The following is a 72,089-nucleotide window of genomic DNA, read 5'->3' as shown; positions in this document are numbered from 1 at the left end:
TGTGGGTTGGTTTGTGTGTTTTTTCAAACAAACAATACAACAAACAATGAAACTTGATGAATGTGGTGTAACGACGGAATAAACGATTAAATGTGTGTGTCGATCTGGATCATAATGCAGATCCAGGATTTGTACAATTGCAAGATTTGTCATTTTACAAAGTTTTCACCTCGTTTCCCAGGAAAAAAATTGATGGATCTTTATCAAAAAAATGTGTCCAAGCGTCTCTGACAAAGGCTGAATTGTGAAGGTGAGACCGTTGGGTCGGATCATCACCATAACGGCAGGCCACTGCATCCTGAGGTCGTTCCAAGTGGCTTGGAAGATGTGTTTGATTTGTTTGACCAAAATGTCAGACCTGTCAGAAATTCATTTGATCGACATAAGCAGAAATTTGGTCCGATCCTCAAATGACAGAGTTGATCTGCTCGATGACTGAATGGTTGTTTGTCTATATATCAGCACCTGTCCAGGGCGTCTGGCCCAATGTCTACTGGGTTTGGTTCCAGTCCCTCCACTACCCTCAAGAGACAAGTGAGATAGTTAGAAGATGGATGTATCATGTGCATCCTTCACCTGGGGAGGGGGTGGCAGCAGGATGGAGGGAAGGGCAGGCTGGTAGCAGTGGTGTGTGATGTTCTGGGCGATCCAGAAACCTTGGGCGTCCATGTGGATGCTCCTTTGACACATACACCTCCAACCTAAACAGACCGAGTAAGGAATCAATATCCCCTCGTGGCAGAAGCCTCTCGGAGACGGATCAAAAGCTCTTGGCCACTTCTAAATTTATTCAGGAATGGTTTGAGCAACACGACCACGGGTTCAAGGAGCTGCCAGATTCCTCAGATCTCAATCGGATCGAGCGGTTGCCTTTTCTAAACTGTCCTGAAACCTGCAACTGCTTCCAGGTTTTAAATTGGGCACTGCTGTCTGGTCATGGTTTTTAGAGAAGAGGCAGAATCCTTTATTGTGGAAGTATGTTTACACGCTCAGGAAGTTTGACCTCTGCCTCTCGCCCATCTGTGAGCGAACCGGGTCGTGAGATGAGCAGCTCCTCTCGGACTCTCTCAGCTCGCACACATGGCTCCACTCACAGAGAGTTCTGATCTCTGCTGGGAGTGTTCCTCCTGTTTGTAGAAAAGATCGACTACACCCGAGCCGCCCGGGTTCATGGATGTTCAATTTTCCACAGTGTCTCATTTTCTATTCACACATTTGACCGATGGGTGAAACACCTGCGTCACTTTGGACACAGCTACAGCAAGCGGTGGCACCCCCTGCAGTATTGATCGTGTGGTGCCTCCATAGATTTCAGTTCTTTTATCCAAGAGTTTTTTTATTGTTTTGATTCATTTTATCTTTTTAACCCCAGTGCTTTACCCTTTTATGAATATTATAATCAGATCAAATGTTTCCTCCTGAATCCTGCAGCTCCGATGTTCCCTGAAACTTAACAAAGGGGTGAGACATTGAACTTGGGAACATTTTATTCTTTCGAGTATAATAACCTTGAACTTTCTGCCTTTTTTGGGTTGAGTTCCAACAACTTCTCACAGGGATTGATGTTAAATTTGCGGAATTTGTATAGAACAAGTGGAAAAAAGAAAACTCTACTACTCCTCAAGTTTCCCAGCACATATTTCCATAAACCAAATTACCCCTTGTTCTTCCAGTTTGATCATTTATAAACATATTATATATTGATGGATGTGTATTGAAGCGTGTGTATGATGTGTTTGGTTGAGTGGATATGAATGTGTTTTTTTTAACTTCCTTTCTTTCTCCTTTTTATCTTTGTAGTCATTTTTATAGATTTCATTCTATATATATATTTTATTTATTTATCTCCAAACGGACACATAAGGAAAAATAAGACTTTAATGAAATATATCACTTCTCATTTCTGCATATGACAGCAAAACTTTGAATTGTTGTAATAGTTAGTTGCAGGATTTGACGATTACTCTGCTGAAGTTTAAAAAGATAATAAACACAAAATTTTCGAATAAAAAAATGTTTAAACACAATATTTCAGATTTTTCTAACCACAAAACTCAAAAAAGAATTATTGACCTTTCACATTTATAGTGCATTTAAAAGTGGTGTCATAAGAGGGCCGGTGAACTTCTGAGCTCGACCGATGTTCTTTCACATTTAATAGAACAATAGTCATTGTTCTATTTTCTCTGCTCAGGATCCCTTGTTTCTTCCTTGTAAATAAAATTCATCATGAATTCTCACATAAAAACCCCAGGGGGCCTTTTACCACATCCATCCCCTCACTAACTCCAGAGCAGCCGTCTCATTTCTCCTGCTTGTCCAGTAATAAACTCCATTCTGCTGATAAAGAGTTGAATAAACACTGAGAAGCTCAGTCAGATATTCATCGCCTGGTTGACGCTGAAACGCTCAAGTAGCAAATACCCAAACCATCCACTTGCAGCTCTGACTACGTATTAGAAGTCCTTTTGAAAATAAGTAATCTGATGCCTTTATCCAATGGAGCTCGCTGAGGAAGACAGGAGACGTGGGGGGGGGGTTGGCGGTTGACATGCAGTAAATGACCCGGCCAGCCGGGAGTTGGGAGTTAATCATCGGATGCAGCGAGGCTTGTTCCCCACAAGGTTTAAGACTTCACTTGTGAAACCACAACTCAAGCAACAAGTTGGATACGTTTCAACTTGGTTCTCATGCTAATCTCAGCACCGAAGCAGACATTGTTAAAGTGCTCACTGACATAAGGATCCCTGTAGAGGCCAAAACAGCTTTTTAAACGTTTTTTAAACGGCATCAGAGGAATCGCATTGGGCTGTCGGGAATCTGGTTTGTCTTTCTTTCTGTCTGGCAGAGAGTTGAGTTCAAATCAGTGATAATGTCAAAATAACCTGTGGGTTTCCTCATCCTTCTGAACCCCTGTACACATCAAACCAAACGGACGTTATGCTGATGACACACAACTTTATGTGACAGTGTCTCGTGATGATGTCACATTTTGTGAGGTTTTCTGGATCCAAATGCAGACCTCGCAGTGCAAAACCAAACGTAGAGACACCGGTTTAAGGTCAAATATTTGTAGTTGTTTCTGGAGCATGAGGAAATTTGGAAGGCTTTTAAAAAGTCTCAGTTTTAGAGACTTTCAATCACGTTTGAGGCTCAAACACAGAGTGAAAAGTTTGATTAAGTGTAAGCGTTAGTGTCGACAGAGCAAGAAAACCCACGAGTGGCAGCGGTGGTCGGACGCAGGTGTGTGGACGTCTCAAAACTCAGATCTCAGATGTTTTAACATAGATTCTAAAGCTCAGAGAGAAAATTGGTCACACGGTTGTTTCCAGATCTGCTTTTTATCACTTCAAAAAACACACTGACATTTGAGTAAAGGAAAAAAGGATTCATGCTTTTACATTGAGCAGACTCTGCTAATGTAAAACTCTCCGTCGATCCAAAAGTTGACTGCAGACGATCCAGAGGTCTGTGGCGGCAGAAAGAGAGAAAACACACAGCACCGGGTTTAAAGCCTTCACCATCGGCCACCAGTTACTATAATGACTTGTACTTAAAGTCGACTTTCTCAGAGTTTGAACCAGGACGAGTTGCTTTATTGTGTTAGATTTTGGATGTGATGAGGCAGCTTTTATTGAAGAGTCTCCCTGAGGAGCTGAGAGCAGCTGGAGGTTTGTCAAACTTTATAAGTAAACCTCCTCAGGCTGGCTTTGGATTAAGTTTGGTTTACGAACATTAATCTGTTTTTTTGTTTTTCTGTTTGTGTTGTTGGATGTTTTTTTGGATTTAACACATGTTTTCCTAGTGTTTTATCTAATTGTGTAATTGTGCTTGTGTGCGATGGTCTAACTAAATTTGTAGATAACTTATCTATACAAGTAACAAAGTGCTTCACAATGAACAATATAAAAGTCACAAACAACAATAATAATACAGATAATAATAAAAATAAAGATAACAGCAATGGACATCACATAATAAAAGCTTTTTATAGAGGTGCTGAATATTAAACACATGGTTTAAAAATCTTTCTCTTGATCAGAAAAATAAATGTGAATACGTCAATAGTAATTTGGATTCTATATATATATATATACAGTATATAGGACAAAACTTAAAGAATCAACAGATACCTTGGAATCTTTTAGAGATCAGGACTTTACTGGACTGATTTCCAGTATTTCAGAAAGAAAGCTGGTTCGAGTATTTGATGTGAATCATGTTCTTTGCCCTTTGCAGTCACCACAACTCCACCCAACACCTGCAGGAGATTTTAGACAGCTCTCTCCATCAAAAGCATCAAAACACAATATGATGGATTATCTCTTGGAGGAATTGTGCTCATCCCTCCGGTAGAGTTCCACAGACGTGTAGGGTCAAGGCCAAAGTGCATTGAAGCAATTATGTTGGTATTTTATAGCATTTTTCTTATATTATCCTAAAAACTGCGTCACAAAAAGAAACACAACCCCAAATTCAAACAAGAGGATTAAAACAGGATATGTCAGATATTTCCACAGAACTTTTACGAAATTCCAAGGTTTAGTGTTTAGGGTTTAGTGGCATCTAGTGGTGATGGTGCAACTAACATGAATACCCCTCACCTGAACCTTCCCTTTTAAGGTATTTAGGAGAACCAGACTGTCTGTACAGATGGACGACACGTCTCCACTTCCTCCCACTATCCAGCAAAGAAGCCAAAATATAACGGATAGAACAACAGACGTCTTTCTCCACAGACGTCATTTGGAGACAATCTGCTCGTAGCAATCAGGGGAAGGAGTAAAGTATTTAGGCCTTAAATCTCTTCTTTAAGAGAATCCACTCTGGTGGATCAAAGGACCATTTGGGAGCAATTAAAAGTAATTTACTGAAGAACTTTTAAAGAGGTAGTTATCGTTACTTGTGCTCTTTTCTTATTAAACACATGATCATACCATCGATCTGTGAGCTAAATGTCTTCCAGCTTTGGTTTCTAAAAATACAACAAAGGCAACGAAAGGTTGCTGCTGCTGTGTGGCCCCGGGGAAGTGTGAAATCAGATTGGATGTTACAGATGTAATGGAATAAACCTGTGACATGATGAGTGGATTGAACGTCTCATTTATTGCCAGTAGGAGAAAGCCAAAGCAGAAAATATTTTGTTCTACCTTTTCGCTGCCAATTCTCAGCAGCTGCGTCCAACATCAGAGTGTATTTCAATTCTCGCTAAGACCGGTCGCCACCAGCCCGAGCTGAGAGGGGGGGGGGGGAGAACCTCTGTTGAAGCCGGAGGCAGCAGCATCGCACGGCCGTCGGGGAACTGGAGAACGTGGTTATTTGCAATGACAATCGAGAAGCGTTGTGTTACATTCGCAGAAAGAAACACCCCGAACCGGTTATTTCTCTTAACAAAGGACCACCTGGCATTTATTATATGGGATTTCGCGGATGGCAACACATATTGGAACAATTGAAAAAGCAACAGAAGTCTGTTACTGTAAGCCGGCTTCCAATAGTCAGAGCAAACAAGCAGTTGAGGCGATGCTGAGGGCGAGCGAGCAGAGATTCATCTCACACGTTCACAACACGTCTCTGTACCAGAATAAATTCAGCCTCTTATTTGCTCAAATGAAAGTCTGTTATTGTCCCTTCTTTCGTTCCAGGGAAAGATGCACTCCTTCCTGCTGCTCGGCTGTTTTCTCCTCGCCACCACAGAGTACTTCCTTGGCTCCGCCCACATGATCCCTGACGAGAGACTCCCCACCAATAAGGTCATGGTGTCGAACATCGTGTCTCAAAGCCTCGACGTCGCCTCACCCCCTGTCCTCATCATCGGTAAGTTTTATTTGATTTTCTGCAAAAAGTCTATTAGTTTAACTGTAAATAAAGATGGACGACATGAAGACAAATCCGCAAAAATGAAACCAAATCATTTTGAATTGCAGATCAAGTCAAAAGCCCTGCCTCCTCCATGTTAGCCAGTGGGACAAGGACACAACTCAAAGTCACTTTACACATCAGACAGATTTTTGTCAAGGATAGTTTCTGGGTCGTTCTTATCACACTGATGTTTGATCACTTTTCCAGTAAGATTAGTTTTAATTACTGACTTAAATTGACTGACTCACACTTGAATGATTGGTCACTTTGGCTTTATTTCTCTACAGTCGAAGGAGGAGGTGGAGAGGCGCTGTCCATCTTTATAACATCATATATATATATATATATATAGTGCTCAGTATTTACATTTTCTAATGTTCTCTTTCAGAGTTACCCAAATCAGTCAAGAGCAAGAGAGCAAAGAAACAGAAGCAAAAGAAGGTGAGCACACGATAAACCTTGACAGCATGTGATTGTGTTTGAAAAAATGTTGGAAGCAATATTTTATTATTTCTAAAGTAAATCAACATGTGTAACAAAATTACCACAATTCAAAAGGTCTGTGTAACAGAGATCCAAATGAAAGTCCACCTGTTGAGTTATTTTATTATTATAAAATAACTGTTTCCAAAGTCGAGTAAAAATTTATCTCATGTTCAAAACTTATTTCTTGTTCTTTCACAATCTTCTGTTTTCAATATTGTTGTGTGTGTAATGAAGACAGGGACACAGGGAAAAGGAGCAGAGAGAGAAAAGCAGATTGATGCAAAGAACAAAAACTGGCTTCCGTGCAGATGGATGTAGAAAAAAAAAAAGGAACTGAAATTCAAGCAGGAAATTAAGCATCAGGCAGCAAAACACATGGAAGAATTTAGGAATAAGTTCAGGAAAATTAAACACAAACTGAAGAGAAAGAGTAAAGTCCAAAGTTGATGATGGAACGATGTGCAGGCGTGGGGGGGGGGGGGGCTAATGAGACTGATGAAGTGGGAACGGGTGTAAAAAATCCAGCTGAGATTTGGGAGGAAGGTCTGGAGAGAAATGAGGAGAATAAAAAGTAAAAAAAACTGAAAAAACTTTTATCCTCTCCTGTGTGACCTTGATGGTTAAAAAACTATTTTTAATGTACAACACGTGGAGGATAAAGTACAAACTCAAAGGTGTGGACCTATATTTAATGTTAGGCTTCCTGGCCCGTCGTAAAAGAATCAAAGATCCTTCGAAAACAATGTTTTCAGTTACACACAGTTAACCATCAGCTACTCAGCCGAGGGAAAAGTAAAGTAGATCTTTTATAAAACAAATCAAAATGCAAATGGTGAACCTGGAGTTTCCTAGTTTGAGCAATTTCGGCTCTTTACCTTTTTTTTCTTGGTGCATCTTGATTGGATTTAAGGGGATTGTTGGGCCATTCTGGATTTAAATACATTTGTTAAGTAAAGTCAGTGTTTTTAATTTTGTGAAACCCGGGTGTAGACATATATTCAGGTGTAGAAAAGGTACAAGATACTTTCAGGTCATTTCACTTCCTAAGAAACTTTAATGAGGACCGAGGTGAACCGGGTAGATTCTGACAACATTGTACCTCATTTGAAATATCTTTATCTATAGTTTGATGATCTAGTACGAACAGCAACCGCTTCCAAAGTTTGACCACGTGTATTGTTTTCTCTTTCTTTCCGTCAGAAAAAACTGGCCAGGCGGCCGCGCCCCCCCGCCAACTGCGTTCCCTTGTGGGGAAGCTGCAAGTCCTCCGGCAATGTGTGCTGTGACTTCTGTGCCTTCTGCCAGTGTCGCCTCTTCAGAACTGTGTGTATCTGTCGAATGGGCAACCCCCGCTGCTGAGGGGCCGCGTGCAGCCCCCCCGGCTCCGGGCTCACAGAGCAGAACCTCATGCTGCAGCACGTGAAGTGAGGGGAGTCACTTCTGGGTTTGGTCCATGATGTGTCACTCTGCCTGAAGTCCACTGCATGAAAGCACTTTATCACAGAGGACTGCAGCACAGTGAACGTTCCGGAAACTCCGACAGGGTGAAACGCTTGTAGCACTGCAATGAAACTCCTCAATAAAATATTTTAAACAAGTCTTTATTTTACTTTGAGCTTTTAGCATGCATAGATAGAGTTCATGCTCAAACCATTTTGTATGTTGCTTTATTTTTTACACAGAAATACATGAACGTACAATAACTTTCTTTTGTGAGTATCTGGCATTTTATAAACCTTTGTAAGAATAAAGTCTTTTACTATGTTTTCATTGAGAGTGTTTTTTGTCTTTTTTAGCCCACGTGGCAAAAACAATAATGGATGTTTAATTCAACAAAGCTCGACTCAAGTGTCGGACTTCCCTCAGATCGGCTGTGAGTCGTTACTTCAGACAGAAATCTTTAAAAACAAATCGAACATATAAAGTTTCTCAAGATGGGGGGGGGGTGAATTCCCAAACTTGCCAGGCACTGTAATTATTTGCTTCTCAAGCAAGAGGAAAACTGTGTATTTGTTGGGGATTATTTTCAGAGGTGGATTAACACACAATTATTGCTTTAGTATTTCTAGTGGCTGCTCAGTGTACAGTATGTGGGAATCATTCAAAACTAGGGCTACGTTGTAGCACTTGCGGGCCCGAGCACCTGCACGTTGAAGCCTGTTGCAGTCGGGGGAGAGAGCGGTCGATGACCAAGCGCACGTCTCCGCGTTGGATGCGTTTTCCTCTCTGTGGCAACGATAAAAGCTTCACTTCCTGTAGCCACCAGGGGGCGCTGTGATTTAAAGTCATGATTTCTGTGTAGATGTCATCAGGCTGGGACTCTAGTCTTACATGTCTAGTTTGGACTCAATTGGACAATAAACGCTTCAGTTCCTGTAGCCACCAGGGGGCGCTGTGATTTAAAGTCATAATTTCTTCAGAAATACATCCAAGTGTAAGACATGCAAAAAACAAGACATTTCCTATTGCCACCAGGGGGCGCTGTAATTTTATGTCATGATTTCAGTGTAGATGTCTTCAGGCCGGGTCTCTTGTCTTATGTATCTAGTTTGGACTCGATTCGACCGTGTTTGTCCGAGATACAGAACCTCGTGTTTTGATGGCGTTTAATCAAACTTTGACGCCACGCCACGGTCACATGGTGTGACGAAAAGTTGATTTTTTAAGTCAGTTTTTTCTCCATCTTGTTGTGATGACACTCATCTGAATTTGTAGTTGATCTGATGAAAGCCCTGGGACAAGTACATTAAAGTAAAAATCGCCAAAATGGCCAAAATGGCCACTAAATCCAAAATGGCGGGCTTCCTGTTGCGTTTTTCATAATGCCCCTTGTGACTTTTTTTCATGATTAGTCACGATACACCTCTTGCCCGATTTTGGTGAAAAACGGTTATGTGGAAACCTAGGGGCTGGGTTCCAGGGGGCGCTGTTGAGCCATTTTGCCACGCCCATTTCCAAATACTCCAGAATACGTAAATTTTCACCACTCTCTAATTTTCTGCAAAGTTTGGTAAGAACAGCATGTTAAAGCCCTCAAAAAGCCAATTCATTGGGGTTAGAATAATAATAATAAGAATAATCCTTACAATTTCAATAGGGCCTCTCACCATTCGGTGCTCGGGCCCTAATAAACTGCACTGTGTAAATTCATGGTAATGATGGAACATTTATCCAATGGACTAAATGCTCCATTTAGGAGAAATAGTGGAGGAACAGTGTAAAGAACAGATCATGTCAACGATTGGAATCTGCCTCAGGGAAACTCTTACAACAGACCAAACTAATCACATAAATAGTTAAATATACCTAGAAAATAGAAAAACTGTTTTCATTATACTGATATACGTACTGTTATATGTCTAGAGAGCTTATACACTTGTTAGCGCTGATATTGTTCGATCCCCATCTGCAGCTTGTGTGTCTGAAGCACAGAGGGAAGATCACAGCCTTCAACTCTTTCACTAATGAAGATATCAAATATCTACAGAGGTTAAGTCCTTGGTTTATAGTGAACACTGCACAGCCCTGAGTATTAGGGTTAAGACTCCTCTCTTAATTGATTTCAGCGAGTGTTAAATCCTGGTGGGGGTTAGGGTAGAGACTGATTAAAGCTCTGAACCTGAAGTTTGGAGCTGATGAAGTCCTGTGGGTCTGTCGGTGCTGATGGAGAGTGTGCAGGCAAACTGAACATGTCCATCTCAACATTGGATTAACGATCACAGAGCAGTCGCTCAAATATCTTTCACAACAGAAGTCAGATCAACTCAGGAAAAAGAACAGCAGATTTAAAACATGCAGGACCCTCGCATCGCCTGAGAGACCAGATCTGAACACAGAGCGGAGCAGGTTGGCTCAGCACCTGGAAGAGAACCCAGACACATGGTCCCGCAGCCTTCCTGTTGATCTGTCTGCAGAGCTTGAGCCCGGAGGACAGAGAGCAGTCTGCTTCTCTCAGTGGATCATCTGAGCTCCAGTCTCATCTGGAACAGAATTTACTCAAATGATCTGGGAGAAGGGAATCGTCATCCTGTGCTGTCCTGTGCCCAGTGATGCTCTGTCGACCTTCATCACCAGATGCATCTCTGAAAACAGACAGTTCATATCAACAGTCTGGACGACCATGGACTAAGGTCTGGTTAAGGTTTTTAACTGATGCCCGTGATGAGGGATAAGACGAATTCTGCTGTGATCTGACAGACTGAGAATAATAAAGATATTGATATCGAATGAAAAACATTTTGTTCAACGTCTCCATCATTTATAACTTAAAGTCAAATGATTAAGTCTTTTTCTACTTGTAGAAGCCTGAACAACTTTGTGAAGTCTGTCAAAGTGCAAAAAGGTGATTTCAATAAGTCAAATGTTTTGTGGTGGAAATTGTTGCATCTGATTTTGATTAAACTTTTGATATTTATATATGTTTACGGTAAGATGCTGCTATTCAATATTTTTGGGTTAGAAATCATATTGTTTTTATCCATCAGGGAAAATGAATCTTTCATTGGTAAAATCTAGTTACATTATTGTGGATTAACGTTAAATGTCTTCTAGACCTTAATGAACTTTTCGTTGATGTAAATTGATCAACAATTAACACAACTTTAAAACAGTTAAGCTCATTATTGTGTTTTATATCTGTATCGATTGTGTAGGTGATTTTCATGGCAGATATTATGTTAACCACTTTCTCTGCACCGTCAGTGATGAGCTGGTTTAGAAAGAGGAACAAAGTACATAACAGTGTTTAGGTGGTGGTGGCCAAACCGGAGGGAAAAGTGAATATTAGTCCTTCGTCAATGAGGCAGAGAAATAACAGTAATTTTACTCCGGCAAATTTTGTGTCAACTTTATCTTGTTTTATTTACATTTTTTTAATTCCTGTTAATTCTAATGGGCACAAAATTATCCTATTGCAGCATGAAATAATTAGATTCTATTTTTAAAAGCTTAAAATGATGTTACAGCACATTAAATGCTCGTACAAGTGGAAACAGGGTGGGCCCGAACATATTTGTCCAACATCTGTCACATCAAATGAAAACAAGTTCTGTTTGCCATAAATAACGATGATAAAATCAAATTCCCATGAGCTGAGTTCCAAAGAACAACTACAGGGAGCCAGGTCATTATTTATGACGGCTCCTGCTCAGCATCATCTTGCTTGGTTCAGGTCTGTCCTGGAGGTTCTGCTCTTTGGTTCCGTTCACCCTTGGGCAGAGGTTTCACATTTGTACACATGTGATTATTATAAATTTGTCAGAGGAATTTTTCCGGTTCGTCTTTGATCGAAAGTCGAACCTTGTTGTCGGTAAATTTGACATTTTCAGCGTGCAGGAGCTTTTTCTAAAGAAAGAGAGCTGGAGACACGCACACACACACACACACACACACACACACACACACACACACACACACACACACACACACACACACACACACACACACACACACACACACACACACACACACACACACACATATATATGGATTGTTTAAATGAATAAATCAAGGTGATAAAGCCAACAACAACTCTCGCATAATCAGAAATCAAAACTTCCTTTTGTTGGTCTCCATTTCTTTATTGGTCACAATCGATCATAAACAGCACCTGTTGATCAACAGGCTCATTTCTGTGCATCGACATTAATAAACTTCTTTGCATTGACCTCTTGTGGTTTGAATGTGTGCACGTAGAGAGGCTGACCCACATGCACACATTCCCAGGTAGACTGATTTATAAGGAGAACATTGCCTGCAGGTGGCAACATGCACAGGTGGAAAAATCAGACTATTTCTTAGTGCATGGCATGTTTTGGCTTTTCGTGCACGCATACATTTGGGTATGGATGCACGTTGTTTTCTGAATGAGGCCCCTCGTATGGAAGGAGGTGGGACGGAGGAAGACGGATTACTGCCGACAGCTGGACGACAGACAGATGTGGGGATGAGATGCTGAAGCACTGACAGAACGCAGATCTCACCACATCACCTCTGGGTCTGCCATTTTGTAGATCTGTCACTCTGTTCACTAAAAATAAGATCGTGAACCCTCGGCAACTGTTTCCTTTTCAATTTGACACTCAGCAGAGACCTCCAGCCGATAAAACCTCTACTCAACCCACAATCATCACGTTAACAACAGGTTACAGAAAAGTCATCGATAAAAGAAACAGATGATGGTTTATAGATAGAAAACGAAACCATCTGAACGTCCATCCACTGCTACCTGCTTCCTCACGTAACTTCTTTATTTGCTCCCGTCAAACACAGCTCCAGCCACTAGAGGCCGCCTGATGAAATAACGTAACTGATAAGATGTAAAGCCCTGTTCATGCAAAAGGCAAATTAATTCTACACCATGATTAAGGAGAGAAACAGGAAGTCTGCCACTTCAATTGTACTTTTCCCAAAAACTTTTAATTTCACTGCAAAAAAGACGTCAAGGATGAAGAGTTTCTGTTTGTTTTTTTGCCGCATATTCAGTTAATTTATCCTCCTCTGAAAAAGAGCAGCTCTCCAGACTCAGCTTGGTTGTGGGAATCAAACCACATGGGTCATGATGAACCGTACGTGCCACTATCGTGCAGCGTTGTCAGAAAACACAGACCAAAGCAGTTGTTGCGTTTGACATGTGTCAACCCCCTGCTGCTATTGTTCTCTGCAAGCCTTCATAATAATGGGGGTGTCAAGACAAGTCCCAGTGGGTCGCCCTGATGCATCATCCACTCAGGCCTGGAGGCTGTTTGTTGAAGTTGGAGCAGAAAAGAATCTGAGAACATCAGAGCAAGTTGTTCCTGAAAAAACTGAATAACATGATCATCAGCTGAGAGTCTGAACAGGCTTCATGTGTTTGTTCCACTGTTTCCATTTGATCTGGTTTGTTCTGGTTCGACATACGTGGGCTGCATTCACCGATACTCGACACTGATTGGTTTGTAAAGTATTTATTTTATTAGCAATTTGTGCATATGGTGCATATGGAAAAAATAGTTGTGCTTCTGTGTGATTGGATAAAATGAACGAACCACTTCACTTCCTTTATTATTGTTTTACTACTACACAAGGAATCCTGCTTCCTCTTCTTCTGTTGTTTAATGCTGACTCAACCTCCTGTGATTGGCCTCGAGATGCAAACTATCTAATAAAGTGTTGTCACTCTGCAATGAGACCAAACCATGGCTCAGTTTGATCTGAGACATCCTGGGACTAAGTTCTGGTGCGTTGGTAATGATTAAACTGAAAAGACTGAAGGTCCACACCCAACAAGGTTTATGTTAGAGCACCATAAATGTTGTGAATGTATAATTTAACATCTTGAGAGACGATTTACCATAAAGACGTGATAATAAACAAGTCTTACTATTAATGTTTTAGAAATTCCTCTTGGTCAGTACCTGTCTGTGAGGAACAGCACCGTTATTAACTTTTTTGGGGGGTTAAAATACCTCTAACCTCCATTTTTCTCCCTATCACTGTTACAACACAATCGTAGTGGAACGTTGGCTGTGATGAATGAGGAGGATACTGAGCGTCCATCCTCTCAGGCCGGGTGGAGACAGAGTGTTGATGCTACTGGTGTTGGCTTGATGGAAGAAGTATGATTCAGGTGCAGCTGACGAAGGCTGAATATGATCGATTCAGTTTGAGGAAAGGTATCGCTGGTAAGTGGATTATTTTGAAAGAGCAGAACTTCCAGGTTCCATCCCCTTGACGTGTTCTTCGGTTCGGCTTCCAAACTTCTTACACGTTTAGGAGGCTGTTATGCACGTGCACGCCAGTAACCATGGCAACCGAAGAGGACAGGTATATAAAACAGCCAAACCTGTGGGAAAACACGTGGTGAAGCTTGTTTTTTCTGAACATACAGAACAACGAGTGTATATAAAAGGGGACTACAACAAAGCCCAAACATCCTGATTGCCCCCTGGTGGCTGGGTGAAGTATAGCTCATAATCCTCTGCCTCCTCCATGTTAGCAAATAAGACACAGACCAAATTAAAATAAAATCAAAGCACAAATCAAGCTATTATTCCCCCAAAGATTATTTCTAACATGTTAGGTTCAGATCTTATCACAATGATGTTTTGTTCAGGTTAGCTAGTTAGTGAGACGTCATGATTGACAGCTGAGACAGACTTTGGGATTGGTCAGATGGGTTTGTCCTCGATACAACAGCTCAACTCCATGATTAAGACTTAGCTTCTTTCATCATTGTTACAGTGACAAGTTAGCATCGTATTGACCTGTTTACTCTGGTATCTTTGTCCAGCATGTTAGCTGCTACAGTCAGATGGATGGTCAGCCCGGACAAGAGCTAATTCAGTCTGCTTTTGAGGTTTTGCTGTAGATGATTGACACCTTAATTTATACTTGTCATATGGTTAAAGATTCCAGGCAGACTAACTCGAGGAATTTAGCCCAACAGCTGCTTCTAGGAGCAGCCGGGGCCCCGTCAGACGGCCGGAGCCACAGAAGAGCTGCAACAGAACAAAGGACGTGTCAGCCCGACAACTGAGGACGACATCGTAAGGAGCCACAACTGCAACGACTTGTTTCGACAACAATCCGTCCCCCTTGTCATTAAAGTAGTTGCTGCCCGTTTATTTCTGACTGCTGGTGTTGTGACCCTCAGCATGAAAGAGGAAAAAAAAAAAATCACTTCATCAAGTGTGTCATGTTAGTACTCGGGGGGGAACATCCACTCAGCACGGAGCGGGAGTCGTGTGTCTGGCAAGAGGGATCTGCACTGACTTATGGGATGTTGAACTTCCAGATTCAGAGGAGAAGACAATGGACGGTCTCGTCATGTAGCACACGGACAGTTTGCTACAGGAGAACACGGGACCCTGGTCCACGTCTCCATGGAAACCACAGGGGTTTGATTTGGAGCGGTGTTATAACGGCTGTGACGCTTCTTACATGTAAATAGTACGATTTCTGCGCAATATACCATGAATACTGTTATTTCTCCTATTTAATGCAGCCTTTACAAATGTAAATGATACTGTTTTTATGCAATCATGAGATTTTCTGTCTCTTCTACTAGCAAATATGAAACAAATACATTTTTATGGAAGTTAAAAACTGAGCTTTTAAATTAGTAAATCTTAATTTTCACGTTGTTGCACCTGAAAATCTGAACAAAGCTTCCTGTCTTTGTTCCATAGTTTCCACTTTCAGAACATTTGTACGTTTTGTCGTCATCACCTGTGTCTGTACTTGATACTGATTGGTTTGTGTTGTCAGTTTGGTTTCTTGTCGTCTTTTCGTTTCTGGAGAAAATGACTGAACCGCTTCATTTGGTTAATTCCGTTGCCACTCTAATATCGTAATCACCACCGCCACCAGCATCGCTAAACTTCAGCCGCAGTTCTCCACACAAGTTTGACAAGAACCAAATGAACTTCCTCGTAGTTCAAACATTTTATCGTACGAGGGCTGCAGCAATCCACGAGCCACTTCCTCTGCCTTTTCTTTTATTGTTTAATAACTTCCTGTGATTGGTCCAAAAGTCTGATCTATGAACAAAACGTGTTTTGAGGCTGAAACAAACCGAACCATGACCATGATTACAGACGTTGTTCTGAGGCTGCAGCTCATGATATACTCAGGGTGTCCAACTTTTCTTTCAGGATCATTTTGTGAGTTTATAAACTCAGGTCAGATGAGAAATGAGATCAAAAAGATCATAAAATGAATTGTAGTGATGCTGCAAAGACTTTATAAATTATTTCTAGGGCTGGGCAAGTTAACTCGTTTCAATCGAGTTAGTTAACTCAAGTGATGAGTTAACTTGATTAATTATTTTATCTCGCATTCACTCAGGTTTGATTATTTATTGTTTTATTGTGAAAGTCAGGCTTTTATTTTGTGAAAGTCTGTTGCTGACTGCTGCAGAACAGGAAAAAAGAAAATAATTGGCGGATAAACAATTGAGTTAACTCATCACTTGAGTTAACTCGATTAAAACGAGTTAACTTGCCCAGCCCTAATTATTTCATTCACATATTATCAGTTTGTCAGGTGCTTGTTTGTCTCTGGACAGATTTCACTGCGATAGCGTCAGTACGAGATACGGCTAAGTTTAAAGTTGATGTGGTCTGAAGCCGTTAGTACTAAATACTCATGTAATACTGTAGTAAGGACAGAGCACTTATGGGTCAGGAAACCAGCGAGGAGACGTTTTGAAGCTGTAACTCATGTGTTTTGTGTCCAGTTCTGAACTTCTTCAGACACATAGATAGATTCCAAAACACCCCTCCACCCTGGAGTCACATGTGGGTAGAAACCTGTAGAGATAAGTGGGAAAACATGTGGATCCCTGAACCTGCTCTGAACACAGCGACGTCGCCCGGCTCAGATCAACGCCCGCTCGTCCAAACCATAGATTTATGCCGGATAAAGCATCACACTCCCAAAATGTTACAGCGCACGACTTTGAAGCTGAGTTTTGACTTTCAGCTTGACAAGGGATCCAGCAGCCAAAGGTAAAGAGAAATGAAAAATGAATCCCCGAAATGTGTTCAAGATATGAAATCCATGTGTTTGCCAGTTTCAAGTACATTACATTTGCAAAGATCACATGCAGATGAGAGATAAAAGAAATCTCTTAGAGAAGGGTGTCAGGAGGACTAACACTCAGCAGATCGATTGATAACTGTGCACAGGTGTCGAGGTTACGAGTTCAGAGTCGGCCTCGATTTTAAATGGCGTCTAAAAGCAAATATGTTGATAAACTATATGTCGATGATTCAAATGTTTAAACTCAAGGTTAACACTGATACTCGTTAGCTAATAAGATCAGATCTTCTATTTACAATGGACGAGTGTCTGTGACATTAACCATTAAACATTTTGTAAATCTAAAGTTTTTTTATTTGACTAAATGACGGTATGATGGGTACTGACCGCTGTCATGGCAACAACATTCACAGATTCACTTTCTGTTTGGCAATTTGTCTTCAAAGTAAAAGCACAACATTTGTTTTTTTGCAGCAATGCTTCGAATGGAGTTGGATTACAGAGCTTTTATTTTTCAAAAGCTGGGAATTTGGCTTGAATAACATATTAAATATATAAAAATAATAGTAGCAAATAAAGTATTAGCAGTTTCATGAACGTGAAAACAGACGTTGAATCTCCAAGGTATGAGAGCGCTGTTCACCTGAAACCTGTGGAGGAGAAAACACACTGAGATGGTTCCTCTGTCCCAGGAGATGCAGAGAGAGCTTGATAACCTGAAGTGGGTGAAATAAAAATAAAAACTTAGTGAAGGTGTTAAAGTGTTAAAGCCTTAATTTCATGTTCTGCACAATCAGCAAAAAAGAGGAAAAAATATCAAATCCGAGGGAACAACATGGAGGAGCTGATACTGTGTGACTTTTCATCACGGAAAATCCCGAGCGCAGTAATATCGTCACTGACCATCAGTTCACTGAGGCCGACGTCCAGGTTCTCTCTGCTGCAGTCAACTTAGCACGTGGAACAAATAGTCCACACTGGACTAGGATAAGCAAAAACATTCAGAGTTTGTAGAAGTTGCATTTTCAGATAAACGAGAAGCTCGTTATTTTACCAACGAGGTCCTTTTGGTCTTTCCAAGTGTCCCATCATGTCTCCAGCCAGAGATTTGTCCTCCTTTGATCTGTGTGGTGCCTGAATTTGTACCAACATTCTGAACTAAATGTACGACATCGCTTGCGCTCGTCAGACCTTGACCTCGACATCTTTGTTGTATTTCAGGTTTATCTGATGTGAGCGCTGGTGGAGGTGGAATGAGTCACACGTTCACAGTGAGGAGCAGCAGGTGCAAACAGTTAGCGTCTGAGCGCACCACAGATGTTCACAAGTTCAAAAGAATTACTGTGGCATATATATATATATTTATACACACATACATTTATACATATATTATATATTATATATAAATACTTCTATTTCGACTCTTTTGTTTGAAAGACTCACGCTTTGTCATTCTTGGTAAAATTTAGCTCCAAAGTAATTTTTTCAATTTCATCGACATTTTGCAACAATTATATATGTAGTATTATTGAATTAAATCTAGTACTTTTTAGGCTCATATTATATATATTACATTTAGGCACATTTTAAGGGTCACTGTTTGCTTGAATTTGTTTCTTATATAAAACTTCTCCTCTGCTCATTATTATTATGAGTCTTCGGGGCTTTGCACCATAAAAGTAAACACGCTGCTCGTGCTAACGACTGACGCTGCCTCACACGGCCTCTAGAGGTCACTAGCTAATAAAATCTAACTGTGGGTCGTGATTAGCTGTTTGCCACTGTGACCATACAGGTCAGCTTTTACAGGACAGTCGTTAAAAGGGAGAAGACGTTTTCAGTTAACACATTTTCTCTGGTTGGTCGTTGCTAATCTGTGATGTGTGAATGTGAGCTGCACAAATAGAATCCAACATGATTTGATCTGGTATAAAAGATGAGTTTCTGAATAATTGGGCCTTGAACACAGGCTGGTCTCCACAAGTTTGCTGAAAACCCAATGACCTGAGTTATATCAGCTTTTTCTGACAGTGCTCCAAGTCCTTTGTGTCCTCCGTCTCCAAGTGCCTCATTGATGTTTAATGGGGCTGAGGTGAGGTCAGCGTGGAGGAGAGTCCATGGTCAGACCTCCTCAGTCCTCTTTGGTCTTCAAACAGCTATAGCAAAGCTTTGAGGTGAGTTTGGGATCATTATCTCGCTGGCGTATGAATCATTCTCCTCGAATATGCAAACCAGAGCGTACAGCATGCATATGAAAAATGGAGTCGTCCTCCTCAGGGTCGAGGTGCAGGTGTCCGACTCCAGAGAAAGAAAAACAGACTTGAACCGCCGTGTTTCACCGTCAGTTTGATTCACTGCAGAATCAATCTTTCCCGTTACATTCACCCGTCGCTTTCTGCCTCTATCTCACAACTTGGATTCATCAGCAAGGAGCAGGCAACGGAGAAGGAGAACTGCTACTCGTCCTCTCGGACCAATACATGGAATTCATTTTAATTTGGCAGAATTAAGTGTGTATGTGAGGACGGAGCTTTTTTGTCTCTCAGGGATATGAACTCATATTGATCTTGGTTCCGACTGATCGTGCTTTGGACCCAGTTCCTGCAAAGTGTGTGAGAGGCCTCTGCCTCTTGGAATCACTCATACTGTATCCATGATTTGACGTTCAGTCGAAGCGTCTTTGCTTAGAATAACTGCAGTACTACTTAGAAAGCAATGATCTACTTTTTAATTATTTTCTGGAAAGGTAAAGCCAAGGAAATGTGACTTTTATAAGGAGTAAAACCACTTTATTATATTATTATTATCAACAACAATAATAATAGCTATGATTATTTGAACAGTCTGAGGTATTGGTATGTGAATTTCTTTCATTTCATTGGCCCCAAGAAATCCACATGCCTCTAATAGAGATTTTCAGTGAGCACATCGAGGACTGAGGTTTGTCTTAAGTAGTAAATGAAAAATAATGAAATAATTCACGTATTCAGACAAACCTCTAGATTTTTTTTATTCATGAAAGATGTAAATATAAACGTTCTCAGTTTGATCTGTGATCACAAAAGTCCTCAGACAACGGTCACAGCTTCCACCTTTTTTTATTTGGAATATTTACATGTGTTGTAAAGGCCTCGGTGCAGACAGAGGAGTCAGCATCATCACCTTCATCACCTTCATCACCTTCATAACCTTCATTAAACAGGAGGTCGTGGAAATAACAGCAGAGCCTTTTCAGAACATCAGCATGTGGAAAGTGAACGGGAACAAGAGGAGAAAATGGTTGAAAAGAAGTGAAAAGATGGTGAGAAACAGGAGGAAGAGAGGAGAGAGAGAGAGAGAGAGAGAGAGAGAGAGAGAGAGAGAGAGAGAGAGAGACACACACACAACATTTCACCCTGAAGATTCATTGGTTTATAAATCAAGAGTCAAAATCTGAGAATTCCTTGTTAGAGGTTGAAAAGTCAAAGCTGGAGATCTGATCATGTCGTGGTCAAACACAAAGTTCCAGGCTGTAAATCACATTTTCATAAAATTATGCTGTACTGGCTGATGATTCAGGAGATTATAACAATAACATATATATACAAGCAACATTACAAATTACTGTGTGAAGGTGAACTTCTTAAACAACCCACTGACAGTGACGAGTTAAACTAAAGCAAGAGGAGGAAAAACAAGGCAGTGGGAGAATCAGCTCAGAGTTTGGGTTCAAGTTTGTTTTCAATGTCGCATTTATTCAATTTATTTGTTTTGAGAAAATGTTCGTAAGACTTGAGGTGAGAACATTTATGTTTTCAGATCTAACCTAAATCTGTAATAAGTCATTTTCTGCCGCTGGTTCTGTCATTTGAAACATAGACCTCGATGACATCATGAGGAAACGTATAATCATGGGAGTCGAATTATCCGCAGTGGTTTTCCTGATCTCAAATAAATTGATCAAATTAAATCACGGGACAAAGCAAATTTGTGTTAACAATCAGTGTTTCTTCAACAATGTTTGGTCAATATAAGACGTCTTAAAGGAATTGAACATTTACTCCGCTTGTAACTCTCAAAACTGAAAATCAATGATTACTAAAATCCTGAATCATGTTGGAATATGACCAAGATCTAAAAATGTTTATCAGAACATTTTGCTCTAAACTAGAAAGTAAAAATGTTTGGAACAATGTAAAAATAGAATTCAGATTTATATCAAACGCCCAGTCTTTTAATTCAGAGAACTTACATATTATCCCTTTAATTCAATGTGCTTCCCAATCTCTCACAAAGAAAAGAATAGAAAGAGAAAACAAACAGAATCAAGATCTGTATAAAAACGCGACGAGAGTTGAAGAATAAACCCAGAAAGAGGAAATTACAGTTTTTGGCCCAAAGAAGAAACTAAAGACGACCTAGAAAAGCCAGAGAGGAAAGTAACGGATGTGATAGAAGTCTAACGTGAAGTGAGAAAGGAAAGTTGGACGATGGAGTGAGAGATAAATAAAGTGAGAGGGAAACAGGCTAAAAGTCGAGGAAAAGATGAACAGATGTTGGGAATAAAGAAAAGGTGTCAGAAAGAGAAGGAAGCAAGGGAGAATGAAACAGAGAGGGGGGGGAGGTTCAGAGACAGATTCACTTCATCAGCAGCAACAGAACGATTTCATCTCCTCTTTGACAAACTGAGGAATCCCATGATTCATATTTACCTTTACTGATAATAATACGATATTTACATTATAATGTATTTTTGCATTATGACCGGGAAAAGACCAAATTCATATTTCCTTATGCTGCTAAAACAAATTTGGCCCTGGAACGCACTGAGTTTTTAAAATAGCAAAATGCATCAGGACACAAACTTGATTCAACTATTAAACAGACTGTTTATGAATAAGTTAAAATCTCATCTCGCTAAAGTGAAGCCAAAATAACCGTGATCGCCCCCTGGTGCATGGATAAGGTACAGGACGAAAAACTTTATTCTTCAGGTGTTACTGCTTCATCTCTAATGGGACCAGTGTCTTGTTGTTTTTTAATTTTGCTGGTTTAACTTCCTCTCGTTTAGCATTTTGTGAAGTTGCTTAAACTGTGATTTATCAGATCTAATCCACACATGTCAAGGCAATTAGCCATCGTTTTAACTGAACCCATTTTGGGGCCCTGACTCCAATTTTGAGAAATACGTTATTAAAGTATTGAAGATCCTACAATGTGATTATTGTTTGATAAATATATCAGATAATTAAACATTTACAATCTATTTTGAATTGTATTCTGTGGTTGAATAAGCTGCATTAGATCTTAAAACTCACTCTATATTACCACAGATTGGGTTTGTGGTTAAACTTTGGAGCTTTAAGGAACCTTTTACAAATATTTTGTTTTTCACAAATGAGGAATTTTGTTCTAGATTTTAAACTCCAAAAGAATTTGCCTCAGCCGGGTTTTGTAACCATCTCTGCCTCAGCACGTTGTGTGTTCGGTTGTGTTGCTCTACGTTGAAGCAGCAGATGATGATCCTGTGTTTGTGGCTCAACCTGCTCAGATTAAGATGCGTGTTGACAGCGAGCTGCTGTTTCTCTGTCTCCCTGTGGCTCCGAGTGTCTCCTTCACTTTCTGCTTTTCCTTGTGCGTGTGTGTGTGTATGTGTGTGTGCGCACGGGTGTGAGTATGTGTAACTCATCACTTTACGACGTGTTCTGTCAATACCCTGCTGTTTTAGTATTTTCCTGTTGCTCTGATAAAGTGTGAAGTCTGTCTCTGCGGGAGTTTTAACACGTGTGTGCGTGTGTGTGTGTGCGGGTGTGTGCGTGTGTGTGTTCACGATGGTCGACATTGTGAGGACATGTTGGCAGGTCCTCACAAACTTCAAAGGCGTGTTTGAGGGTAAACGGGCTGGGAATGGGATTTGTCAGTGACCGTCCTCACAACTGAAGTAAGACAAGTATGTGTGTAGGAGAAAGTGAGTGAGGGTGAGTGTGTCGGGCGAGCTCCCGGCCGTTTGATGGCGTTCCTGTGTTGTCATCCATCTCTCTCTCTCTCCTTCTGTCTGACTCCTCCCCCACAGGCCTCACTACCTGAAACAGAAAGGACATTGAAGGGATAGTTTCATTTATTTGGGTGAGCTATCCCTTTAAGATTTCACACACATCAGCATTAAAGATGAAATAAAGACATTGAAATCGTGGGAATAATGTTCAGTTACTTCACTTCTACACACACTGGTGTCAATACGACCTATGAATGAGTTTTAAATGTTTGTGTTGACGTGATTTGACCCTCAGGGCCACCGTAACAAATCAATTTCACCCTTCAGCTGAGTTTTCACACGGATTTCAATTTGTCAAGAGCTCAGTACCAGTGGGACGGGTTGAATTGCACTTAGGGTTGCAAAGGGGCGGAAAGTGTCCACGGGAATATTAAGATCGGGAATTTTGGGAATTTTGAAAAAAAAAAACAACTATGCAAATTAGACGCTGAGCAATAAAAACATCATTCAAAACTCTATTTTAAAGATGTATGGAATGCAGCACACGCTTCACGTTGAGTTTCAAGCCTCCACTGTGCATTCTTCCATCACATGCACAGATAACTCCCAGCATGCTTCACTCTACAGCAGGGCTATTGAGGCCTGCTGTAGAGTGCAGGACTAGTCAGGTAAGTTTCCATGATATTACTGGGGAAAATATATTAGCATGCTGATTGAGGATTGTTCATCTGTTCATCTAGCCTATTTCCATACGTTTATCCATCAATTATAAAATATGAGTACAGACGATTCCAATTGTTTGTCTAACTATTTATATCTCTGGCATTGCATTAGTGTTTTTTTACAAACTTTTTTCTCATCTTATTCTACAGAACAATGCCACGTGCACTATCTCATGTGTGGAGAAATTTCACCCCATCCAATGTAGAAGGAAAGGCTGTGTACATCTGCAAATACTGTGCAAAGACCAATGTTAAGAATGACACAACGATGCAGAAGCATATAGTCAAGTGCCCAAAGTTTCCTCAGGACTCAAATCAGCCTATGACACAACAAAATGTTTATATTTATGTCTGTATATGAGAAGGTAAATACAGCTAGCATAAATTACCCACAACATTTCCAGTTTATTCCCGTATATTCCCGTTTATTCCCGTATATTCCCGTATATTCCCGTATATTCCTGTTAATTCCCGTTAATTCCCGTTAATTCCCGTTAATTCCCATGGAAAGTTTCCAACTTTGAATATTCCCAGAATTTTGCAACAGTAATTGCACTCAAGCTAAAACTCTACGTTGATACTACACACAGCACTTGGACTAAAGCTTCTCTTTTAAAGACGTTACCTTAACCTCGCCATCTGCTTTTCATTCCCACCGTGCCCCGTCTCTTCCCTTTTGGTTTAACCCTCATAAAGCTCCGGTTTCTCTCGATTCAGCAGACATTCAAACGGGCTTTTAACCTTTGACCCTGACCCGTGCTATTTGTGACACAATGTGCAGCCTTTACGGCCAATAGATAAATACAATAGTAAGGTTTATTATTTCTGTAACACCCGTTACTGTTATCTTTTACAATCCGTATCCAGAACTTTACATCCATGGTGTTTCAAGCACGAAGCTCCAGGAGAACATGCTAACTCCACACAGGAGGAACTGGGATTCAAACCACAGACATGTATGTGTTGTGGAAGTCTTTGAAGGCGACTCTATGCAGTACAGTACAAATGTATTTTATATTTTATCTTTTCTGTGTAAATTCCTTGCGTTGCAGCTTCTTTTTTACAGGATTGCCTTGATCACTGAAGGCTGCCCTGGTCTGAACTAGCATTTGTGTCTAATTCCTTTCTCAAGGGCAAGTGCTGCTTGATCACTATTTCAACCCATTTAATCCAGTTGCCTATTTGAACACAAACCAAACTGGATCGGTGGTAAAAACACGTTTGATGTTAATAAAATAAACCAAAAATCTAGACCTGAACAAAAACAAGTTATATTTCTATTTATATTCAGTTTCAAACATTCTTTGTCAAAAAAAACAAAAGTTAAACTGTACTTGTGCAGTTCTTGGTATTATCTGAAAATCCAGCCGTGACATCGAATCGAGCCTTCACGTTATATTTGTTCCCTACACATAATCTCTCAATTCACAAACTGCTGCAGGGTCTTTTCTTTTTCTGGAACGACTTCGAATCAAAAGCAGACCGGCGGCTCTGCAGGGATTTGAACATCGAGTCCAGTGTTCAGAGTCCACGAGTCACAGAGAGAAGGAAGGTGAGGCCTGAGGGAGGGTGGATGTTAGGTTTCCTAAATGACTAAAGGTGTCAGACATGAGGCTCTTCTGTTTGATCTCTGTGTAATTCAAGTATTATATAATAGTAGAGCTTTTTATTATTAGACATAATATCGTAGAACGACTCTTCACATGCTATGAAACTGTGAAACGAGGTTGTTTTCTCCTCTAAAAGCCACAAGTCGGTATGATGTCAACATTAAATATAGATTATACAACAGTCCTCCATGGAGGACTCACACAGATGTATTTGCTGTGCTCCATCTGACACAATCTATTATAATGTGGTGAATTGTAAAAATGGAAATGAAACAATGATGATCCGATTCATCTGTTGTTGGTCACATCTCATTCTTCTGCTCCGTCACGTACTGTACAAGCTTTATTTAGACCACATTACGTTACTGAAACAAGAACCATATTTGAAAGATTACTAAGAAATGAGCTAACAATTGCCAAAGAAGACAATCGTTGTCACCAGACAATCAGAGTCACGAGACTCTGTGTTGCACATGAATAAGGTTAATAAGCCATTAGTCATGTTTTGTTAAAAGCAGCAGGACGACTCCGTAATTAGACAAAACGATTTCCAACACGGTTCTAATCTGTTCTCATTTTGTGGAGCGACCGAGGTCCCGAGCAGATTGATGCTGGGATGTTGTTCAGCCACTCAAAGGTCGAGTTCTTCTCTCTCGTCTGAAACTCCTGCCAAAGCAATTTGCCTCTTTGTTTACCCAAGACGAGCCTACGGACACTGAGATTCTACGATAACGTCTTCGATATTGCACAGTTCCCCCCCCTGCTGATATCTGTGTACACAATCAGCACAAGTGGGCGGCATCAATTACACAAAAATAAATATCTGTGCCTGAGTTTTAAGATTTGTCTGGGTTTGTTTGGTCGACAATTTCATGGAATTAGACGGAGTCAGATCCAGATATAAGAATGTCAAAGATGTTTAAAGACAGAACGATATTCTCCAGAGAAGCAACAGTACATTTGATGTCATGGGAAATATTAATACAGTTCATACAGTGTGTTTTATGTGTCATCAGCTCAGGAGTTTACACAAGACAAACACATTCACAGTAGATGTACTACAGCGGATCTAATGATATTTACCTCCCATGGAGTTTCTCACTTTGTCTGTCTGTTAGTTTGCAGAATCAATGCAAATCCAACTGAACAGATTTCCACAAAACTTGCTGGATGGGTCAGGAAATTTTTAACGTCATTTTGGTGCAGAACCAGAATTAAATGTAACTTTCTCTGCGGTCGTTGCCACAAAATCCATTCAATCCAGAGAAGAAACATGCATCTGCCAAACTCAATATTGGTGATTAGAACAGATTAAAGTATAAATGAAGAAGCTCAAAGTTCTGAGAGTGAATGGAAAGCTAAGAAGACGTGGTGGTGAGGACAGACTCGCACAGTGTGGCGAGCACACGGCGTGTTTCTGCCCCAAAATCCTAAAGATCTGACTTTAATCAAAACCAGACGTATCACTTTATGATGAAGCTGCGTTTGTTTTTCCAGCCGTCGGCTTTAAACTCACTGAGGCATGCAAGGGACAGTGTGTAATTCTGGCATGTTTGGATAGATAGATAGATAGATAGATAGATAGATAGATAGATAGATAGATAGATAGATAGATAGATAGATAGATAGATAGATAGATAGATAGATAGATAGATAGATAGATAGATAGATAGATAGATAGATAGATAGATAGATAGATAGATAGATAGATAGATAGATAGATAGATAGATAGATAGATAGATAGATAGATAGATAGATAGATAGATAGATAGATAGATAGATAGATAGATAGATAGATAGATAGATAGATAGATAGATAGATAGATAGATAGATAGATAGATAGATAGATAGATAGATAGATAGATAGATAGATAGATAGATAGATAGATAGATAGATAGATAGATAGATAGATAGATAGATAGATAGATAGATAGATAGAGTACTTTATTCATCCCCGAAGGGAAATTAAGTTGTCATAGCAGCCGGTATATTTGAATACAATAAAATACAATACAATACAATAGAATCAAATTAAAAATAAAAGGTAGAAAGAATAAAAAAAAAAAAAAAACAGAAGCACAAGATAAAAATACAATATATATACGATATATACAATAGATATATACGTATATATATATATATTTATGTGTGTGTGTGTGTTATTTCTATAACCTTCTGCCCCGAGCCTTCACAAATTGCAAATTTCCTCCTGTCTTTAGAAAACACTGGTCAAATGTTCCACCAATTTGTGATGGATCCTGACTTTGTTTACACACTTGGGCCGTGATATAGTTCAGTTATTTTGCTTTTATTTGATTATTTTCAGACATCACATAAAGATAATTTGTTTCAGGATATTCATTGATTCATTAGCTTTGCTGCTGATCCTCTGAGGGTCACCGGGAGGCTACAGTCAATCCCAGCTGACACAGGGGAAGAGGAGGAGGAGGAGAACATCCTGGACGGAATCACAATCAGATAACTGAGGTATAAAGGCCAGCAGCCAGTTTCACTCACACTTACAGGAGGTTTAGATTCTACAAGGTTCATAACCTGCCTGTTTGTTTAACTTTGGAAGGAAGCTGCAGAAATCCAACAGAGAAACAGGGAGAATTCAAACCTGTTGCAAAAATATTTACTGTAAAACAACAAGAGAACAGCTTAATTGAAAAGTTAAGGACATTATGGAGATGAAGAACCACACAGGCTGGTGTTAGGTGGTTGTTTCAATTCCTTGACTCATAACTATGTAAAGTGACAGCAACATGAGTCACTTCCTCAACTTGCTGCCCTTGGTCACAGGTGAAGTATCTTTCTTTGCTTTGCTGCTTTTCAAACATACCACATTTAAAAAGTGGGTCATAATAAGAAGTGGAGGCTGATTTAAGTCCACTGGTCATTTTTAAACCTGTGAATGTAAATACATGTGATAGACCTGGACTGAACAGAGAAACACTCACGTCTCAGGGGTGAAGGGAATCCATCTCTGATGATAGGCGACTGTTTTCCTGAACAAAACAACACAGAGTCAGTGAAACTTTCCTCAGATCACGATCACTTCCACGTCTGACACACGATCATTCAACAGGAGGCTGGAATTCATGATGTTTCAGAAAATAGAATGTTTCTTCATATTATTTATAGGGCTGGGCAAGTTAACTCGTTTCAATGGAGTTAACTTGAGTTAACTCGAGTTAACTCGAGTTAACTCAAGTGATGAGTTAACTCGATTAATTATTTTATCTCGCATTCACTCAGGTTTGATTATTTATTGTTTTATTGTGAAAGTCAGGCTTTTATTTTGTGAAAGTCTGTTGCTGACTGCTGCAGAACAGGAAAAAAGAAAATAATGCTGCAGAACAGGAAAAAAGAAAATAATTGGCAGATAAACAATCGAGTTAACTCATCACTTGAGTTAACTCGATTAAAACGAGTTAACTTGCCCAGCCCTAATTATTTACAGTAAATATTTTGAAGAGAGCAGTGAAAAATAAGCTCTAAAGAAAGAAAGAATTGAAATAACACTCATATTTCCACACTCACCTTTATCAAAATGTAATATTTGGTATATTTCGAAAGGTATTAGTTATACGACTCAGGATTTGATATAAATTGTTTGAATTTTAATGTTTTATATGATGAAGAACCATGTTTAACCAATACAGAGAATACCAATAAGATCAAGTCTGAATACACCCAGGTCTGTTTCCTCTGCTCCTCGTCTTTTTGAGGGGATCAATATTTCCCCCCCCTCTGTGGAAATAAAGCAGCTGAGCAACACACACTGAAGAACTCAGCTTCAAATACACGGGAGCATCACTGGGTATTATCATGGGAAGGTTGCATAAGAATTTAAGCCCTAAATTTAAAAAGCATTATATTACTTAGTCCACTGTCACAGTGACTTTTTGACCTGTTCTGAACAACACACTCCTGCTTAACCTCCCAAATAAAATAAGACAGAAGACAAACAATATTTGATTTTTCCATAAAGGTAAATAAAATATCTTCCAGCCGATTACGCTGGGATATTTGGTGATCTGACAAATACACCAGGGACCCATCCCTCGGAAATCCCCCTTATGATTTGATAAACTATTCTGATCTCGTTATGTGTACCGAGTGGTGGCCTCACCACACACACTGTCAGTCCAACATTTAATAATATAACATACACACATGCTTTACAATGTGCAGCAGTTATAGGATGTGAAGAACAAAAGGGATCAAATCAACACATCATTCAATAATTAATAATCAATCGCATAGTCAGCAATTACACAACAGAAATCTACACAAAGCTGATAAAGAGAAAGATTGAAATAACATTAATAAAAAAAGGGATTAAAGGGATTTTGTGCTGCTATAAATGCTATGACTACTTCCTTCATGAACCCAGTTCATACAATCACATATAAAAAGACCTCAGTTCAATATTGACTAATTAAGTGGAAATTAAAGGGAAATATATATGAGCATTAAGCCTTAAGTCCTCTGTTGGATCAATGTGAGGACACTCAGTGACACGGATGTGAACTGGCACTCAGACCCGTGCAGGTGTAATACGCACCATGTGGTCGTGGGCGTCATCTTGTGTGTGCTCTCCCTCCTCTTCCTCATCTTCTTCCTCCTCCTCCTCCTCAGCTTCACTGTTCTGTCTCTGCTCCTCCTCTTCGTCGTCCAGCTCTGAGCTCGACTCCTCCCCTTCCTGCCACGCCTCCTCACTTTTACACTCGTCTGCCTTCCTCAGTTCTGGATCAGAATAAACAGACGGAAAATACAAAACCACCAAATATCAGAGATCAGACTTGATCCTCACACCAGGAACGTTCACTTGTTACAGGAGCAGAGTCAGAGTGAGACAGACGAGAGCATGACAATATCAAAAGGCATAAGAATAAAAATAATACATTCAATAAAAGGTGCAGAATATGTATTTACCATACACCTTTCACAAGAGAAATATTGTTTATAAAACAAACAAATATAAAAATAATTTTACATTTTGCTCAGTGGTGTAACAACATGTGATTTATTGTCGTACAGACTCATCAGCTGATAACAAATTAGCTTCTGGATGCAAGAGGCCAATGTTTTGGGAAATCTGGACCAAAACTCCATCTTCCAAACATTGTATTTTTATGAAATATACGATGATACAAGTGGAATGTTTCTCAACACAAGCAGTGTTAGTTTTGATTTCTAAGACCATGTATGAAAGCAGATAACTGATGTGTTTAAGACAATGTGCTCAGGATCTTTTGCTCCTCACACAGACTGTTTACCTGCTGGCGGCCGAAAACTAGAAAAAGAAACCAGAAGCTTCTGTCTCTTGACTTGATTCTGCACCTTCTCCTGCAGAAGTCTGTCAGGATCACTGTCTCAGTTTCTCTGGTCTAAGCTTTAACTACCAGCTTATCAACTCGGCCAGAGATCCGATCGTCAAGGTCGTCCTTTCACCTCTGGACCACAAAGCCCGTCCTTTCAAACTCCTGGTCTTCCTGAAATAAACTTTATTCCTCATTCATATCCTTTTATCCATTTCCTCAAACCTTCATGTAGCCAACTCTGCCTCCAGCACTTTGAAACAAATGCTGTTCGAATGCAGTCGTCTCACAGAACTCAGTTTAATAACCCGTCGCTAAAGCTGCTGACTTCCCTTATTGTCGGATTGTATACGGCAGCGCTTCACTGCGCTGTGTGTGCAGTGCTCTCATAAAACAATGCCACGGCTTATGGGATCAGTCGGTGAATCTAATGTGCAGAGAACCATGAGAACCTCATTATATCATCTGGCAAGTGGGCAGCTCGCTGTGAGACTCGAGCTCGAGCAGTCTCCTGTGTGCCATGAATTTATAGTGTGTATTTACATTCCTGTGAAAACAGTTTAACTTGCACTAAAGCAACAAACTGGGGACTGGTAGCACATCTGCAGGCAGCAGCAGCAGCAGCAGCAGCAGCAGCAGCAGCAGCAGCTTGTCAACGAGCTGAACCTGACGGAGGCCGATGGGATCAGAACCTCACAGACAGTAGAGAGAGTTACAGCTAGAGGAAGAGGAGACAACGTGAAAACCCAGAACGTGTCATTTTTATTTAATTAATTTCTTTTAGGCTTCTTATCTGTACATTTTGGATTTACATGCACCACAGGCAATTATAGAAAATGATATTAGGTTGACATTAATTGATTTCAGAGCAAACTTTTAAACTTTAGGTTGCTGCTGTTTGAATTGAGTTGAATTGAATTCTATGGTATTGAATTATACACATCTCTGTTCAGTTTAGGGATTTATGTTCAAATGTTCAAAACACAAAAATGCTTATCACTGTATTCATGTGCAGGTTTTTGAAACTTCCCCACCACTGCTTTATTCAGGAATTCAACACATTAGCTATACAATGCTGATGGAGAACAAAGGACAATTTGTTGGCTAAATAACTAATCCTGCATAAAACGAATACTGTAGGATTTTAGCATTCTTCTATTGGTAGATATTTTTCGTAGAATTTATTTCCTCATGCATGGGACCTGATTTATTATTCAAATTAAGATATCCCTCAGTAACTGTTTCATTACAAAAAAAATCCAGTTAAGGCTGCAGACAAAACCCAAGGAAGTGATATCACTGAAATGTGTTTCAAGTTATTTCCTGCGTGTTTCTCTTGATGTGAAAATGATTTATTCCCCCCTGTGAATCTAAAGAGCACACAAGACTAAAGTGAGGTGTGGGATGAGAGTGACAGTTATTACTCCAACGACTCTCACAGTTCATATTTCTCAGCATGTCTCCATCTATAGGTTCACAGTGTGTGACTGTGTTGTGTGAGTCACCTGTGGCGGTGATGTGTGCGTCTTCTGTGATCTGCTCCAGTCTGCCCAGCAACGCTTCGATGTTGGTTTTAATCTGAGTCAACTCGGACTTGATCGCCCGAAGCTCTGCACCTCTCACTGCTGCTAGAGACAGAGAGAGAGAGAGAGAGGGATGGAAGGAAGAGAGAGAGAGAGAGAGAGAGAGAGAGACACACACATACAGACAGAAATGAGAAAAGTTAGTGTTCAGGCTCCTAATAATAATATAAGTTTCCAGAAAGTTAATTTATACAATTATTCTAATGTATGTGGAACTTTATTGAGCTCGTGCTTCAGTCTCATGCTGGAAACTAAAGTTAGAAAGAACTGAATCCTGAGGAGACACATGAATTTGAAACACTGCACTGCTCATGTGATTCTCCGAGGTCCATGACATCACCAGCAACCTGCCTGAACCGTCTGACCACAGCCAGGGGGGGGGGGAGGGGATTCTTGGGAATCTGTCAGTGACATTTCTGATGGTTATTGTTTATGTGAAGCAAACACCAGAGAAAATGTCTTGGAACCAAAAACGTCAGGTTTCATTCTTTTGGGATCCATCAATTTTCACGAGCAGCTGAACCAACACATCCTGAGAAAGTGGATCCGAGCCTCGGGTCTTATTTGGCTCTGTGATTTTTTTATATTTCAAAATCATTTTTTATATGGAATTTCAATCCATATAAATGATTTAATGACTTAAAATATTGTTACTAATGAAGACTTTTCCACATTATGACTATTGTTAAATCACGACTTTGAAGATGCAGGTATTTTGTGGATGTAATGTACAGGCAATATAGATTTTCAAATTCAATCCGAGATAAATATATATATCGTATATTTCTATTTGTTAACTTCAATGATTTTTACTTGAATTTCCTTTATTTACCTGATTTAGCAGTTTAATTAACTCATCTTATTCTGCACTGAAATGTATTTTTTATTGTTTGTCCTGCAATAAAAAAAACAATGAAGCATTCACAAGTTTCTGGAGCGAACGACAGAAAAGAGGAGAGAGAGAAAGAGACAGGGTGGGGGGGCAGAGTGATGAGTACATTAGTAGCAGCAGAAAACAACTGGAGTCATGCAACACATCTGGTGGTTGTTTTTTGTTTCACCACAATAAACTCACGATTATTACCATATTTCACCGACTGAGGGGATGTTGCTCAATGCTCTTCCACCACTCCTCCCTCCCTCCCTCCCTCTCCTTGTTTTCTGTGCTTCTTCCATTATTCTTGTCTTGCTCCCATGTCTTTCTTCCCTTCTCTCTCCCCTCTTCCCTGATTTCTTGTCCACTTCCCTGTGAATCCGTTTGTATCTCGTCCCATTTCTTGATTTTCCTGCCGTCTAATTGTTTTCTTTCTCGCTCACTCTCTCTCATCCGCACGTCTCTGCTGTCAATGGACATGTCTCAACACGCAATCCCAGCTGAGAGGAATCTGTCTCGGTCTTCAGATGCACTAAAACTATCTCCTCCTCACTCTGGTTTTAAAGTCAGATCTTTCAATACTCATCTACACAACCTCAAAGTGCCAGATCTGCAGAGTTTGACAAGATCCACAGCTGCAGACAATTCACTTTCTAAAGAATTATGTTTTGCCAAATGATTTTCTTGAAATAAAACTCTACCAGCCCTGGTAGAAAAGCATCCATAAATATTTTACCATCTTTGGAAGGATTCGTCATGAAGTCGGTTGATAACACATTCGCTCTGCATATGAATGCATCAAGCAAACAGTTCTCTATTCCAGGGGTTTTATCCTACAGTTAATCATCTAGAGAAACTCTTTCAAGTAATATTCAAAGCAAGTTTGTTCGCTCATTGCACGAGAACTCAACCAACGTAAAAAACACACTCTGTGTCGTAAAATTTACCTGTGAATTTAATGTGTTTATTTTCCCAGTAAATCCATAATTGAATAGATATAAATCTGTACACCGCAGGTTTTCCACATGTAGGTAGCCGGGCTGCATGTGCATCAGTGTCTGATGATAACTGCACAGTTCACAGAGTCTGGGTCTATGGCACTAACAGGGGATCGGCGCCTGAGAAGACCCAGGTCCCGTCTGAGAGGTTAATGAATCTCAGATGTTCCTCCAGCCCGTTGGCCTGGATTTCAAAAGGTTACCTTTCGATCAGAATTTTGCAATATGTTGCATCCAAAGCTGCGTTTCTCTTCCTCCTCAGGATCTAATAAAAGTCAGATGCTATAAAACACTTGTGGTAACACTTGATTCCCTCTGAAGTTAAAAGCTGTAATAAGAGGAGGAGGAGAAAAACGGCACTAGGGAAGTATTTTACTATTGATGTTTGACAAGTTAGAGTATTCTCCTCCAGGTTTTATTGCACCTCCCTGACAGTATCACTGAGTTGTGGTCTGGGGGGAGTCGGTGAAATAAGCCATTGTGCGAGGCCGAACATTAGATCGCCATAAAGTTTTATATAAATCCATATAATTTGAAAATATGAGTTCTTCTGAGATATGTTGAACTAATCTTGTGTTGGGATTAGGGTTGCAAAGGGGCGGTAAGTTTCCGGTAAATTTCCGGAAACTTTCTGGAAACTTTCCACGGGAATATTAAGCTCGGGAATTTTGAAAAAAAAAAAAAACTATGCAAATTAAACGCTGAGCAATAAAAACATCATTCAAAACTCTATTTTAAAGATGTATGGAATGCATCACACGCTGCACGTTGAGTTTCAACCCTCCACTGTGCATTCTTCCATCACATGCACAGATAACTCCCAGCATCCTTCACTCTACAGCAGGGCTATTGAGGCCTGCTGTAGTGAGCAGGACTAGTCAGGTAAGTTTCCATGATATTACTGGGGAAAATATATTAGCATGCTGATTGAGGATTGTTCATCTGTTCATCTAGCCTATTTCCATACGTTTATCCATCAATTGTAAAATATGTTTACAGAAGATTCCAATTGTTTGGCCAATTATTTATATCTCTGGCATTGCATTAGCGTTTTTTTACAAACTTTTTTCTCATCTTATTCTACAGAACAATGCCACGTGCACTCTCTCATGTGTGGAGACATTTCACCCCATCCAAGGTAGAAGGAAAGGCTGTGTACATTTGCAAATACTGTGCAAAGACCTATGTTAAGAATGACACAACGATGCAGAAGCATAAAGTCAAGTGCCCAAAGTTTCCTCAGGGCTCAAATCAGCCTATGACAAAACAAAATGTTTATATTTATGTCTGTATATGAAAAGGTAAATACAGTTAGTATAAATTACCCACAACATTTCCAGTTTATTCCCGTTAATTCCCGTATATTCCCGTTAATTCCCATGGAAAGTTTCCAACTTTGAATATTCCCGGAATTTTGCAACCCTAGTTGGGATCCTCTCACAGCTCCAGGAGATAATTTTTTTTCTTTTTATCCTTGAATATAAAGGTTTGTGTATCTTAAGCCTGACAACAATGTTAACATCAAATAATTCTATTAATAAGCAAATGATTGTTTCTGGATTTTTCTGATTGACGCAACTCATCTTCCTCCCACTGCCCAGACATGCAGCCAAAGTTTCCCAGATAGGATCCAGACCAGGACAGAGTTTGGAGCCAGAAGCCAGAAGGAAAACTGTCAGTATGTATTTGGCATTTTAAACGTATAGAGACAAGAGGAGGAAAGAGAACTTTGCAAATATCTGAGTCCAATTGGATCAAATGTACTATGACAACAGATTAGTGAGACACATGATCTAATGATAAACCTTATCTCAGAGCGTTTGGGGCTCATTTAAACAGCAGGAGCTCTGAGTGAAGAGCCTGGAGTCTGTCAGTCGACAGGAGCTCGGATCCCACTGGGTTTCCTCAACACTGAATTCAAGGCAGCTCCGGAATTACTGCATTTTCTCTTCAGCTCAGACGTCTGACCTCTGCACGGTCCCAGCAGGGGGAGCAACAGGAGACAAGAGGATGCCTCTGTACTCTGAGTTCTTCTTCTCTTTAAATGGAAAACAAGTGAAGTTCCCATCACGTCTGATTCCCACCAGTAAGAACTCGGAAATCCCATCTTAATCCAACACTTGTAGAAGTGAAGAAAGTTCACACTGTTTTAACTTCCCCTGAAGAAATGTCTCTCTCTCTCTCTCTCTCTCTCTCAGTGGCTGGATGGATCCTGTCAGTAACAGGAGATGGACTGAACTGATGAAGCACTTCTTCACTTTCCATCACAGGCCTCACTCACCCGTGAACACACACACATCACATCCATCACACTCCACACATCAGCTGTGGGGGTCAGTGTCTGATCCGAGGACACATCGGAGCTGGAACATCAAGGTGTTTGAGTTCGGGACATTCTCCAGACTCATATGAAGAAGAAGGCAGCGGGAGATTGTCTGAGTGAGACAAGTTTAGCAGGTATTCATTTTTTAAGGTAAGAAACCTCATCAACACGTCCTTCTTCCACACTCATTGCCTTGATGTTCTAATCGGGCTCACCCTGACCCTGACCCTGACCCTGACCCTGACCCTGACCCTGGTATTCTCACAGACTGCCCCTCTGGATAACCTCGGGAGACTTTGCAGCAAACGTCTGAAAGCAGCTCTAATGAATGACCTTTCCACAGTTTGTATTTTCATTAATTTAATTACCAGCCTGATTTGTTAACCTCTGTGCACAGCTGGAACCTGAGTGACAGCAGGAAACCTCGTAATGAAATAACCAGCAGCCGGATGAGGAGGATGGTTTCATCACAGGCCTCTAACCAAGAACAGCTTCTCCCAGCAGCCCCAGTGCATTCTGGGTAGATGTAAGATCTCCTTTCTATCCTCCATGAAAGCTTGTTTCTTTTTTATCAAATATTTATCTTTAACACATACTGTACTTATTTATTTTCATTGAAGACATGTTGCTTTGGAGGAACATGTTATGGTTTGTCACTGGCACTTTGTGGATTTACTTTGTGTGTATATGGATGACAGCAGATGCAGTTCTGGCAGATGTACGATCATTCTGCCCTCAGTAAGATGTACAATCAATAATACATATTTAATAATTTGGTAATTATCTGTGTAATCTAGATGGTAAAACATGGATCATGCCTGTGTTTACACATCTCTTCTCCCGTGATGTTTTTCAGCCGATCATGCTTGTGATGATGAACGTGACTCAACACAAGTCCTTCCTGTCTCATGTTTCATAGAACAGCCTCTTGCTTTGAAAAAGATTATTTAGATAAACCTGTAATTTGCTTCAGAACCTCGCAAAGCTTCGTAACATCGGTATCGAGCGTCCGATCTCTATTCTGGTCGCGTACGATAATTTTTCTCATAATCCGATCATTTTGAAATTCTAGCTCGATACTTCAACATTTCCCATCTGGCTGGGTATTGTCCAAAACATTTTTTTTTCAGGAACATTCAACATAAAATAAAACCTGGGCTGCCAACATCAACAGAGATGAGTGAGCTGCCAATGAAGAACCACTTGAAACAGCAGCTGTCACCAGCGGCGTGAATCCTCCGTCACAAGGTTGATACCCGGCTGAGTTCAGCTCTGTGGCCACGGCCGAGTGGGACCCATTTCATAAGAGTCAGGAAGAAAACTGTAACAAAAACCCTTCATCTGGACCAAACACTTTCTTATGTACAATTACTTTAAATATTGACTGAACTTTCCATTATGTTACGAGCTGTATATACTGTTATTTTCTCGATTTGTTCAGTTACACGAAGCATCTGTTGCACTTCTGTCCGTCCTGAGAGGAAACTCTCACATGTGAATCTCTGAGGCTTCTACGTTTTATTTTGTATGTTAAAAGGTTTGTTTTGGTAGTTTTTACTTTTATTCAAGGGTTCAGAACAGAGGATGTCGCACCTTGTTAAACTCTATGAGACAAGTTGTGATTTGTGAATATGGGCGATACGAATACAAATTAATTGATTGATTGATCGATCTACTTTTGTTACTTTTAGTTAGCAAGATAATGCAACACACCCCGTGGACAGATTCGCATGACACTTGGTGAAAGGAGGCAGTAAGGGAGGAAGAAGGAAGAAGGAAGAAGGAAGATGGAAGAAGGAAGAAGGAAGAAGGAAGAAGGAAGAAGGAAGAAGGAAGAAGGAAGAAGGAAGAAGGAAGAAGGAAGAAGATTTGAAGTTTCAAAGCAAGAACTGAGAGGAAAGAAACCTGTCAGTTCTTTATTATGAACTTTCCAGTGTGAAGAAGAGTGAAGAAGAAGAAACTCTTGTGTGGCTGTTTGATTTTTTCTTTTCAAAACCACTTTTGTTGCAACTTTGATGAGTACACAGAAACACACTCAGATCAGTGACATGAAAACTGCAGAAGTGAAAGAAAACAACAAAGCTGCTGCTTGGAAAGAAAAGGTCCAGGTCGAAGTCAAATGTGAAAAGAGCTGAGTCAGCGTCAGCGTCTCTCCACAGATCTGCAATCTGAACATGATGCCGGATGAATGTTTAATGAGCAGGATGCAAAAACCAAAGTGACAACAGTCGACCCGCTGCCTGAACCTGCCACTGACATGTAAAACATGAGAGCTGAAGGGAAGATGAAGGGAAGATGAAGGGTTTGAGTCAGAGTCAGAGTCAGAGTGAGGGAGGGAGGGAGGGGAGAACGAGAGAGACGAGTCAGAAGATTCAGACTCTGACATTACGTTTAGTAGCTTTAAATTTTACTAAAACTTTCAATGCAACAACAGATAGATAGATAGATAGATAGATAGATAGATAGATAGATAGATAGATAGATAGATGGATGGATGGATGGATGGATGGATGGATGGATGGATGGATGGATGGATGGATGGATGGATGGATGGATGGATGGATGGATGGATGGATGGATGGATAGGTAGGTAGGTAGGTAGGTAGGTAGGTAGATAGATAGATAGATAGATAGATAGATAGATAGATAGATAGATAGATAGATAGATAGATAGATAGATAGATAGATAGATAGATAGATAGATAGATAGATAGATAGATAGATAGATAGATAGATAGATAGATAGATAGATAGATCGATCGATCGATCGATCGATAGATAGATAGATAGATAGATAGATAGATAGATAGATAGATAGATAGATAGATAGATAGATAGATAGATAGATAGATAGATAGATAGATAGATAGATAGATAGATAGAAAGATAGATAGATAGATAGATAGATAGAGAGACAGACAGACAGACAGACAGACAGACAGACAGACAGACAGACAGACAGACAGACAGACAGACAGACAGACAGATAGATAGATAGATGGATAGATAGATAGATAGATAGATAGATAGATAGATAGATAGATAGATAGATAGATAGATAGATAGATAGATAGATAGATAGATAGATAGATAGATAGATAGATAGATAGATAGATAGATAGATAGATAGAGAGATAGACAGACAGACAGACAGATAGATAGATAGATAGATAGATAGATAGATAGATAGATAGATAGATAGATAGATAGATAGATAGATAGATAGATAGATAGATAGATAGATAGATAGATAGATAGATAGATAGATAGATAGATAGATAGATAGATAGATAGATAGAGAGATAGACAGACAGACAGACAGACAGACAGACAGACAGACAGATAGATAGATAGATAGATAGATAGATAGATAGATAGATAGAGAGATAGACAGACAGACAGACAGACAGACAGATAGATAGATAGATAGATAGATAGATAGATAGATAGATAGATAGATAGATAGATAGATAGATAGATAGATAGATAGATAGATAGATAGATAGATAGATAGATAGATAGATAGATAGATAGATAGATAGATAGATAGATAGATAGATAGATAGATAGATAGATAGATAGAGCAATAGAGAGAGAGAGAGAGCAAGAGAGAGAGAGAAAGATAGAGATATAGATAGATAAATAGAGAGAGAGGTAGAGAGATAGATAGATAAGTAGACAGAGAGATTTTACTTTCTTTAATATTATTATTATTAAAAAGACGTAACTATGTTTTATATAAGTATTTCTCCAGTATGATATCGAATGATATTCAAAAAGAAAAAACTAAAATCTGATTGTTAAAAATTCCTTTTTGACATTATTACTAATTTTATTATTATTTGAATGTATTCAAGTTGTATTTGAAAGTGTAGGTGCAGTTCAACACAAGCCAATGTGATCTGAATATCTAATTGAGAACATATTACATATGTGTTTTGCTACGGGGACACAGTGAAGAGGAGCTGGTAGAAGAAGGGAGGTTCTGGACGATCATGAGAGGGAATCAGATCTGGAGTCAGTCAGGTTCATATTTAATAACACTGGAGACATGTGGACGTTTTGTGGGGAGATTCTCGATGCTCCTGGGTATCTGGGGCACGTTAAAAACCCGATGGACACAAACGATTGAGTCTGAACACAAGCAGCAGCATCGCTCCACTGCTGATTTACCTTCTCTGCTGGATAATGAATATCTGAATATGTCTCAGCTGGATGTTTAATAAGCAGCTACTCACATCTCTGTTTGTTCCCGTTGCTGGTCGGGAGCACCGAGGCGTTCCGCGCCAGCAGCTTGACCGGCAGGGACTTGACTCGTCGCACCAGGGGCACTGCCAGCCGCGGGCGTTTGACGGGCACCACCCGGGGAACCGGAGACACCCGGCCACGGAACTCAAACAACCTGCAGAGACAGACAGGAGGGAGGACAAGAGGGAGAGAGGACAGGAAGGAGAGAGAGACAGACAGGAGGGAGGACAGGAGGGAGAGAGACAGACAGGAGGGAGGACAGGAAGGAGGCAGGACAGGAGGGAGGGAGGACAGGAAGGAGAGAGAGACAGACACGAGGGAGGACAGGAGGGAGAGAGACAGACAGGAGGGAGGACAAGAGGGAGAGAGGACAGGAAGGAGAGAGAGACAGACAGGAGGGAGGACAGGAGGGAGAGAGACAGACAGGAGGGAGGACAGAAAAGAGGGAGGACAGGAAGGAGAGGGAGACAGAGAGGAGAGAGAGACAGACAGGAGAGAGAGACAGGAAGGAGAGAGAGAGAGAGAGAGGAGAGGAAGTCAGACAGGAGTGAGGACAGGAAAGAGGGAGGACAGGAGGGAGGGAGAGACAGAGAGGAGGGAGAGAGAGGGAGGAGAGGGAGACAGGGAGGAGAGAGAGACAGACAGAAGGGAGGACAGGAGGGAGGGAGGACAGGAGGGAGAGAGAGGGAGGAGAGAGAGACAGGAAGGAGGGAGGACAGGAGGGAGGGAGAGACAGAGAGGAGAGAGAGACAGGAAGGAGGGAGGACAGGAAGGAGGGAGGACAGGAGGGAGGGAGGACAGGAAGGAGAGAGAGACAGACAGGAGGGAGAGAGAGACAGGGAGGAGAGAGAGACAGAGAGGAGAGAGAGAAAGGGAGGAGTGAGGACAGGAAGGAGGAAGGACAGGAAGGAGAGAGAGAGAGAGGAGAGAGAGACAGACCGAAGGGAGGACAGGAGGGAGGGAGGACAGGAGGGAGGGAGAGACAGAGAGGAGAGAGAGAGGGAGGAGAGAGAGACAGGAAGGAGGGAGGACAGGAGGGAGGGAGAGACAGAGAGGAGAGAGAGACAGGGAGGAAAGAGGAGGAGAAATAACGGACAAAGTTAAGAACTCAGAAGAACGAAGGGTGAACTAAGATGAAAATCGAATCAACAGACGGAATAGAAATTAAGTTATTCTGAGAAATTAATTAATATAGAAGTCTTGTAACAGTAAACACATTTTGGAGGGAACTTGCTGTCTTGGTCCCCTGAAGGAAAAATGGAAAAACGTTGTCATGGAACAAAATCCAGACGGGGAGTATGTTTGGTAATATACATCAGTATTATATAAGTGGAATTGTCACATTGTAATAAACGCTATACATCAGATGATCCGACTCAGTGACCGAATACGATGAGAAATGACAAATGACAAAACTCACCACATTAATGTGAGGACATTAAAGCAGATGATTTACTGTATATTGCTTTGTTCTGCATAATACTACAAAAAATATATATATATTTTATTTAAATTCACAATTAACCAACAATAACTAAGACTGTTTTCTAGATTTGTGATAATTAAGGAATTTACAAAGAATAAACCAAAATATTCATTCATTCTTAAAGACACAAAATTCTTAACAAAATATAATTAAAATGCGGGTAAAATCAGGAGTGGCTCTCTGATGAAAGAATGTTATAACAAGGGATTTAAAAGAATGAAGCATTATAAATAGAACCATTGTGAAGCTCTTAATTTAAAGGGACTCTCACCTTTGTTGCATTTGAGAATTACAGCACATTCAAATCATCCCGCCGTCCTCCAATGCCCCACCCCCTCGTTCCCATCCGCTGTGTTTTATTTAAGAAACTTTATTTACACAAGCAGACTTACAACCATCTCGGTGTTTTTATTTTTTTGAAGAAACTTTATTTACAAGCAGACTTACAACCTACTGCCTGCCTTTATTGGTTGAAGTTTTCACTAAATATTATGAGAGTGAAATAATTGTTTGTTTTTACTCCTGGTGGGTCTGTCTTGCATTTTAGAGTGTCATTACCTTATTAATACCAATTTAACCTTATCCACAAAAAGTGTAAAAATGCAACAAAGGTGAGAGTCCCTTTAAGTCAAAACCCGGAGATACACAGAAAACAACCTGGTCCTGAAAACCTCAGACCAGAGAGCTCATCATGGACTTAACCCTAACCCTCAGTTAGAATCTGTGAGAGTTCATGATATTTTGGGAGATCTGTGTGGAAAAGGCTGATTTATTTCCACCATTCTGACCTCGAGCTTATTCACTCCACTGCCGCCTGAGTTTCAGTAACTTTATTTGATCACTGTTTTGACACTTTTTTTTCCGGCCTGATTTTGACATGTAGCCCAAAGAAAATCCTCAGATTTACACTTGCCCAGGTTTTATTTGGATTTGCGCTCAGTCGCCAACACTGCAGAGGATCATAAAACTCTAAAGAAATAGGTCTGATAATCACCACGGATCATTTGTCCAGATGGCGAGAAGCTTCCCTCTCCTACGTCAACAAGCATCTCTACAGGGATAGGAAGAACTGAAGGTTAATCATATCGTGTAATGGGACAATTTCATCCTACCGTTTGGACAAAACGTTTCTGCGTAAAGGGAGCAGACAAAGCTTTCAACTCTGAAGATTCACTGCGCATTCAAACGTCAGGAGGTCAAGTCGGTCAGATGACGTCAAACCAGGGAGCTTCTGAGCTCCAGAATCTACTCTAAGGCAGAATGTTCCGTGAGGCCACTGTGACCTCGGCTTTTAACGACCAGATTTAATCTGTTAATCTGTGAGTCTGGGTGAAGTCTGGTTCCAGATTTTCAAGGATGATCTCAAGTTGTCCCTTGAAACGACACATTAACAAGGCAATAAACTGTTTAGTGAGGTCACCGTGACCTTGACCTCCAAAGAAATTCCGTCTAGATGCTCCTGAGATGTTGAGTCCACAAGATCAAAAATGTGTTTCTTGGAAATCACAGGGATTTTTAACCTTCCACCAACAAAGAGTTTTATTCACCAAATATGAAGAAATTCCCTCAAGAATTGGACGGACGGACAAATCTGAGAACATGATGTCTCGGCTACTGGCTGGAGACATCAATGATCACCATCGTCTGCGCAGACATCAGAACATGATGTCTCCAGCCAGCAGCCGGAGACTGGCTGTTGGTTAAGAGGCTGATGAAGCCACCGGGTTGAATCCTGTCCTGCTTTTCTCTTCCAGGGCGACCGGGCTGAAGAAGTCCAACCTCTGGAAGGAGCGTCGCCGGGCCACTCTTCTGCATTGAAGAAAGCCAGTTCAGGTAGTTGGGACATCTGATTAGGACGATGCCCCATGGACGCATCTGTGTGGAGGTATTCCAAACACATGGAGCGGCCCGAGGCGAGAGCAGAACATGCCGGAGGGATTATTCTCCCATCTGGCCCGGTCCCGACTCAGGGTCTCCCACGGGAAGCCGATGGAATAGAGAAGGGAGTCTGGTCTATTTAATTCAGTCTGCTACCCCCACAAGTATAGAATATATATAGTAAACTATACAAGTAGTTAATGCCTTCTGTGCATGTACAGTACCACACTGTGCATGAGGACTGTGGCTGATGACGACTGTACTTCTGTTATTTATTGTTGTGCCTTAAGCTCATAGATCAAGAACAGAAGTGTGCGTCCATGTTAATTGCATCATTGTGTGTTTTCTGTGTTCAGCCCGGGAGGTCACGTCTTCATCAGTGTAAAGCAGCTGGACGTGACCCAGTGTGATTCAACTGATGCAAAACTTAATTAACTTCATTCAACGTCCTCTGCATTTTACTTTGACTTCATTTGTTGAATGGATTGCAAATGTACAGCATGTATACAGCGCTCTATAGATGGCTGCACGTTTCTATAACACTGCCGGATCCATCGGGTAAAACCAGCGACACTCTGGTTATTGGACGACTTGGTCGACAGCCACTCCACTGATGAAACTTTTGGATTCAACTGGAGCAGTTTGGTTTGGTTTGTGCAATGGTGCAAGAGAGCAAATACCGAGTTGAATTCTCTGGCTGTTCCCTCCAAAGGGGGAAAGTGATGCATTATTCAGGGAATTAAAGAGACACAACTGTCACACCGTGGTGAGGTTTGTCTTGTCTTGGGGTTTTTGTCTCGTAACTTCCTGTTTTTTTTTGAAATCCTAACTCTCCTCTCGTTTCAGGTCACTTGCCCTTCCTCATGTGTCACCGGTCTGATTGTCTCTGATTGTTTCCACCTGTTCCCTTCACCCTCATGTGCTTATAGTCTGCGTCTCCCCTTTGTCTTGTGCCGAAGTGTTTCGTTCTTGTTCGTGCACCTAAGCCTTACCCACAGTCATTGTCGTTTTTGCCAAAGAGTTTCTCGCTACGCCACGTAAGTTGTTTTCTGTTTCCTCCTTGAGAGTGATTTTTTGTTTGTTAAAGTTTTCCAGTTTAGCTTTGTTTTGTGTTGTTTGTAAACTGTTTTTCTTCCTCCCTTTTGGAGCGATTTATGTTAAGAGAGATTTAGTTAGTTTGTTGAGCCTCCTGTTTAGGTGAGCCTTTTCTTTTGCCCCATTTATTAGTAGTTGGGTTTTCCTCCTTCGGGAGCGCTTTTGATTTCTTGCTCTTGCCATTTGTTTGTCCTCCTTCGGGAGTGGTTTATGTTTAAAAGCTTTTTCTTTTTCTAGTGTATGTTTTGTATTTATTAGGAAGTTCTTTTTCCCCAGTTATTGCTTGCCAAGTATTATATTATTATATAGATATAGTTAGTGAGATTTTCATAGCCTTCTTGTTTGTCACTCTGCATTGAGGTTCTGAAATCAATAAAGTGTGCTGGTACGTGATATTCTCTGCTTCTGAGTCCTCATTCCAGTCCAGGCCTGACAACAACTGATCTTCCCTCCCTGGGAGATAGAGGAACCTGGATTGCCCCCCCGCTCTGCAGTCTCTATTCAGAATAGACAAAGTTTGATGCGTCTTGACTGGAGTCAGAAGACGACATTGAATAACCCCCGGACTGTTATGAGGGCTGTTGGCTGCAGGACTGTTCACCACCAGGGGGAGTGGACCTGATCCTTTCCCCTTGGATCAAAAACCTTCTTCTAAAAAATAGTGTTCTCTCGTCCATATTGACTTCCATGTGAGGGCTACACATTCTTAGAAATAAGAACATCTGAAGAAGGATGGACCATATACTCTTCATAACGAGCATCATATCAGAGACCTGCTAACTTTATTATTTAACCAACCTGAGGGTAAAGCCTAACGACCCACAATACAATCGCAATAACACTTAATAACAGAGGAAAATGGATAATTACTCAAAGTGACGTGAACTGAACTTCAATCTTCAATGGTACAAAAAGTAAAACATTGTAAAATTCCTGGTATTTGGGTCATTCCTGAACCACGACAGAATCAGGAAGGGATTGCATCATCATCTCCGAACGTCTCAGTTTCAAAATATTGTTTGTATCCAGAGATTCTCGTTCCACTGCCTTGTTTCCTTGAGCAAGCATGTGGCATAACAACCTTATAAACTGATCACAGACCTGTCACTCAAAGAAACTCAAGGATTTCCATGTATTTTCCCTGTAACCCCTCTGTGATAATGTGTACCTCTATTTTCTAAGATCAAATGCAGCAAATAATCCAGATACTTCAACACTGTTTTCTTCTCTTCTTCTTCAAGCTGTTTTCTGTCTTGACCTCCAGGTAAAATCCAGAGTTCATCCACAGTTTGTGTTTCACACGTGCACAACACAGCAGGAGGTCCTCTGCACAGACACGTTCACAACAGCATCAAATCCTTCAGGCAAGAGGTGGAGACAGGAAGTGATGTATTAACTCCGCTGTGGAGATCATGTCATTCTCTTGACAACACACAGACGCCGTCTTCAGCTCTAATCATCACAAACTCTTATTTGTTTTCTATTTGATTTTTTCATTTCTGTATCTGTCACATCTTACAAATGTCGTCCAGCAGTGAATCCCCACTGAGCTCACACATTGAATTCTCCTGACCTTCTTCTGACCTTCTCCTGACTTTCTACTCGGAGGCCCGACGGAGAAAGCCTGTAGAAGCTTTGGAGCTTCTCACTCGGACGTCTGCGTCCACCCGGCCCGTCCCTCCAAAGACAACACGGAGGGACAGCGGAGTTCAGTGCACATTTGAAAGCAGCTTTAATCTTATAGTGACTAACCTCTCCAACTGTATTGTTACTAGAATGAAGACTTGCTCCCGTGCCAGAGGATGCTCACCAGTGTCATTATTTCCCCTCGGGCTGATCACGTCCTCAGATTGGAGACAGACACTGACGTCCGGGCTCATCAGAAGCATCGTCCCTGATTCATGTCAGATGCACATCTCCACGTTCCGTTCCGCTCTGCTCACTTTATAAGAACAAAAAAACCTTCTTGTCCTTTCCCTCTTTATTTTTCTACATTACTTGACGTAGAGATTTGGGTTTCAAAGACCTCAACTCTCACGAAAATCCGTTTAGACAAAAGACTTGCTGGAAGCACGGCCGATGCCAGGATGACAAATGCAGCAATTTCTTTCTGCCGTCTTTGGTTTAACGGCGATGACTTTGATGATTTTCTTTTTTTTTACTTCCAGCTGCTCCTGTCAGAGCGGTTCTACTCACCACACTGTGGCATAACTGTGGAGGTCAAAGTAAATCAACCAATTCAAACCAGATGCTCCTCATTATTAGTTTCATCAGATCCTCATGAGCCCAAAACAGATAATCCTGCTAAAGAGACTTTTGTTGAAAGTATGCTGAATAGGATCTCTTACTGTTTGGCTGCTGTCAGGGTTTGTGGGTAATTTATCACCAATCAATCGTTTATGAAGTTATTGTTTATTGAGTAATCAGGACATCTGCAGCAGAGACGTTCTCTCAGTTTGCTATTGACCGAAGCTGGGATTAGGTCCGTCAGTTCATCAATTCTCCTCCAGCCTGACAAACCTGGCGTCTATGGAAACACTGGGATCTCAACTGGGATTTATTTATTCAGATTAATAACATTCCAGCAGGTGCACAGACACACACACCTGCACAGCTACTGTTGCTCCCGACTTCACCTGACTTCAAAGATAATTCCACAACATCTCCCAAAAGAACAGAGCATCCATCTTCCTGCGTTTGGACTGAACCAGTTCTCTTCTCCAGCATATTACCATATAATATATAAAACGATTGTACTCTTCCAATGGTTTAATGGTTAAATTATATTTTAAATATATTATTATATCAACAAAAAACATCTCCTGGTGCTTTTGGTCATCAGCTGATTCTCTCACACACAAACAAAACTGATCCATGTTTAGTTACAGTCAGAAGATGAACTCTGTATTTTTCCACAGGTGAAAACTGTTCCCGTCTTTATTTCCACGTCTCGTAACAACGATCCCATGAAGAGCTTTAATCTCTATATTCGTTCCGTAGTTATTCCTCAGCAGAGACGGGTTTGAGTCCAGCGGTTTCTCTCCGAGCAGCGATCAGACCTCCGGCCTCCGAGAGGTTAACTCGATTAACCTTCTGCTGATCGCTGGAAACAACAGAGCCACGGATCAAAGAGCTCAGATGCTGAATGAATCTCCGCTGACAGGAGGAGAAACGCTGGAGGAACTCCAAGAACCATCCTTCCTCTTACCTGTCATAGAATTCTTCTCTGTAGTAATCGTAGTCAAACTCGTAGCCGCTGGGGGAAAAAGCACATTAGGAAATATTGACTATACAAACCATGCAATGCATTTCTTAACACAAACATTAAATCCACATTTAAAACATTGCATGGAGAAAAAAAGCGAGTATTGATGTTATATTTTTAAAAATACAATACTTCTGAACTGTGTGGGAGAGACAAAGAAACCACAACAACTTCCTCCCACGTCAGGAGACAGAAGGAGATGAATGAAAATCTGAAGTGAAACCTGTATAAACAGAAAGTGGATAAAGTGGGAGATGTTTAACAGGTTCTGACACATGTCACAGCACAAACGTCCCAGAAGCTCAGTTCCTCAGATGTTCGGTCCAAACAAGAGACGAGGTTTCAGAACCAGAGGAGACACAAACACGTCAGATGTTCTTAAACCCCAGGAAAAGGGAATATACAATAACTGCGTAGAAATACATGTAAATGAATCACGTTTACAACATTAATTGAACATATATATATGAAATGAGGGAATGGGGCGTCACTGGGGTTCGGATTTTCAATTAAAGTTCAGCCGGGGACCTTCTGTGTGAAGTTTACATGTTCTCCCAGTGTTTGCATGGTTTCCTCCAGGTTCCTCCCACAGTTCAACGCTCTAAAGTGACCATCTGTGTGAATGTGGGAGTGAGTGGTTGTCCAGTGCCCCCCCCCACCCCCCTGATGATAAGGCGCAAGAATGTCTCTGTAACCCATCACACCCTCAGATCGTCTGCACCTAACATCGGTAACGACAGATTGCTCCTTTGATTCTCGGGTGGTTGGAATCAGGGTTAAATGGGTCAAACCCTCCAGTGGCTCCAGCTTGAGTTTCACTATCAGAGGGAAACCATCAACCACTTTAACAGCTCTACTGGGATTCCAGGTTCATTTCAGTTCACTTTTGCTGCACTCGTCTCATCAATCTCGGCATCCAGAGGCTTCCTGCCCAGCACCGAACATCAGAGGAGACAGAAACTTTAACTTGAAGTTAATTTGAACTGCAAAGTTTTGTACTTACGTCTTTTGAGACTCTGTTATTCAAGGACTGTTTTAATTTATTAAATTTTTCTTTATTCAGTTTCAGGAATTCTGCCTTTAGTTATGATTGAGGAACTTATTTGCAATTTTTTTGTTATTTTATTAATATCTTTACATTTATAGATTATATTTTGTGTCTTTTAAATACCTTATCTAAGCTAAAAACTGCCAAAGAATCTGATTTCTCACCATAATATAACCTCTGTCATAAAACTGCAGGACACGAACAGAAAATAAATCTTCTACGGTTTATAAAAAAGCACTTTAAAGATGGTGTCATGCACTTTGTGTTTGAGGGAAGAGTCAGAAATACTCTGTCTCTGTTCCACGGTAACAAACCTAAAAGTTCTCAAAGGCTTTGATGCACGAGGACGGAGGCGTTTAAAAATAGAAGATGGTGCTTTTGTTCATGAAACAGCTTCAGCTCTCCTCCATCAGCAGGGTGGTGTTAACCCGGTGGATTTAAAGTGTCGGATCTCCTCAATTAATCTGGTTCAGATCGACATTTGTTCTTGTACTCAACATATTTGTTGATCTTATAGAACCAGAGCTTTAAAATAACCTGTTTATATAGTTCATGAAACACCAAGATCTGCACATGACTGAATCTGATGAATCTGATGAATCTGATGAATCTGATGAATCTGATGAATCTGATGAACCTGCTGAATCTGATGAATCGGATTGAATCTGATTGAAACTGATGAATCTGATAAATCTGTTGGATCTGATGGATCTGATTGGATCTGATTGGATCTGATGGAACTGGTGGATCTGATGGTTCTGATGAAGCTGATGGATCTGATGAATCTGATGAATCTGATGGATCTGATGAATCTGATTAATCTGATTGGATCTGATTGGATCTGATGAATCTGATGAATCTGATTGGATCTGATGAATCTGATGGAACTGATGGATCTGATGGTTCTGATGGTTCTGATGGTTCTGATGAAGCTGATGGATCTAATGAATCTGATTGGATCTGATGAATCTGATGGAACTGATGGATCTGATGGATCTGATGAATTTGATGAATCTGATGAATCTGATTGGATCTGATGAATCTGATGGATCTGATGAATCTGATTGATCTGATGGATCTGATTGGATCTGATGAATCTGATGAATCTGATGAATCTGATTGATCTGATGGATCTGATTGGATCTGATGAATCTGATTGAATCTGATGAATCTGATGAATCTGATTGGATCTGATGGATCTGATGGTTCTGATGGATCTGATATCAGAGGCGTGTACCTGTAGAGAGAAGCTGCAGATCTCTTTAGGACTTTCGGTCTAGTTGGCTTCGGTTCTCCTGCCATGTTGACGTCTGAGAAGAAAGCAGAGGAATCAAACTTTTGTTGAATTTATTTAAAACAAAGACTCTAAAGCTCCTGTTCCCTTAAAACCCCTTAAACCTTTAACTCATCTGGACTCAGAGATATTTATTCCAAAGCCTGGAAGAGAGAGAGAACCTATGACAGGATGAGGAGCATGTGTGCCAACAGAGCTGGACGGTGTGTTATGTCATGGTCTCCACTGGGGTGCGCTGCTGAGCCATTTTACACCATCTACAGTTTACGTTAAACAGCAGCTCAGGCTGTTCCCATGGGTTAACATCACATTAATGTATATCCACACATTTCAAAACAAACCGAGTTCGACCCACAGTGAATTCTATCACCGCGAATAAATGATGAATACATGTATAAATAAATTTGTGATGGAAAAATCAACATTAATGGAAGAGAAATCAAAGATTAAAGATGCAAAATAATCTATTTGTTGCTTTTCTGTCTTATGTACAGAGCTGAGTCAAGGATTCAACACACACACACACACACACACACACACACACACACACACACACACACAGACACACACACACAGGCGTAAATATCCTGCATTAGTTACAGACAGGTGCAAATCAAATGACTGATTGATATAGAGAATATTGAAATAAAAGGATTAATAATTAATCACAGTCGTTGAGTAGTTGAAGCCAGAACACTGGAAATGTAAGTCAATACATTTTAGTTGTAAGTAAAAATGATCTGTGTAAATTCTGCTCAGATAGAAGTCAGTTAAAATGTAGAGGTGATGTTTTGTTTCCATGTTAATCTCCTTGAATCTCTCTGAACTCTTTTCTTCTCATTTCACCTGCTGTCTTCTCTACTGTCAAACTTCATCTGCTGCTGTTTCACTCCTGTGGCTGAATCTACTTTCATGAAGTATTTTGAGTTCTTAATATGTTGCATATACTTAAATTTATATTCTATCGATGTATATGTTTACACCGGAGATTAGAGAGCATTTAAATCCTGTCTTTGTCCAGTGCACATTTCAGAAATTTACAACAAACTTGAGTTTGACTAAATTAAATCTCCTTCCACTTATTGAATTAACAGCAGAAACCTCACAGCTGGCAAACATATGCAGCACGTTGCTAGGCAACAGTAGTTGATGCTCTTTCTTTACGTGAGAGAAAACAACAGATGTTATTTATATATCTTTAGTAGAAAGGTGGAATATGTGTTGAAGTGGTGAAATTCAGCCGACAACACAAATCTCTCAGGTCGACTTCCTCAGCTGTGCTTTTTCAGGAAGTAATTGTTATTTTTCTGATTATTTATTTAATGCTTTAAATTGCAAATTGTTTGTGTTTCTATTAACAAACTGAAATACATTTTAACTTCGGTTGGATTTTATTTCCCTGAGGAACATAACACGCTCAACAACACCTGGCCGGTGGAAACTGTGAAAAACAAATCAGGGAAACTGGTCCGAGCTGCTTGTTGGTTAATTGTGTCTCTGTTCTCACACAGAGACACAATCATCATCCATCCGTTCATAACCATCTGAATCCCTCTTGCTCTTTAAGGTCTTCAGGGGCTGGAGTCAGTCCCAGAATGCACTGGGGTCTCATTACAGAGGAAGCTGCAGTTTTCACTTCACCAGAACCTGCAGGACTTTGGACGGTGGGAGGAGACAACCTGCAGGACACGCCCCCGCACACACACACACACACACACAGACACACACACACACACGCACACACACACACACACACACACACACACACACACACACACACACACACGCACACACACGCACACACAACACACACACACACACACACATCCTCCTGCTGTTAAATTTTCAATTTCTTTGTTTGCATTTCTTCTCTTTCATGTACAGCAGTTGCTTTCTGACGTTGACTTTTACCGCTGTGGTGAAAATCCTCCTCACCATCATCTGACTTTCAGGTTCTGAAGTCGTGGTTTACCGGGAAACCTGAGAACTGAGGTGGTGACACGGGTTCCTCTCACGTTATAAACTCGAGTCGAGGAGATAAGTGGTTCAGAATAAGAAGACAGAATTGATATGTTCCCCATGGCAACACACACACACACACACACGCACACACACACACACACAGAGAAACACAGAAACACAGAAATACAAAAAGCTGCAGCGGGGCGGAGAGCATCACTTAGCGGTCCCTTAGCTGTCACAACGACACTACACACACACACACACACACACACACACACAAAATATCACAGTTATGCCAGATAAATGTATGTGTGTGTTTTGTGATATCTCACAATTAAACCTTCATCCCAATACCCACACATTTCCAGTTATACTCATTCACATATTTGCTTTTATCACATATGCACACACACACACACACACACACACACACACACACACACACAAGGATACACACACACACACACATACTGGTGGCACGTTTACACGCTCACAGAGAGAAAGGCTGTGATGGAGCTCAGGGCTGGTGAACGACTCCAGAGGCCGGAACTTCATATCCTTACAGGACTGTGATGTTTCAAAGACATGAATTAATCAAATCAAATTTAAAATGTTGTGTCCAGCAACAGTCTGTAGGCATCAGGGCTGTGAGACTCTGGTGAGGAGACGAACACTGAAGAACATGTTGGACCAGACTTCACATTAATGAAGTAGGTAAACGAAAAAGAGTAAAACAAAACAGACGAAAAGTTACAAAACTTGTGTGAAACTCTACGGACGCACACGTCTACATTTCCTGGCTGCAAAAGAGTTAATTAAGTCATTGTTTGACAGAGAGATAGAGACACACACACACACACGATTTTTGTCTGACTTTGAGAATCGTTGCAGCCCAATTAGCCGTCAAGCAGTGATTTCTTTTTTGCATTAAGCCCCCAAATGAATCTCATTATTTACCGATGCAGAAATGAGTGAGTTCCTTATAATGCTGCTAAATGTGGAGGTCAGGCTGGAGAGTGGGTTTGTGAAGTTTCAAAAAAGTTTCACGTGTCTCAACCAAAAATACAGACTGGTCTGTGAAATCATCCCATCGTCTCACGTACAAACAGATTTGGCATCAAGGTTAAAATAATGCTCTGGATTAGTGGAAGGATTCCATGAGGATCTGGTGTTTGGGATCGTGATCGTGTTCGCTGGCTACAACAGAAGCTCCTCAAATACTGTCAGACAAACGCTGATGATTTGGACCAAACTGAGCTTGAGTGAACGTTAAGATCTGCTTGTGTTCACTGGAGCCTTCAGGGCGGCAGTCGCCTTAAAGTGACATTAAAAAGACACAAAGAAGCCGGAGCTGAGGAAATAATGGTTTGTGGTTGTCAACTCACTCGTTTGTTGCTGAGTGGAAACAAAAAAAAACCTTGTTTGTCATTTTAACCACTTGAATGCTGAAGAAACTGTGAACTCAACCTCATTACTTCCATTTTGAGAGAGAATATATCTTGAGTATATATTTAATATATATCGTGGTTTGTGTAAATCATTTAGGTCCTTTGGGAGAGGTGGTGGACTAGTGGCAGAAACTTGGACTATGGGCAGAAAAGGTCTCTGGTTCGTCTCTGGTTCGACTCCACGGAGAAACAACAAAAAGACGAACCTGGATTGATCTGTCCAAAAATCCAAGAGGATTCTCCCTACCCTGTCTAGTGCCCCTGAGCAAGGCACCTTACTCCCCCAACATCTGCTCCCCGGGCGCCGTACATGGCTGCTCACTGCTCTGTGTGTCCTGCAGCAGATGGGTTAAAAGCAGAGGTTACATTTCCCTCCTTGCATGAGTGTGCTTGTGCATGTCTGTGCATGTGTTTGGGACAAATAAATGTATCTTAATCTATCTTAATCTCCTTTCAATTTAAAGTATTTTATTTTCTGTTTCATTATTTGTCCCGGAATCTGTGTAAAAGGACAATTTGCCATTTCATTGACCTTCCGAGGAGCTGCAGGTAAATTCACCTCGAAACAACTTTGCATGGAAACAAATAAGCTTTTATCCCCAAACCTATCTAGTGTGGACACGTCTCAGCTTCACGACTCGTTTGCACGTATCCTCTTCATCAGAGTCTCAAAGATGAATGAACTAGATGAACCGGTGACTCACCGAGCGTCTGTCCCGCCAGCACCCGGCCGTTCTCCCCGACCACGGCGCCCCGGGCGTGCCGCTCGCCGGCGTACTGGATGAAGGCGTAGCCCTTGTGCACGGAGCAGCCCAGCACGCGGCCGTACTTGGAGAAGATGCTCTCCACATCCGACTTCTTCACCACCGCCGTGTTGAGGTTCCCGATGAACACCCGCGAGTTGATGGACTTGGGGTCGTTCTTGTTGGTCACGTTACTGGTCTGGACCTTCAGCGACATGCTGGACCGATGAGGTGAGGAAGAGGCGGGGGGTTGGTGGGATGTGTCGGGGGGGGGGAAGAGACGCAGAGAGACGGAGGATCTGAAGGATCAAAAGAGAAAAAGACAACCTTGGGTTAGTCATTAAAAGCCAGAGAGGGGAGAACAGCGAGTCTGTAAAATGATAATGAAGAAGGTGAAGATTTGCTTCATTGAGTCTCAGAATGGATTTTATTTATCGACCAAACAGGTTTTCATTCATAGATTATAACTTTTAGAAGTGGAGCATTGTGCGTATCGATTGCTTTTACTTTTCAAAATTTGGAAACAGCTGAATTTTAAACGTAGGACTTGTGTGTGTTTGTGTGTGTGTGTGTGTGTGTGTGTGCGTGTGTGTGTGTGTGTGTGTGTGTGCGTGTGTGTGTGTCCTTCCTACACATTCACCTTCCCAGTGAAACCTGACTGGTCAAACTCTAATGAAGCAAATTGAACTTGACCCGAGGGACTTTTGTGAGCGTTTGTTTCAGAAGATTCACAGAGAGAGAGAGAGAGAGAGAGAGAGAGAGAGAGAGAGAGAGAGAGAGAGACAGAGAGAGAGAGAGAGAGAGAGAGAGAGAGAGAGAGAGAGAGAGAGAGAGAGAGAGAGCGCAAGCGAGCTGTAGACTGATGTGTAACAAGGTGTCATCAATTTGAAAATACAGGGATAGAGAGAGAGAGAGAGAGAGAGAGAGAGAGAGAGAGAGAGAGAGAGAGAGAGAGAGAGAGAGAGAGAGAGAGAGAGAGAGAGAGAGAGAGTGTGTGTGTGTGTGCGTGTGCGTGTGTGCGTGCGTGTGTGTGTGTGTGTCCTTCCTACACAATCACCTTCCCAGTGAAACCTGACTGGTCAAACTCTAATGAAGCAAATTGAACTTGACCCGAGGGACTTTTGTGAGCGTTTGTTTCAGAAGATTCACAGAGAGAGAGAGAGAGAGAGAGAGAGAGAGAGAGAGAGAGAGAGAGAGAGAGAGAGAGAGAGAGAGAGCAAGCGAGCTGTAGACTGATGTGTAACAAGGTGTCATCAATTTGAAAATACAGGGACAGAGAGAGAGAGAGAGAGAGAGAGAGAGAGAGAGAGAGAGAGAGAGAGAGAGAGAGAGAGAGAGAGAGAGAGAGAGAGAGTGTGTGTGTGTGCGTGTGTGTGTGTGTGCGTGCGTGTGTGTGTGTGTGTGTGTCCTTCCTACACAATCACCTTCCCAGTGAAACCTGACTGGTCAAACTCTAATGAAGCAAATTGAACTTGACCCGAGGGACTTTTGTGAGCGTTTGTTTCAGAAGATTCACAGAGAGAGAGAGAGAGAGAGAGAGAGAGAGAGAGAGAGAGAGAGAGAGAGAGAGAGAGAGAGAGAGAGAGAGAGAGCGCAAGCGAGCTATAGACTGATGTGTAACAAGTTGTCATCAATTTGAAAATACAGGGATAGAGAGAGAGAGAGAGAGAGAGAGAGAGAGAGAGAGAGAGAGAGAGAGAGAGAGAGAGTGTGTGTGACTGTGAGAGAGTTTGAATGTTTTTAAGATCAAGTTTTTTAATAAATGATAAAAGACCCACATGTTGTTAAATGCACACACACGTATAAACATGATGCAAGTTGCAGGAAGCCATGAAGAGTAACTTATGCATCTTTGCGCACAAACACACACACACCCACACACACACAGAAAGTGGGGCTATGTCCCATATATGTATATCAGTGTGTTTGCAGTTATTGCACAAAAGCAATTTGCATGTACGAATGTTGAAAATGAATTTGTGTGATTATTCCAGAGGATCTGACTGAAAAGGGAAAATGAAACACAGTCTCATTGAAGAGTGGATTTTAAACACCGACATTAGCATAAGAAGAGTCACACAGATCCTCTCAGCTGGAATAAGACGTCAGAATAACTCACGCTTCACACGCAGATGAGTGTAAGTGTTGTTCATTGTGAAGCGTCGTTCATGGAAATGCATGTTTCCATAGAAATCGGGCTCCAGTGCAAACAGGAGAAACACTTCCTGTGTCTCTACAACGATCCCAAGCTCCATAAGCAAATCATCTCTAAAAGCTTCCTCCTCTGGGGGATTCACGCTGCGATGATACACGCTCAACATTAGCATAACGCCGCTTCAAGTCCCTAAATGACTCAGAGAGCTGACTTTGTGCTTTTCATGTAGATTTCCGCTCATGAATTCAAATGAGCTTCATGTCGTAGTATTGTTTTTATCCTCAATTGCCACGGCGACGGTGATTGTGTTGGAGAATTGTGTTGTGAGTGATGCTGATGTGCAGGAGGCTCAAGTAATATCCAAGTAATATGCACTCGTGTTTGTTTGTGGGTTGAAGCTGAAAGTCCAGTGATATGCTTCAGTTCAATGGAGACCACATCTGGGGTCAGGGGTCAACAGCTCTCGGGGGTCAGGGGCCAACAGCCAATCACAGCTCTCTTCAGTAGGAAACGGTTTAGTGAAACAGTTCTTTTAAAAGTTTCTTTGTATTCATGTATTCCTCGGTGCTATTCATGTTTAATTCTGATAGAAATGTAAGTTATTCATTTATAACGACTGTTTTAAATGTTTGATTTTATTCAGTGGCTGTAATTAAACTCTTCTGGGGGTTCACTTCGGGCTCCAATTCAGCTGCGTTTGAAAAATCAACCTTTTTTAAAAAAAATGGATTCACAGAAGAGACACAACGAGATATTTAGTTCAAATGCAACTAAACTCAAGCAACAAACGTATTTTGAAATAACTTGTATTAGGATTAGTATTTACGTATTCAACAACTTGTTGGTTTTTCTGCTAAAATATCAAAACAATAAACGTTGGACGACACGACCGAAATGTCTCAATCACCCCCTGGTGGCTGGCTAGAGTATAGGTCATAAACCCCTCCTCATTCATGTTAGTGGATAGGACATGGAACAAACTAAAAAGTCAAAAATGGATGTGCAATTGTTTAGTTTCTGCTAAGTTTGGTTTTAAGTAGTAGATAGATGATATAAAAAAGAGGTGAAACGTGGAGAATGTGTGTATCTGCAGGGATAAGTCACCAAGGCAGAGTCCAATGTATTTTGAGTTTAATTCGCGATATGCAGCACGATATCCACTTGTCACAATAGTATTATTGTTTTATGATTTAGTTTTTCGACATTCACAGCATCAGTGAATACAAGGGACCCAATGGGATCTCACGTGATTCAGATAAATTTCACAAACTCGTGTGAGACGTTGAGTCAAGTCAAATGTTTGTGTCGTCACCACACAAACACCGAAGCTGCTGCCATCTAATCACAATAATATTTCCCAAATGAAAAAAACTTGTATGGAGGGTTGAACATCTTGAGGAGGACACCAGGTCCATGTCTGAGCTGCTGTTGTGCCCTTGAGCAAATCACCAAAACCTTTTATGCTCCGTCCGGCACAGATCAATGACGGCCGGACCCCACGGTGGAAAGTTGTGTTACCTGTGAGTGTGTTTGTGGGATTAGCATTCAGATAAACTCTCCAGGTTCACTGAATCCGATCCATTAACATTTCTCGGTCGCACTCCGAGAACAAAGCGAGCAGCTTTACACCCAAATGAGCTTTATTTCCTGAGTTTTTAATTAAACTAAAGTTGTGCACATATCCTGCACCGGCACAACCTCTCCCTCGGATTCTGTGAGCAGGATTAGCAATTAAAGTGAACACCACGGGGGATTGTGTTGTGATTATACAGATTATACAAATGCTGCCTTCAGGCGCTGTTGGAAACGGCATCACAAACAGGACAGAGGTAACATCCCACAGAGGCCTGAGGAGTCACAGACTATGGCTGAATAGTGATTTTCACCTCACTCACTCAAATTATTGATGCTTAAATCAAAACATGAACATTTATTTACATGGTCAGATTTGACATAACAAGGAAACGTCCCACGTTTGGTGATTATTTCCAATTTCTACCTATTTTGAACGAGCAAGTTGAAAATCGTAATTTCTCTGAAACATCAGGAAAAAGAAGAAAAATCAACCGACAATTCAATTTGTCCAATTAGTTCACATCCGGCCTCTGACCCTCAGATTCCCGACATGTTGATTAAATTCAGACGTGAAACATTCGAACGAGTTATTTCACTGACACATCGCTGCTAATTACATTCACAATGAAACTTAATTACTGTGAGTGTGGGAGTTTTAGAAGCAGATGGTAAATATGATCCACACTTTTGACAAATGTAATAATCCAGTTACGTTCACAGCTTCTGTTTATCTGTCTGCAGGGCAAACAGAACGTGTGCTCATTGAGTTCCAGGAGTGAAACATCCGCAGCGGCTGGTGAATCAACACATCACACAGATGATGATGAACAATCAACCGCAGCGACACAAACAAAGAGACTGAGAATAACTCTCTGTGCTGGAATGGAAACAGAAATCGAACTAGAATGACACTCAGTGGAGCGGATCCCTCAGTCAAGGCCCAGCTCGCTCTCATGGAACCACATTTAAATACACTCAGTCCACATTTCATCCATAGAATGACACACATTCACCGATATTCTGGCACAAAATACATTATTCCTTCCTGATAGATTAATAAGTTCCCAGGAAATCTGTGACAATGACAAATAGTGCTAACAATGTTACAGGAAGTGAATTCCGTGATCCGCCCCCTTTAGGTGGATCCATCCCAAACTCCATAGACTCTTTCTTGGCTCATGTCCGATCCCACCACCAAGTTTTGTGGAAATCCATCAGTTATTTTTGTGCTAAAAACCTTGTTTATGCCACCTTTACGTATAAAACGAGATGTAACTGTAAAAATGATACACATACTTCCATGTGTCCATGGTTGTGAAGCAATATAACCACTAGAGGGCAGACTTTCAATTGACGGTACACATGTGGATGTGTGCCAATAAATACATCGCAACATGTGGACAGTTAAACTTTTCACTATAGTGATTTCCTCCTTGTGTCCTGTGGTCGACTCGTATTGGCTACACTGCCCTCCTATGATTTCCGTTGGTACTGCTCCTTTTTGTCTGTTTCATCCGTATCCGTACGTTTTTTAGACAGACGTGAACAAATAAGGACAAAGCCTCCGTTCATTGTATCTAACGTTGATTTTAAATGAGCCTGTTACGTCAGTATTCACAACCATAATTATCAATAAGCGTCATTTCCATAGTTGGCTACACTGCCCCCTGTGATTACCAGTGGTACTGCTCCGTTTTGTATCTATACGTTTTTGGAAGACATTAACAAATATGAAGGAAATTAATGGAGAGTACGAACAGAAGTCTCCGTCCACTTGCTTTAACTCTGCTGGTGAGCTAACGAGCATCAATCCCTCCGACAAACCAACAGACAAAAACACAGACAGGGGGGGTCCGTGATTTATGAGACTAATTTTAAAACCTCACTAACTTCCGCCTTTGTGAGATTAGACGTATAAAACAAATCCTCAGAGCTTCTGTCACATGTAAGCATGTGGTGTGATTTCAATATTCAACCAGAGGAGCGATGACAAGGAGGTAAAACCACTTTGCTCCCTCTTGTACGGTTGTTTATCTCCGTGTTGCTTTACTATCTCCTCATGTTTAATTGATGTTCGGCTGTAATTTGTGTTTCTTTACATCCACACACATCCTGCTCCACACAGCCGCTGAAGCCCAGGTTTAATATTCTAGAGCTCAGCAGTTTGAAGTGAAATCCTGTGATGTTAAAGTGGATCCGACATCACAAGGAGGAAAAAAGATAATCTGCTGTTTGAGAGCAGCTTTCGTTTGGACTCATTGATCGCTGCTAGTTTGAATTCACCTCAGTGTGTGAGTGTGTGAGTGTTACGTTGAGTACTTAAAAATGATTGAACATTTGAACGTGAGTTTCAAAGTGTCAACCCAACGTGACGCCGCCCATCGGTTTGACATTTTGTCCAGCGCCATCTTGTTTTTAGGAAACCGGAAGTAGCCATATTTGGATAACCTGGGGGGGGGGGGGGTGGAGCCTGACTGAGAGTCGCACGCCCCCATCTACACCCGTGACCACTCATTGGACGGTATTAGCTGTCAATCACACAGTTTCAATTAACAAAATTAACATCGTGCTGTATCGAATAAGACTCGAAAATATAAACTGAGACATAAAGTCCTTAGGAAAATGTTTACTGACGTTATAACTCAAGTGAGAAGAAGAGTTATTTTCTCATAGACTTCGTTAGAAAATTGACGCTCTTTTGTCTTTAACTTTCTGCGATTTTGGCCAACTGCTTTAAACTCAGCAGCCAAATCTCCGTATTTTACCCGGAGGTCAAGTCTGAAAAAGGCTTTAGTCATAAACTTTAGCATCATTCATTTTGGTTGAGATCTGATATTTGCAGTACCATCCGTCTCATATGTAGCCCACGGCTGTTTACATCCAATTAATACTTATTATCCTTGGTGGAGTCAGTTTATCTCCTCTAGTGTCATGAATAGACGTGGAAGATTTTATTGAGAGTGTTTCAAGTTGAGGTTTCAACTGGACGTCGGGTTTCTTCCTGTCAAACAGGCAGAAACAGGACAAAACCAAAAAGCTGAGTTCATTTTGAAGATATAGGTCAGTTTAGAGTGTTTCTGCCAGGACTGTGAGGAACAGTGAGGAGGCTCTGAGAGGACGACAACATGAAGAACATAATAAAAAGTTTTCCGCCTGGAGGATGAGGAGTGACTCCGCCCTCAGCGAGGGAAGGTCATCCCACCACCGGGGAGCGGCAGCGAGAAACACTTGGTAATAATAAACAGAACGGACGAGACAGAGGCAGCTTTGGGACTCGAGCCACTTCCACAAGCTGAGCTTCCAACAGGAGCTGGAAACACTGTGATGGGAGGAATCATTCTGCTTTTACAGTCAATATTCCCACAGCCAATAACGCTGATGCTACACCGCTGAGGCCCTGAGACGATCACATGACCTTTAGAACTACGAGACGCCTCCTGCTCCTCCTTCTCAGAGGCTTGGATTGAAAAGAGAGGTTAGTGTTTGTGAGGAGACCTCGACCGACCTGAGGAGGAAAACACACAAAACACAAGATACAGAAATATGGATTTAAAATGAGGAGTAAGTGGTAAAAAAAACCCTGATTTGTAGGTTTTATTGTTTCGTGTACCTGTAGTATTTTATGTTTTCACTTTATTTATTTATTTATTCTTTGGGCTGAATTTTAAATATGAAATGTTCTTGTTATCGTCAACATCTAGACAGCTTCACACAACTGATGAACTTAGTTTGTGTAAATCTGAGGTTCCACAATCTAAAGTATCTAAGGTTTGTAGAATCAAAACCTTTTCTTAAATGTTGTTTGTACCAAAACTCACAGTATTGGATATTTATTTATGTATCTATGCTGAGAAAGTGAGTCTATTGCAGTATATCCTGTCTTTTGGGAGCTTTTAATGTTCCTCTGTGTCAGAGAGCTGCTGATTCAATGTAATAATCAATGTATAATAGAGAATCTGAATATATTACAAAACTTTAACAACAGAGATGATGTCTCCTGTACAACCAAAAGCTTTTTATTGGTGTATGTGCAGTTTGGGTTAAACATCTCTTGTGGAAGTTCACTAGTGAATAAATCTCACAAATCCAGTTCACACACGTTCGAGTCTTCAGAGATTTAAACTAAGCAGAAAACGTTCCTGCTTTAAGAGAAGATAATAAAAACATCCTGAAGGTTAAACTTCCAGGAGAAGGAACAACGATCTCGTTTTCATACATTTAAAATCTGAACATTTCATAATCCAGATCCAGTGAATTCAGATCACCCCGCTGCCACTTGAAATTCTTTTAAGCTTTCGTTTCTACTCTGATCCATTCATGTTGAATTATTGCTTGAGGTAACAGCTGTGGCAAAAGGATAAACTCAGATCATAAAAATGCACGCACACACACACACACACACACACACACACACACACACACACACACTTGGTACTTGGCTCACAGTATAGCTGACGATGGAAGCCCACGGGAGTGAGGCTGCAGGCTGGTGCGCACACACACACACCGGACACACACACACACACACACACACACACACCCTGCAGCCATCACAGCACAAACTCAAGTCCACAAGGAAATGATTGACTGAAACATATGAAAATCACACTTAAGGAGACCACACGAGGAAAAAACCAAACAACTTTGACGCATTATAATAAATTCTGCAATAAGTGTTTTTGGCCGTGAGGTGTAGTTTAGGACAATAAAAGCAGTGTCTTCCATCCCGGCTCTTCACCTCCGTCATCCCTCCCTCCTGTTTTGGAGTGTTGAGCCACTTCAAGTCTCTGGTGCCTGGAAGTCACATTCATGTCAAATGATTTGGTGAATTGGTGAAGGAATTTGGCTGAGCATCGGGAGAGAGAGAGAGAGAGAGAGAGAGAGAGAGAGAGAGAGAGAATCTGGAGAAGGCTGCAGCCTCAGTGTGGTTAAACTACTGAGAACCGACTCATATCCGACTGTTAGTCCATTCATTCAGTGCCTTTCGTTTATATGAGATCGGTTCACGGAGGAAATAATTAATAGTGATAATAATAGTAGTAACTTAATTTATAAAGCACTTCTCAAAATACAGTGGCAAGGTGCTTGACAAATAAAAACACCCTGAGACTAGTTAGAAAAGAATAAAAAACACTAAACCTGCGACAGAAACTTAACCGTGACCTCCCGATGAAATGAAAGTAGAAATAGGTCAAATCATGCAAAGCAGTATTTAAAGGAAGCTGCAAGAGTATTTCTTTCCATATTTCAAAAGCTCTGTCTCCCTCAGTCTTTAGCCGAGAATCTGAAACAGTTATAATATTATCAGATGCTTGAAACCCCTGAACCGGTGTTTTAGATGTTTGATTCAATTCAGCCTGAATCTTAAGAAAAAGGTCCAACTAGATTGGCGCTGTAAAAGTATTTATTTCAAATTTTCCATATTAAAAATAAAGTCGCAACGTCAAACACATCATTTCAAGAGTCAATTTGAAACAGGTAAATTATCTTTTGCCCATAAACCAGCAGTGGTGAGGGTTGCACAAATGATTTCCTCTTTAAATGTTATTTGCAGCTCTGCAGGACGTGAGGATACGATCGAACATGTGAAAGAATGAAGCGTCTTTCTTTCCTTAAAACAAAATATTGATTGCAGCCATGTTTGTTTTGTTCATCTCATGGCGAACACACATCCTTCCACAATATACCGACAAGATCCAGCTAACATCAGGACTCCGGCGTGTTTGTGCTTCACTGCCTGACTTCCCATCGGCAGGTTGGTGCAGCACAGATCAGGAATCAGGAATCAGCTGAGGACGAGTGCAGAGCGTCTCACTTGCTGTTTACATCTGGGGCTTTGAGGCCTGGAGCTACAGGGGCTCTGGCTCTCAGCAATGGACCGAATTAGTTTACCTCACAAGTTAAAGCACATCGCCGGTTCAAATACTAATAAGAAAATCTGCATTTTTTAGTAATAAGATTTCTCTCCTCAGTGAAAAACAGCCTCTTCGCTCCTTTAAGACGAGTTCGGATGAGGAGACGACGAACAGAAGTCTCCGGTCTGTCGGACTCTCTCTCTATCTCTCTATTTGCTCTTCTCACTTATTTCTCAGTAATAACAGAATTATCCACTTCAACACCACTGCTGGAAATGTACCTTTCATTTCTCGGCCCATTACGTTGTTTGGTGGTTTGTTTTGAGGCGAAGTCGTTATATTACAGCCTTTCATCACACGAGAAGCCCTGGAACACTTTGAACACCACAGTCACTCACTCACTAACACTTCCTGGATTTGTGTTATTCCTCGTGTAATTTACAGAAACAAACACGATGATGTGGCCGAGCAGTGGCAGTGATCCACTTATTATAAACCCTGTGCTCCTTGTGGTTAAGGGTTAGAACTTGCTTTACATTTCACAACCTGCAAACTGGGGCTCATAGTAGAAAGACATGCATCAAAATCAGTCGAGCAAATGTAAGAAAAAACTAAAGAGTCGCTTGTTTGAGCCACAGATTGAAAAGATAAATCGACAGGATATTGTTTGGTGAATTAACAAATATATCACCTATAACAAGGTGTGACATATTCTGTTCTTAACACTCAACAAGAGTAAAACTACCAAAATAATCTATGGAAGAAAACATAGAAACCCCAGAAAGAGTCACATGTGAGGATCCCTCTGCCAGCACGGACAGAACTGTAACTGAGAACATCAACAACATGACAGTATTTACAGTTTGTACTGTCGTATATTTAACAAATATATCTTTCTTACATGGTTATAAACCATGTTGACATGTTTACTTGTATGGCGCCTAATTCTCAGACTTTTTAGACACTATTCCAGATGGTTCTGTTGGTTTTCTCCCTTCTTGAAATGATCTTTGACCCGCTTATGGATGGGTAAAAGAAGGGATGTTCTTCAACAGGTCCGTAAATCTCAGGTACAACGCATGCCCAAATTTAGCCAGAGACCCTATGGGTGACGTCATTTTATCCCTAGGTTTGTGGTAAACATCTCCCCTATAAGAGTCCTTGTCTTGCAGAGGCATGGCAGATTTTCACTTATTGGCTGTGTGTTATCTCCGGGTTTCTAGAGCTCGTCCTGACCTGTAATACTTCTGCATAATAAACTATGTTATACTGCAAGTTCTGGGTCCGCGGTTTCCTTCCTCAAACATCGACTTCGACAACACTCTGCTGCTTGAAAGACACAACACCACCATGATTGAAAAGGATGTCATTGTTTAAAGTGTTTGTACATAAGAGGGAAGCAGCGATGACAAATGAATTATCGTCTGCTCGATGGTACAACGTGGATAACTTGGCTTTAGGCACCTCGACCAAACTCAGATCTGAAGTTACACTTTAACTACCAGTGTGAGTAAGAGTAAAACTACCAAAAGAATCTATGGAAGAAAACATAGAAGGATCCCTGGAAGTTTAACAGATGCTGTGTGTAACTGAGAACGTCAACAAGATGACAGTATTTACAGTTTGTAACATGAGGGAAAAGGTGTCATTGTTTAAAGTATTTGTACATAAGAGGGAACAGGTCAGGTCCAGTTTACATCCAGGACATGGTCAAACACTACACACCAGCACGTTCACTCCGCTCTGCTTCAGCTAATCGGCTCGTTGCTCCTTCACTGCGAGCTAAACACTCATCAAAATCACGACTGTTTGCTGTCCTAGCTCCTAAATGGTGGAATGAGCTCCCACTCGACATCCGGACATCTGAAAGTTTACACATGTTTCGCCGAAAACTAAAAACACACCTCTTCCGACTGTACCTTGACTAAAAAAAAACAACAAAAAAACAACAAAAAAAACAAAAAACAAAAAAAACACTAACCACTTTTGAAACTATCACTTTGGTAGCACTAAAATGGCACTTACTTATAGCACTTTGTGGTTTTGCTTTATTTTGAAGAAATGTTACTGTCTTGATTCTTCTTGTTCTTGGTTTGTACCCTCAGGGTTGAATGCACTTATTGTAAGTCGCTTTGGATAAAAGCGTCAGCTAAATGAAATGTAATGTAAAAGCAGCTATGACAAATTAATTCTTGTCCATCAGGTGAGAAACATCCGCTTCTTTCACGTTTCTGTAGGAAAGTGAGCGCTGCTACTTGAGTTGTAATTTAGTTTTAGGCCTTTCACCCAAACTCCGGGCTGAAGTTACACTACCAGTGTGATATTCAACCATCTTCCACCAAACATCTGTTGCTGATGTTTCTTTAAATCCTCAGAAGCAGGAAAAATACAAAACCATGAACTTGTCTTTTAAAACTTTTTCCGCAGCGTAAACAGAAATGAAGAAACAAACCCGAGCTGCCAGCACCGGTCTCTCCCTGGAGGAAGCAGCTTCCTTCTCCTGCTTGAGTCCAAACAGACAGTTTGTTGACTGTGTGAGTCTCAGACTGATGTTCCCTCAGAGCATCTTTACAGCTCCTGACACCGGAGCCTGGGACCTGCACCACCGCTCACTGCTGGCCTCATTCCACTTGACTCCTCCATTCCCACTCAGGGCAACATTAGCCGTCTCCACAGGTTGCCTATAAATCATTGCCATGCAGGCCAACAGGCAGTAATAGAGACAGATAGTCTCTCTTAGACTGCATTAATGAACTGTTGTTCCTGGAACCAGGACAGACGATGGACCGGTCGATACCGGCTTGTTTCCTGCTCTGCAATCCCCCCCCACGCAGCCCGACCTCAGTTGGCTATCAGCTCGGGGGAGTCAATTAGAAGGAGCACGATTTAATGAATCAACGATTAATTAAATAACGATTTCATGGATCCTCAACAAAAGAAGGTTTCCGTCTCCATTGTGAGTTGTCTGGAGTCGGGGGGGGGGGGCTCAAACTGTCTGCACCTTCCTGTGATTACTTTCTTCATTTGTGTTTCCTCTGGAGCAAAGATTGTGTTTATTGTCCTTGAAGACGCTGCAGTGGATTTGAATGTTTCTCCCTGAAGGTTAGAAGTTTAAAAAACACAGAAATATGATCTGATTTCAGGTTGTATTCAATTTACTGAAAATCCAGTGAATTTAAACACAAATTGATTTGAGACTAAATTGTCCTTAAGTTGAGTATATTTATTCTACCATTACTGGTCTCTAGTTATATTGAAACAAAATATGAGCCACAAAGTTAAAAACATTCACTGGTTGTAATATAACTGGAACTGTAGGAAAATAATCATCATAAAGTGTAAAACTGAAACTTTAATTTCCACTTTTTGATTTTAATTTTTATGGCAAAGTGAATGAACGTCGTACAGCAGCTGTATTTCAACATCTGTTCAACTACCTGGAAGTAGATCCACGTGAAGTGAATAAGTGGGCGGGATTTAATTCAGTGACTTTGAGATTAGTCTCATTCTTCTCTCGTCTTCTCTCAAACTTTTTTCTTCTACTCTTGTCCTCTTCTTTTTCTGTCCTCTTCTCATCTTGTTTTCTACTTTCAACTTTCTACCCTCAGCTCGTCTCCTCTTCACCTCTTCCCCGTACATTCCTTCATCTTCCTTTCATCTCCTCTCCCCTTTGTTTCCCTCTTCCCTCCTCTTCATCCTCCACCTCTTTTGTAAACCTTTCACTTATTTCCCATCTTCTTCCTTCCTTCCTTTCTCTCTCCCTCTCTCTTCAGTTTCACCCTTTTTTTTACACAGTTATTATATTTCAGCTTTCCCCTTTAGTTCTTTTCAGTTGCATTCACTCTCTCTCTCTTTTCTATCCTCTGCTCTTCTCCTCCCATCTTCCCTTCTCGACCCTCATCCATGCTTTTCCTCTCCATCCTCCTCCTCATCATAATCAGCCCTTCTTTTCCTCCATCCTCCCCCCCCTCCTCCTCCTCATCACAGTGTTTCCTTCCTTGCTCGTTCTCCACATGATGAACGACTGGCTGTTCCACTCATCCATCTACTGGGCAGCCTCATCTATCTGTCCACTGCCGGCCCACACACACACACACACACACACACACACACACACACACACACACACAATGACACACAAACACACAAACACTTCATATAACAAAGGCACACACAAACATTTAGCGTGAAACACACACACACTCAAGGTGTACAGAGAGAAAAAGATGAAGTGTAATTTCAATGGACTTGACCCTACACACACACACACACACACACACACACACACACACACACACACACACACACACACTGACACACACACACTGACACACACACACACACACACACTCTCTCTCTCTCTCCCTAAGGGTGTGCCTCAACAGCTTCTGATTAAAGAGCCTCTATAGAAAATCAATACCTCCTTCATTACAGCCTTACCTCTCTCTATCTCTCTCTCTCTTTCTCCACCTCCAGCCTCTTCGCTCCATCACCCTCCCTCGCTCCTCCAAGTATCCGCCCTCGTCAATATCTCTCCCTCTCTTTCAAATGTGCTTTACGCTCAAAGCAATAAGGCGTCTCACACAGGAAGTAGATTCAGCGTTAACAAATCATAATGAACAAACTGAGACACAACACAACACAACACAACACAACACAACACTGTGGTGACTGATCAGTTGATTCAGAGCCGCAAGTCGGGAGAGAAGAGTTTAAACAGGAAGAGAAGCAACGTCCTCACTATAGAGTTCATATGAAGATGGACAGTTCCACTAAGGTAGCAGGCCTCCTCCATGTTAGCGGATGGGACATGGAGCAAACAAAAAGTCAAAAGCATCACAAGGATGGTTTCTGTCATATAGTTCTCACTGATGTTTTAAGTTTTCATGTTTCAGATAAGTTTAAAACACAGAGATATGTTTCAGTTGCAGTTTTTATAATAATTTCTGCATATTTATGTATCCAAGATATTTTAGCATCATTTCCATTCCTTCACGGGAGGAAGTGGAGACTCGTCCATCTACATGCAGCCTTGTCTTTAGTTCCCACACATAAGGAAGTGGAATGTCTCCTGATTCAAAGTGTCACAAAATGTACAATTCATTCATTATTAGGGCCCGAGCACTGACATCAAAGGTCAGGTGTGGCCCTATTGAAATTGTAAGGATTATTATTCTTTCTTATTATTATTCAGGCAAATGAATTTGCTTTTTGAGGGCTTTAACATGCTCAACTTCTTACCAAAATTTGCAGAAAGTTAGAAAGTGGTGAAAATTTACGTATTCTGAAGGAATTTTCAATGGGCGTCGCAAAATGGCTCAACGGTGCCCCCCGAGACAGCCCGAGACCCCCGGAAGGTGTTCCCATTGACCGATCTTTACAAAAATCAATACACAGGTGTATCATGACCAGACAAACAAAAAAGTCTGTAGATGCAATTGGAAAAACAAAACAGGAAGCCTGCTATTTTGTATTTAGTGGCCATTTTGGCCATATTCCACATTTTTTCTTTGATACACTTGTACCAGGGTTTTCATTGGATCAACTTCAAATTGAGATGAGTGTCATCACAACAAGATGGAGATAAAAACTGACTGACGGCTTTTTTTTTTAATCACACGGTGTGACCGTGGCGTGGCGTCAAAGTTTGATTACACGCCATTAAAACACGATGTTCCATGGACCATGAATCCTTTGATTTCAGTCTTCCTAGATCAAAGGAAACTTTATGTCTTGCACAACTATTTATTATCTTTTTTTTAAGGCAAAACGCATGCAACACTTCAAAATGCATGTGCTCGGGCCCGCCCAGTGCTGCTTTGCAGTCCTAAAAATTTTAGAAATTGTATTTTTTTTATTATTATTACTCATAGTTCTGTGGATTAAGGGTTAAAACATCAAAGTGCATCAGATATGACTCAGATGTTTACAGGATGTGATGTCATCCTGTGGGTAAAGAAATTAAGACTTGTGACGAGTTGCAGTTGCAGTTTTTTATTTGTTCAATCTCAAAACAACAAAATAATGACAAGTGTCCCGAGGTCGAAAACACGCCGCTGGACTTTACACCAGCCGAGAAGAAGATAAAATACTTTTCTACAAGTAAGAAGCTGAAAAGTTAAAACTGTACAACATGAAAAATCTCTCTGATACAAACTCCAGGTGAAAACTGGTCAAAGTGCTCGTGCATAAGGAGAAACTGTCAAAACACTGACAAAGGTTGTTTTTTTGGCAATTTCAAACATCACATCCCATAAATCCCATTAACTGTCAAAAACATTTTACATTTTCAAAAAGTAAGTAAATCAAGTCCTGGTTTAAAGATGTTTTCTCAAACTTTTTCTTCTGTCACAGACAGGGACCAGCATCCAGGGGCATCTCGATGGAATCGCAGACAGCCTTCAACCATACCTGCTTGCAGTGGGAACTCAGAGTAATGTGATTCACAAGTACTTCATTGTCATTGACAAACATGCAATACCTTGTAAGTCATCTGGCTCTCTTGCTTGTATTGATGAGCTTTTCAAAGCTCACTTTGTCTTTGGCACTTCGTACAACCACAATCTCGTCAATGTGTACAACTTCCTTCAGACAACCATTTATGAAATCGATATTGATACAACCAAGGTGAATCCTAGAGTTGCAGAGCTGAGGGCTCGGATGCTGCGTTGAGTAGATTTTCTTTTTTTTTTTCTCTGTGAGGGCTCCATTGCAGAATTTCTGAAATGTTGTGTTTCATTTGTAAGAGCTTCCAGACAAATGCTAATTCCCTGACAAAGCACTTGAAAGTTATCCACGGTCTTTGCTCTGGCAAGACACTTCGCCTTAAATGTGGTCAGGCTGGTTGTGCTCAAGTTTATGGCACTTTTTCTGGGTTCAGAAAGCATCTCAATAAAGCACATGAAACTTGTTCTGATCCTGGTGAAGGCCCATCTACAGTTGAAGATTCAGTAGGAAGTGTTAGTTATGATTTGCCATCTGTAATTCCTCCTCCTGATTCAGTCCTGCTACAGAAATCTCTTGTGCACAGTTGTGCTGCAACAATAGCTGAGCTGAAAGTGGCAGGTGTAGGTGAATCAACGATCAACTCTTTGGTCATTTCCATGGAAGAGATAGTTACTGATATTCATAATCAAGCAAAATAATCTGTGAAGAGTAGTCTGTCTTTACAAGAACCAGTCAAAAGAGACATTGAGGGCAAAATCGATTAGTGTTTTGAAAAAATGGAAAATCCTTTTAATGCATTAAATTCTGGTTATTATTATTATTATTATCATTATTATTATTATTATTCAGGCAAATTAATTGGCGTTTTGAGGGCTTTAACATGCTCAAATTCTTACCAAAATTTGCAGAAAGTTAGAAAGTGGTGAAAATTTACGTATTCTGAAGGAATTTACAATGGGCGTCGCAAAATGGCTCAACGGTGCCCCCCGAGACCCCTGGAACGTGTTCACACTGACCGATCTTCACAAAAATCGATATACAGGTGTATCACGACCAGACAAACAAAAAAGTCTAGGTGCAATTGGAAAAACACAACAGGAAGCCTGCTATTTTGCATTTAGTGGCCATTTTGGCCATATTCCACATTTTTACTTTGATGTACTTGTACCAGGGCTTTCATTAAATTACAGTTGAATCCTGATTGATACGTTCAAAATGGATCAACCTCACATTTATAAAAAGTTTTGCCGTTTAAAAAGTGTTGTTTATTCTCTGCTAATGAAAAATCTGTGTTTAAACTTAAAAGA

At 40.9% G+C, this 72,089-nt stretch overlaps 2 protein-coding genes across 2 annotated transcripts; one reads left to right on the top strand and one right to left on the bottom strand.

Moving 5' to 3' along the window:
- The first annotated feature begins 5,642 nt into the window (after window positions 1–5,642).
- Window positions 5,643–7,707, top strand: asip1 (agouti signaling protein 1). The gene is made up of 3 exons (XM_061070632.1): window positions 5,643–5,817; window positions 6,251–6,303; window positions 7,549–7,707. Exons 1-3 carry the CDS (start codon window positions 5,652–5,654, stop codon window positions 7,705–7,707), a joined length of 378 nt encoding a protein of 125 aa, XP_060926615.1. The 5' UTR covers window positions 5,643–5,651.
- Window positions 7,708–22,917: 15,210 nt separating this feature from the next.
- Window positions 22,918–54,967, bottom strand: raly (RALY heterogeneous nuclear ribonucleoprotein). The gene is made up of 8 exons (XM_061070422.1): window positions 54,712–54,967; window positions 50,541–50,613; window positions 48,199–48,246; window positions 40,522–40,685; window positions 32,011–32,133; window positions 29,749–29,930; window positions 28,139–28,186; window positions 22,918–22,931 (listed from the first exon to the last, which is right to left on the bottom strand). Exons 1-7 carry the CDS (start codon window positions 54,965–54,967, stop codon window positions 28,142–28,144), a joined length of 891 nt encoding a protein of 296 aa, XP_060926405.1. The 3' UTR covers window positions 22,918–22,931; window positions 28,139–28,141.
- Between the last annotated feature and the right edge of the window lie 17,122 nt (window positions 54,968–72,089).

Source organism: Limanda limanda, chromosome 4 (assembly GCF_963576545.1).
Source record: "Limanda limanda chromosome 4, fLimLim1.1, whole genome shotgun sequence".
In the NCBI taxonomy this organism is placed as follows: domain Eukaryota; kingdom Metazoa; phylum Chordata; class Actinopteri; order Pleuronectiformes; family Pleuronectidae; genus Limanda; species Limanda limanda.
Note: the sequence above shows the minus strand (reverse complement) of the source record. Positions and strands in the feature narration are given on the sequence as shown.

What these genes read in the sequence shown, in the direction of transcription:
- asip1 (XM_061070632.1), top strand. Translation starts at nt 5,652, where the DNA reads ATGCACTCCTTCCTGCTGCTCGGCTGTTTTCTCCTCGCCACCACAGAG. An exon ending in ACCCCCTGTCCTCATCATCG is followed by an intron (nt 5,818 to 6,250) that starts GTAAGTTTTATT and finishes GTTCTCTTTCAG; the next exon opens with AGTTACCCAAATCAGTCAAG. An exon ending in AGAAACAGAAGCAAAAGAAG is followed by an intron (nt 6,304 to 7,548) that starts GTGAGCACACGA and finishes TCTTTCCGTCAG; the next exon opens with AAAAAACTGGCCAGGCGGCC.
- raly (XM_061070422.1), bottom strand. Translation starts at nt 54,967, where the DNA reads ATGTCGCTGAAGGTCCAGACCAGTAACGTGACCAACAAGAACGACCCC. An exon ending in CGCACACATCACCGCCACAG is followed by an intron (nt 29,931 to 32,010) that starts GTGACTCACACA and finishes ATTCTGATCCAG; the next exon opens with AACTGAGGAAGGCAGACGAG. An exon ending in ATGACGCCCACGACCACATG is followed by an intron (nt 28,187 to 29,748) that starts GTGCGTATTACA and finishes TGTTTTGTTCAG; the next exon opens with GAAAACAGTCGCCTATCATC.